Source organism: Cannabis sativa, chromosome 2 (genome assembly GCF_029168945.1).
Source record: "Cannabis sativa cultivar Pink pepper isolate KNU-18-1 chromosome 2, ASM2916894v1, whole genome shotgun sequence".
Taxonomy (NCBI): domain Eukaryota; kingdom Viridiplantae; phylum Streptophyta; class Magnoliopsida; order Rosales; family Cannabaceae; genus Cannabis; species Cannabis sativa.
Genome location: NC_083602.1, coordinates 54,404,464 through 54,476,552, shown reverse-complemented (window position 1 = coordinate 54,476,552; position 72,089 = coordinate 54,404,464). Strand labels below are relative to the sequence as shown.

The 72,089-nt window shown below is 36.5% G+C and overlaps 4 protein-coding genes across 5 annotated transcripts; 2 read left to right on the top strand and 2 right to left on the bottom strand.

Moving 5' to 3' along the window:
• Window positions 1–7,492: 7,492 nt before the first annotated feature.
• On the top strand, window positions 7,493–11,917 carry LOC115718552 (sorting nexin 2A). Of its 2 annotated transcripts, XM_030647353.2 has the most exons (5): window positions 7,493–8,938; window positions 9,051–9,260; window positions 9,478–9,738; window positions 11,244–11,330; window positions 11,581–11,917. In XM_030647353.2, exons 1-5 carry the CDS (start codon window positions 7,865–7,867, stop codon window positions 11,659–11,661), a joined length of 1,713 nt encoding a protein of 570 aa, XP_030503213.1. In that variant the 5' UTR covers window positions 7,493–7,864; the 3' UTR covers window positions 11,662–11,917. The 2 variants fall into 2 exon arrangements, with proteins under 2 accessions (XP_030503213.1, XP_060966606.1); XM_061110623.1 differs by having other exon boundaries at window positions 7,502–8,938; window positions 11,244–11,917.
• Window positions 11,918–21,458: 9,541 nt separating this feature from the next.
• Window positions 21,459–22,597, bottom strand: LOC115718431 (PRA1 family protein B3). The gene has a single exon (XM_030647210.2). The coding sequence runs from the start codon at window positions 22,208–22,210 to the stop codon at window positions 21,572–21,574; it is 639 nt and encodes a 212-aa protein (XP_030503070.1). The 5' UTR covers window positions 22,211–22,597; the 3' UTR covers window positions 21,459–21,571.
• A 21,938-nt stretch (window positions 22,598–44,535) lies between these two features.
• Window positions 44,536–47,535, top strand: LOC115721257 (exocyst complex component EXO70B1). Its single transcript, XM_030650516.2, has one exon. It carries the CDS (start codon window positions 45,102–45,104, stop codon window positions 47,016–47,018), a length of 1,917 nt encoding a protein of 638 aa, XP_030506376.1. The 5' UTR covers window positions 44,536–45,101; the 3' UTR covers window positions 47,019–47,535.
• Window positions 47,536–48,434: 899 nt separating this feature from the next.
• Window positions 48,435–49,953, bottom strand: LOC115721258 (GDSL esterase/lipase At2g30220). The gene is made up of 3 exons (XM_030650517.2): window positions 49,176–49,953; window positions 48,814–49,069; window positions 48,435–48,731 (listed from the first exon to the last, which is right to left on the bottom strand). Exons 1-3 carry the CDS (start codon window positions 49,800–49,802, stop codon window positions 48,478–48,480), a joined length of 1,137 nt encoding a protein of 378 aa, XP_030506377.1. The 5' UTR covers window positions 49,803–49,953; the 3' UTR covers window positions 48,435–48,477.
• Window positions 49,954–72,089: the final 22,136 nt, after the last annotated feature.

The following is a 72,089-nucleotide window of genomic DNA, read 5'->3' as shown; positions in this document are numbered from 1 at the left end:
GTCTTCATCTCACTTTCTTACAGCTCATTATTATAATTATATTTTAATAGTTGCCGAAAACCTCGGTCAACAACACGATAAAATAATAAAATAATACTGTATTCTGTCGCGTGTTCATGTTAATATTTTGACCATAACTTCTTCAATACAACTCAGAATTGGATGATTCAAGATGTTCCGAAAAGCTTAGAACGAGATCTACAACTTTTAAGTTGAGCTCCAAGTCCAGTTTTGCCCTTAAAGTCGTCTAAATTTGTAATTAAGTTTTACCTTATAAATCCGAGCTCGCTAGCTTCTACTATTTTCCATCAAAATGTGCTTACATCCCTCAAAATAACTCTAAATGCATGATTAGTCTTTAAAATAGCCTAACAAATTATAATCACACTAATCAATAATTTAAAGAATCAATTTAAGAATATTAATACATAAATTAGCTATATTTATAAGACAAAATATCGACTTATCACGTTTACCATGAAAAGAGTTATTCATATCACAATTCACAATAATGATCATTAGTAGATCTGCATGAACCTTGAGTATACATAAAACTCATATTTGTGTTCATTGAGTTATTGGGTTTGATTACATACCACGTAAAATAAATGTGGTTAATATTTGAAAATCACACAGCTGTGATAAGTCCGCTTTTACCTGGTCAAGGTAATCGTGTATTAAACATGTTGTAAATCGTAACGTTCTGGGATGTCTTGATAGGAACACACTATCAATGATCTTGATAGCGAACTAGAGCTTTTCCCACATCTTCTCTGAGGTTAATAATATTAGCCTTGTCGCTTTTGCGAGCTTGGCGACAAGGTGAACTTCAACAGCCAACGTCATTTGAATGTCAGCTTCTGCCTGAGAGAACTGACTCGTTGACACTATGAATCTCATTGAAAGATGTCTAAAGTTGAATAGTGAAAGTACCAGAAGCGTGCCTTCCTATAGCGAGATGGATGTCTCGCTATCCGTCACTTAGGTTCTTCTAAGCTGTTGTGCTTAGTTAGTATAGTGTGTATTATACGCTAAGTGTTTTAACAGTCATTATATCTCGCCTTCGTCTCTTCATGCGTAATGAGGTTGATTCCTCGCCTTATACATCTAACGGCATATGACTTCTCGTTAACGTATGAGACAACAGTTTGTATATCTTTATCTCGCGCAAGACGTTATAGTCAGCAAGTTATAAATATATTTAGTTATTTTCGCATTAATGAGTTATTTCATTTCAAATGTAATTACCGTTACACTCATTGATTCATATTCTTTCCAATTTGACACGTATCCTCATTTGAAATGATAGCCAAATTTTGCGTATAACATAATAGTATAACATGATTGACATGAAAAAATAGAAAAAATAATAATAAAAAAATTATATGACATAAGTATATAATTATTGATAAAAAATCATATAAAGACTTACTAATTCTACAAACTTGATTAAAATATTCACGATAAATAATTAAAGTAGTAAAGATAATTACGAAATTAATGGAAAGATTTGAAGAATAAAGAGAATTATAAAAATTAATAGAAATAATTTGAGATTTATAGATTAAAATAATCCAAATAAATAAATGAATTAGTCATACATAAAATTATAAATAATATTTTTTCTTCGGAGTATGTATTTGAAGCTTCTTTATGATTGTGGAATTTTTTCTGTTTCGACTACTATCTTTTTAAGGGAAAAAAACAGAAAAATACAAAAAAGAAAAAAAAAATTACAGAAATACTTTGGCCCGGCCCATTAAACATTTATACAGTCCACATACAAATATTTACAAAAATACCACATGCACTAAGCCTTCAGCTGTACAGAGCGAACCATGAAGATGAAAATACGCGCTCGTTTCAAAATTGCAAAACAACCAAAATGAAACTAAAACGAGAAAAATACAACTATTAATTCTGGCGAAATCAACTGGAAAAGAAGACCTGCAATGATCTAAACTGAAAATGACGAAAAAAAATCAGAAAAACTGTTAAGAAACTGAAATTACACATTTGTTTTCTGTTTTATTCGATCAAAACAACTCCCTCTAATATCGAAATCCAGATTCATGAAATGTAGATCTGTAACAAACAGATCTGGAGCTCCCACCAAATCCAAAACAATGTATGATGTGATTTTTTTTTTTTAAAAAAAACCTCATGAATAATACATCTACGTTATATACAGTTACATTTTGATTGATTACTGGTTTTCAATATAAATATATTTTTTAAAAAATAAAATAAGAAGACTAAAATCGAATTAAGGTACAACCAGTTATGTATAAGTCTGTTTATTTTTTGTTTTGGTTGCTTTATAGTTGTATTATCGTTTTATGATAGTTTATATATTATGCAAGAATTTAATTTGATGGGGACTAAGAAATAGTAGTTATACATAGTAAGTTTTGTGCAAATAGTTGCATATTAATTTTATAGTGAAATAACATATGCAAGTAGCAAAACTATAATAAAACTACAAAACAACTGTATACAAACTAAAATACAGGAAAAACTCTTTGAACATCAACATCCATGATAAATCTCATTGTTACCCATTGATGATATAAAAATGGACAGGAAACAACTAGATAAAAAACATATTAAAAAAAATACATACAGAAGGTGTAAAATTTCAAAAATGGGGGAAAACCAAAAAGAAACCGAAAACAAACCTCGGTTCGAACATCAGCACCAACATTAGTTTTTTTCCCAAAAACGTCTTCAGCCATGATCAACTTCAACCTTCCTTTTCCTATTCTCAGAAGTTGGGGAAATTTTCTAAGAAATATAAACTTTAAATTTCTTCTTCGCAGGTCCACGACCCCCATTTCAATACAGGTAGAGCAAAGTCGGAGTCATCATCTTCTACAACTGAGTATTTTCCTTTGGACTTATTTGCTACAGATTTAACACTCATTTTCAAATTTTTTTGGGCAATGGAGAAGGGGACGATGAAGAACAAGTAATAGCCATGAATATATATAAGTTCAGACCAAATAAAACAGATGACAAATAGTTATGGAAAATTGGTTAATGAAAGTTAGAAAAGAAAATGATATAAAATTGGGTAGTGAAAAAATGGGTTTTGATTGTGGTTAGGAAAGTATATCAGTTATGGAGATTTTTTTTTTTTTTTAAAAAAAAAAAGTGAAAAGATAATGAAAAAAAGAAGGAAAAAAAGATAGGAAAAGCATGGATTGATAGGTGTCAATCAGATGACGTGTGTATCACCTCACTTGCATTTAAAGAGTGACATTATGTGTATAGTGTGTGTAAGTAGTAAAATTGTAAATAAAAAAACTTAAAGTGTACAAAAGTAACAGTTACCGTGCATGAGTATATATGTAATAAAAAAGTCATTTTATATTTTTGATGTAAAAATTTCTCCTTTTAATCTCTAGTTTTTTTTTTTATAAATATATTTATGTATAGAAAATTTATATTAAAAAATATGATAGATAGTTCACATAAAAAAAATAGAATAGAAAGGAAGGAAATTTAGGAATTAGATATTTAAATAATAAAGATTAGAAAAAAAATGAGAAAAAAAAAAAAATAGTACTTTCTACCAACCTATTATGGTAATCCGGATGCTTCGCAGAGGAAGTTTTCTTGGGAACTTCTGAGGAAGATATGCCGTGAGACTCATGGATCATGGTTGTGTGTGGGGGATTTTAATGAAATTGTTAGTTTGGCGGAAAAGAGTGGAGGCCGAATGAGGGGTGTTTCGGCCATGGAAGAATTTAAAAAGGTGTTGGACCAATGTTGTTTGATGGACTTTAGTACTCTGAAAAGACTCGATTTCACGTGGTGCAATGAACATGAGTCTAATACACAGCTTATGGAAAGGTTGGATAGGGGATTGTGTAAAGAACTGTGGAATGGCTTCGATCAATTTGAGGAGCTGGATATTCCGCTTGTTAGACGCGGAATCGACCATAGGCCTTAGTGGTTGACATGCCGAGTGTGGCGGAAGACACTCAGAATGGAAAGACTAAACGAAATACGCGATTTCATTTTGAGGAAGCTTGGTGTGAGGAGAATGAATGTAAGGATATTGTGGAAGGTACTTGGCGGAATGGGGAGCAGGAAAGGAAACCGTGGCTTCGTTTCGTGGTAAGACTATCGGTTTGGGGATCTATTGCATAGATGGAATAAAAAGAAGAAGAAGGAGTTGAATGGAAGGATCACTAAAACTAAAAAGACTCTTAAGGAGCTCTCTTCTTTACAAAGAACCCGAGTATGGAAAGAGTTAAAACAAAGTGAGAAGCACCCGAATGTGCTCGTTGAAAAAAAACAATATGGAGTTTAACAAAGGAGCCGAGCAAATGTGGTTGAAATGGGGATAAAAATACCAAATACTTTCATCATAAAGGCTTCGGCAAGAAGGCGTAAGAAGAATGAAATTAGAGGGTTGATGGATTCTGTGGGAGTGTGGCAAAACGATGCAGTTATAGTTCAGCAGCTTATTGAGAATTATTTTCAAAATATTTTTATGGCTTCGGAGGTGAATATGGGTGTGATTGATGAGGTTCTACTTGCGGTGCAACCGAAAGTCTCGTATGAAATGAATGAAGCTCGCCCGTTAGAACCTTTTACGAGGAACATGTGATCCGGCCGTCAAGGATATGAATCCTACTAAAGCCCACAGGGAGGATGGATTACCAACTACATTTTATCAAAAGTTTTGGACTTCGGTTAATGAGGCAAAGGTGGTGCGGTTTGCTTGAATATTTTAAACAATGGGGCAGATTTGAGTTGTTTGAATGAGACTATTATCGCTTTGATTCCTAAGGTGGAGAAGCCTACTATGGTGAGTGAGTATCGTCCGATTAGTTTATGTAATGTCATTTATAAGGTGGTCTCAAAATGTTTGGCTAATCGGTTGAGGGAGACATTGGATGAGGTTATATCGGAGTCGCAGAGTGCATTTATTAAAGGCCGACTTATTCATGATAATGCGATTATTGGGTATGAGAGCCTTCATTGTATGAGGAAGAACCGATTCCAGAACGGGAAGAAATTGGCACTAAAATTGGACATGGCAAAGGCATATGATAGGGTGGAGTGGGGTTTTATTAGACGAATGATGCTTCGTTTAGGGTACCATGTGAAGTGGGTGGATATGATAATGCGTTGTGTGACTTCGGTGTCCTTTTCTTTTCTCATAAATGGGGAAATTAAAGGGAGGGTATATCCACAAAGGGGTTTAAGACAAGGAGATCCATTGTCTCCTTTCTTGTTTCTTTTTTGTGCGGAAGCATTCTCGTGTTTAATACAGCAGGCGGAGGGAATGGGAGGCTTACAAGGGGTTCGGTTTGGGAGAAGGGGATTGACGGTGTCGCACCTTTTCTTTGCGGATGATAGTATGGTGTTCTTTGATGCCAATATGGTGGATTGTCAACGGTTTAGTGGTTTGTTGGAGAGATATTCGGTGGCATCGGGTCAAGTGGTCAATTTCAATAAATCTGAGGTGTGTTTTGGGAAGCTTGTGCCTTTAGAGATGAAATCTGAGATGGCTGAATTTCTTGGTGTGAAAATTGTAGATAACCATGGAAAATACCTTGGCCTTCCTTCTTTTGTTGGGAGGAACAAAAGGCAACTATTTGATGTTATCAAGAATAGAGTATGGAGTAAGTTGCGTGGATGGAAAACCAATATGTTTTCAAATGGGGAAAGGAGGTATTGATTAAGGCAATTGTTCAGGCTATTCCCACTTACACGATGAGTTGTTATCGTCTTCCTAAGAGCACTATCAATAGTATACATAAAATGGCAGCTCGATTTTGGTGGGGTTCAACCGAAAAACAACGAAAGACTCATCAAAAGTGCAAATGGAAACAATCCGTGTAAGCCGAAAAGAGGAAGGTGGTTTCGGGGCTTGTCAGAGATTTGGAGTTGTTTAATCAGGCACTTTTGGCTAAGCAAATTTGGCGTTGTCTACGACAGCCTTTGTCTTTGTGTAGTAGGGTGCTCAAGGAGAGTTATTTCCCTAGGAAGGGGGTTTTGGAGGCTAAGTGTGGTTCACATGCTTCGTTTGTGTGGTGAAGTTTGGTTTGGGGGAAGGAGATCATGGAGAAAGGAACCCGATGGCGGATTGGGAATGGGCACAGGCGAAAGGCGTATAAGCTGGAAGACCCTTGGCCGCCTAGCCCCGAAGTTTTAAAATTTATGATAAAACCTGAGCTTCCGCGCAATTGTTTGTCAGGAAGTGGATTTGACTCTTCCTAATGGTGAGTGGGATGTGGACTTTATCCGGCTACTTTCAAATGCCGAGGATGCTAATTTAATTGTTAGTTTGCCTCATGTTAAAGATGATGTTGAGGATAAAATTATGTGGCATTATACTAACAATGGGGAGTACCTTACGAAGAGTGGGTATCGTATGGCTCTTGAGGTGCGGAAGGATGTTGCCAGCACTTCTGATGAGAAGCTTATGAATGATTGTGGACTAAGTTATGGGAGCTAGATGAAGCTTCCCTCGAAAATTAAGCATTTCGTATGGAAGCTAGCAAATAGAGTGGCCGCCTACGACCCGCTTTAGCCTATAGTGAAGGTTGCAATTGATCCGGCTTGTCGGGCGTTGTTCGAAAGTGGGTCCGAGATCGTGTTTCATGCTATTCGGGGGTGTCGGGCTAATAAAGGGGTTTGGAAGATTAAGTGGTTTAAAGATGCTGTCCAACGGGTTGGGAAGGAGGATATAATCTCGTTTCTGATGCGAATGGCAAAAGGATTAAACCCGAATCTCGTTTTGAGTTTTTTACGGTTTTTGTGTTGGCAATCCGTGGGCACATTAAATAGCACAAAACATGGCGGGAGTGGTGCCACCGGCTGGCGAGTTGGTAGTGTGCGGGGTTATCCGCAAGAGGTGAGTGAGCCGAGACAGCGAGGAGAATGGCCGGGGAGCTGTGCGGCGGGTGCACGATGGCAGCCTCCTCCGCCGGATGAACTGAAAATTAATGTCGACGCAAGTGTGAAGAAGGGGGAGGGATATTCAAGCTTCAGTTGTGCCATTCGAGACGCAGTAGGTGGGCTGGTGTATTACCTTTGCTTCGTACCGCATGGCACGTGCCCAGGAGTACACGCCTTTATATGCGTTCAGCCTTGGCGATAAGAAACGGCTTGCAAGTTGGGATACAACTGGGGATTACATCGATTTCGTGTTGAAACGGATTGTCGAAGTTTCGCCGTCCATTTGATCCACGCTTCAGGAGCGAGTGACTACTGTCAGGATTGATTGATGGCATTGTAAGTTGTATTCGTGAGTTAATGTTGCATGTTTCTAGTTGTTGGTATCTCTTTTGTATTTCGTGAGGCCAATGCTGGTTGCACATGGAAGTTAAGCCAATTACGTTTTTGATTAACAAGTGAGGCTATGTGGATTGACGGCATTCAGAAACTTTCGTGCGAGACTTGCGGTTTTGCAAGACTTGCCTAATCCTTTGTATTGATTTGTGGGAATGAAGACTTTATGTTCAAAAAAAAAAAAAAAAGAAGTATATCATCATTTACTAAATTGAAGCAACCCCATACTCGATTTTATCGTTTTATCAAAGTGATCCTAAGTCAATTCAGAACTTGAAAAACACGTGCCCATCTACTTTGGCCGTCTTCACCCACCTGGCCGCCCATCCCCGCCGCACAATTTCTTTCACCAAATACTCCTACGGCGCACGATAGCCTTCTCTCTCTCTCTCTTTCTCACATGTACCACTCCTCTTCTTCACTACACTACTCAGAGACGAAAAACCCTAATGTCTCTCTCTCAGCCCTAATCTGAATTCCTTACTGAATTTCATTCAACCTTCACCTTATTTACGATTTTCACTGAATTTGTTCCAATTCGAGGTGTGGGAAGATGATGGGTTCCGAGAATCAGAGCTTCCAAGAAGCTCATCTCTATGCCTCCAAAGAAGATATGGAAAATCTCGTCCTTGACGACTCCTTGAATGGCAATAAATCGTACTCAAATTATCGTAGTGCCTTGTCGTCAATTTCCGATTCCCACCATCCTCTTTCCGCTCCGGTGGTTGTGACGTCAGTCGATTCCGATCCCCTGCTTGCTCCTCCATCGTATCGCGATTTCCAGAATCCTGGTCCTGCCATCGCTTCCGCCGCCCCGGACAACTCCTACCTCGACCCTCCGTCTTATGCCGATGTTATTTTTAGCCCCTTTGATGGAAATAATTTCAACGACGCTAACGGTGTCGATAGCCCCAGCAAGAGATCAGACAATTCGGGGTCTTTTTCGAGATCGTCATCTTCTAACTCCGAATACATTAAAATAACGGTTTCCAATCCTCAGAAAGAGCAGGAGACTTCGAATTCGCTCGTTCCCGGAGGCAATACATACGTCACTTACCTGATTAGTACGAGAACGAACCTTCCGGACTTCGGCGGATCTGAATTCAGCGTCCGAAGAAGGTTTCGGGATGTTGTGACATTGTCAGACCGGCTTGCTGAATCGTACCGAGGGTTCTTTGTGCCGCCAAGGCCAGACAAGAGTGTGGTAGAGAGCCAGGTGATGCAGAAGCAAGAGTTTGTGGAGCAGAGAAGGGTGGCATTGGAGAAATACTTGAGGAGGTTGGCTGAACACCCTGTGATTAAGAAGAGCGATGAATTGAAGGTGTTCTTGCAGGTTCAAGGGAAGCTTCCTCTGCCGACGACCACCGATGTTGCATCGAGAATGCTTGATGGGGCTGTGAAGCTTCCAAAGCAGTTGTTCACTGAGAGTGCGGTAGCACCCCATGAGGTAGTGCAGCCTGCAAAAGGTGGAAGAGATTTGTTGAGGTTGTTCAAAGAGCTAAAGCAGTCAATGGCCAATGATTGGGGAGCATCAAAGCCACCCCTGGTTGAGGAAGATAAGGAGTTTATGGAGAAGAAAGAGAAGATGCACGACCTCGAGCAACAACTAAGTTTAGCTTCCCAGCAGGTAACTGATATTTTTTGCTCATTGCATTTGCAGTTGCTTGAACTTTTTAATGTCGTTAATAAAATCATGAATGCTCATTTGAATTTTTCTTCCACTTATGCTGTGGTTATAGGCTGAATCACTCGTCAAAGCCCAACAAGACATGGGAGAAACATTAGGAGAATTGGGGTTGGCCTTTATCAAGCTGACTAAATTTGAGACTGAGGAGGCTGTTTCTAATGCTCAGAAAGTCCGGGCTGCTGACATGAAAGGTCTCGCAACTGCTGCTGTTAAAGCAAGCAGATTCTATCGTGAGTTGAATGCTCAGACTGTCAAACATCTGGTAATTGTGACTACTTTTGCCATAGATTATTTGTTTCATTTGTCTTGTTATTAAGTATTTTATTTGATAATCGGAAAGCTTGCTTATTGTATCAGTAGTTGAATTTCATTTGAACTTATCTGCTTGCAGTCATCGGCTTTATAGTAACTGAACATTTGTAGCTTTTGTTTCATTTTCTGGCTTTATTCTCATCAAGAGTCCTTTATATGTATTGCAGGATACACTTCATGAATATCTTGGGTTAATGTTAGCTGTCAACAGTGCATTTTCAGACCGATCGAGTGCTTTACTTACTGTGCAGACTCTTTTATCAGAACTAGAATCATTGCAGTCAAGGACTGAAAAACTTGAAGTAGCATCATCTAAAATATTTGGTGGTGACAGATCAAGGATTCGTAAGCTTGAGGAGTTAAAAGAAACCATTAGGGTCACAGAGGACGCCAAACATGTTGCAATCAGAGAATATGAGCGAATCAAGGTACCATGTACTTTGAGTTTATTCATTTTATCTTAATTCAGCCTTTTTATTGTAATTTAAGCTTTCATCTTAACTCAGCAAAGTCCATAAGTTATGTATTTGTGTTCTCTATTGATGACAGTTCTGTTTTACCTTAGCTGAACTTTTTGTGGGGTATTACACTATACTTATTTATCTTAATGGAAACATGTTCTGGTTATTTCTCATTGCTTCTTTAATTGAAAATGCCTTACCTTCCATTTTTCGAGAGAACATTGAAAGAATTAATTTTTCCCAGCTTATTACTGATTAAGCTGCATGCTTGCTCACAATTTGAAGTATCTTGGCTTCAAGATACTCTGCAAGCAAAACTATACAAAAGCCTTCCCTGAATCTTTTTTTTCTATGTGACTTGTGATAGAGTAGATTATTTGAGGGTTTATATATGATTGAATCGAGAATTTCTAAAGGTTTGACTCTTAACCAGATGAGTTTATTGATACCTGGGTTATAGAATAAACGTATTTTCATTCTTAGGTTTTAGCTTCACTGTTGAGAATTTGTAAGAAGAATTACTGTATAAAGCTGACTTAGCTTTAAATTTAATAAACAGCTGGCTACCCGTACTTGAGAATTTGTAATGATGTTCAGGGATTTAATAAGTATTATAAGAAAGTGGGTGTAAACTGATTAAACAGACCCAAGAGGGGTAGCTCACATGGTGAGCATGTAGTTTGCTCTCACTAGCATAACAATTGCTATAGTTTCCTAGCTCTTAATATTGTAGAGTTAGGTGGGGATCCTAATTTAAAATAATACTAATAAAAAACTAAGTGATTTAACAGGATTTCACAATCATACATTCTTGGTACCATTTGCAATTGTTTTCTCCCTCTTTGATACATATCTTACATGTAAAGAAATGAGTTTCTGTTCATCTTTGTCGGGATAGTGAGATGATTAAAGATTAGACTCGGAAGGGTAAAATTTGGCTGACTACTTGGTTGAGTGCGTATCTTGTATGTCTCTTTAGTGTATGTAATAGTACTTTCATTAGATGGGTCCTAGGTAGCTAAGTAAGCGAACTATGTGGCGTTGTTTAAGAGTGTGTATATCAGTTGGTTTAAATTTGAAGCAATTCCTTTAGTGTATAGGCTAGTTTTGTGCTCTGTGTGTTTGGCTGTTCTGTATTTCCCTTAATTGAAGGGATTCTCCGTATCTCCTGTTATTTTCAATGTGGTTTTTGAGAAGGATGCTGAATGGCTTGAGGTTGTTAATGTTTTTTTTTCCCTAATAAATATGAAATTTCATTAATTCACAAGTTATATCTTCCTATAATTGCTAGAGCTAGAAAAATCATTCTGGTATGAATTGCTTAGTGATGTGAGGGAGCCAAGCCTGTCATACTCCACCTGCCATAAGCTATAAATAATATAAATAAACGTTGAGATAGCATGAATATCTTCATCCTGTTATTATATCTCCGTTTGAATCAATTGCCTTTCTTTTATCATTCTTCAATGCAGGAAAACAATAAGTGTGAACTTGAAAGGTTTGACAAAGAGAGAGATTCTGACTTCTTGAACATGTTGAAGGGGTTTGTCCTCAATCAGGTCATTATTCTTTTATTTTTTCCTTCTATTCCACACGATCTTATTCATTCCTTCATTCATTTGATTTCTTTGTCAATTTCTTAGCTTTATTTTGTCTTTAGACAGACACAACTTCACTGTACTTATGTTTTTTCTTTGATATGTAATATGATAAAAACATGGGTTTTTGCTATGCAAGTGATCATATAATTATGTTCTCTTATGCAATTCTTTTTATTATTCGTCTTTGTTGCTTGTCAATTTCTCACAGGTGGGATATGCGGAGAAAATCGCAAATGTGTGGGCAAAGGTGGCTGAGGACACCAGTGGTTATGCAAGAGAAAGCTGTTGAACCCAAAATTATGTAAATTCAGAAGTTTTATTTTTATTTATTTATTTTTCTTTTACTTCCAAGTTCAAATTTTTATTGATATCCCACCCAATTGAAATAGCATTACATGGAATGGAAACAATAAACGACAAAATGGGTGCACTTGGTTGTTCTTTGCCTTTCTCAGTTTGTAACAGAAAGATTTATCGACACGTATTTGATCTTTGTAAATTACAGTGCTACCTTACTTTACTTGTTTTGACATTTAATCTTTTAACTTTGAGTAAGTTACATTTATTTTGCTATAAGGTATTGTGGGATCATAGACTCATAGCATACTTAAATCACTCACACAATGATTTCTTTAGTCATAAGCACAATTTAATTGGGACTTGGTATTTTAAAAAATAGTGTATATTATTATTATTATTATTATCAAAATGCAAATTCATTACTTAAGTTTGAATCTGAATACAAGAGTTCCTGTAGAGCAACATGAATATTAGACTCATTCGACGATCGAGAGCTACTGAGAGTGCCTACAGTCTTGAATGATGAGACCAAAACTAGAATATATTTGCAAATTACTAGGAAAACTGTGAGCATACTATCTACTTCAATCTCTTTACTTGCTGCCATTGCATGTCTTTGACCCAACTTAAACTTCTTTTACCACCATAGCTTCAATCACCTCCACAGCCAGCTGCCCGTGGTGACAAAGAGTCAGTTCAAAAATTGCACCTGAAGCATCTCTAGCAACTATCCCATAATCATACATACCATCTCCTTCAAATGTGACAGGATCAACATTGACTAAGTGTTAACTGCGGGTTTAGTCCAAGACTCAACGATATGGAATATTGCCACTGCCCTGAGTTTTCCATTGTTCTAAAGTCATCCTTGCTGACTTCACCACATCAGCCACAAAGGAGGTTTTTTGGTTCCAAATAAGCTTATTAGGAGCATTCCAAATAGCCCAACATAGCATGGCTGCCATACAAATTTTATTCTCATCAATAATGTCAAAAGTCTGAGCAAATCATGTACCAAAAGAAGTTGTTTGACCCGAAATAGTAGGCATACCATACCAGCATGATTCCAACAGGCAGCAGCAAAAGAACAACAACAGAGCACATGAGGAAATATCCACATGTTTAGTTCTAAATTGGAATCTAGTAAGAAGACATTACTGCCCTCCATTCAAGATTCTTCACCTTTGGGGATATCTTGAGTTGCCATAATTTGTCCTAAAAATCAGAATTATTGACACCCATTCTTTCAACTTTTTGATCTTGCAACATACGGATTTTAAAAATCATAGTTTGTGCGTATATTATTAAGATAAATGAATATTCATATTTAGTGATATAAGTGTTTGTTTAGTATTGCACTAGTTGTATACTGTGTAATGTGCCCCTCAAAAATTATTTTGAAATTAGGGCTCTTGAGCATCAATCAAATTAAAATTATTTCTTAATTTTATTAGAGCAGTACTAGGTGCCTAACATCATAATGATATGATGCGTTTTAAGTAGTTAATAATTTTCTATATTATTTATTAATCAAATTGTGTGAGTCGATATTGATTTGCACCAATAATAATATGTCACTTCTTGTAGTGCTTGAAACATTAAGGTATCTCTTAGCATTTTTTATTGAGTTAATTGCGGCGAAATCCTTAATACTTTCATTTTGCTTGTACTTAACTTTCAAAACTCAAATTTTAACAGCCAAACTCTCAATACTCTTGTTCTGATAGCAATTTAATATTTCCATCTATTTTAGGTGTTAAGTGCCATGTTGGACTGTCTATATGTACATCTACGTGGACATAGTGTACACATTATACAATTTTATTAGTCCATGTAAAAAATTATTTAAAAAATTAAAAAAATTGTAAATAATTTTTTTTCTTTTCAGATTTTTTTTCATTTAAAAAAATTAAAATAAAAAATCATTAAAAAATAATTTTTTTTTCTTTTCTTTTCTTTCTTTCTTTTTCTTCTTTTCTCGTTCTTTTTTTCACGATCTCTCTCTCTCTCTCTCTCTCTCTCTCTCTCTCTCTCTATATATATATGTCTACATTTCTCTTCTTTATTTACAGACCTAACCACCACCACCACCACTACCCACCGCAACTCACCTACCACCACCGCAACCCAGCACCACCACTGCACGAATCCGACGAAGACCCAAAAACCCCAACGAGTTGTTTCTAATATTTCTCTTTCTCCCTTGCTGGTCTCGGCTCAACACCGATGAGCCACCTCTAATGACACTCGACCAAAATAAAGACCAATGCGGACCTCCTTGACTATTTAAACCTTAAGACCCTTAGGTCCCCTTCGTCCATCACCGTTTAAAAACTCGTTAGAGCTTCTCGACTTCAGTCTAGCCACACTAAGTCTTAGGGGACCAAGTGAGTTTCAAAAGTGGGTTCCTTTTGTGAAGATCTTCCACATTTGAAACTTGCAGTGGGTCGTGGTCCTGGTTTAGAGAAGATGAACTAGTTGTGGTGATGGGATGAAATTGGGCTCACGCGGGTTGGAAAAAGAGAGATAGCATAAATGATGGTTGGTTTCTGGGCAGCGAAGAGATGAAGGTGGATGAGTTTTTAGGTTAAGATGAAAAGGGAAGAATAAGAAGAGGGTTCCGCTGAGAAGGATAGTAGCAACTATGGAGGTTTTAGGGGGAGAAGAGAGAGGTACGAGGGGGAAGGAATTAGTTAAAAGAATGGGTGATTTTTTTTTTTTATTTTAGAAAAAAATAAAATAAAATGGGATTTAAAATGTGTGGGGGAATTAAAAGGGTGTATTGATGGTGGTGGGGAAAGTGTGAGTTAGAGAGAGAGAGAGATGTAGTTTTTGGAGAGAAAAATAGTGGTTATGTGTAACGCCCTAATTCCCATGGACCCTACGTGTGTGCTTTTCTTAAAATTACTCTTTCATTAAACTATATGATTATATAAAAAGTGTAGGTAATTTAAATTTTGTAATTAAAACAAACACATAAATTTTATAAAAGGTAAATATTAATATTTATGGGGACCCCTTATTATCAAAATATTTACATTCAGGATTAAAAGTAGGGCTGAACATCGGGCGGGTTTACCGGGTTTCGGGTTGGCGGGTTTCGGGTTCACGGGTTTCGGGTTCAAAAAATTGAAACCGAACCCGGACCCGAATAGGGCATGGGTTGGCGGGTCACGGGTTGGCGGGTTTCAGTTGGTCGGGTTTAGCGGGTTGGCGGGTTGACCCGGTCAACTCAGTCAGCTTGGTCATTTCTTTAAAAAAAATTAATTTTTTATTCAAATAATTATTTTTTTTTGTTTTTTTATTTATTAAATTAAGCATATATAATATAACAATTTGTTCATAGTATCTATTATTGAAGAAAAAAATACATAATCAATCCAACCAACAAACAAACAACCTATTTATCAAAGATTCAAATCAAACTTCATATTCATGTTCATGAATCATGATAAAAGTGAAAACTAACATATTTCAAAATACATCCATATCCAATATTCATAGTCCATAAAAATCTAAAGTCCATATTACATATATATATAAAAAGAGTAATAAAAGAAATATATATAATATATTTATAAACCGGGTTGGCGGGCGGGTTCGCGGGTTCAACCCGAAACCCGGTACCCCTAAAATCTCAACCCGCCAACCCACCCGAAGGGTACCGGGTTGAACCCAACCCGCCCGAAACTTTTTTTAAAAATTTTTTTTGCGGGTTCACTAGTTCGGGTTCGGGCGGGTTGCTCGGGTTCGGGTCAAACCCGTTCAAAATGTTCAGCCCTAATTAAAAGTGCTTTTACAAAATAAGTTTATATTTCAAAATACAGTCAAAATGGAACATCCTGTCCACCGGGTCGTGGCACTGCGGCTAATATGTACATTGCTGCTGTGACCTCAGACTCATGGCTGCTCAACTTTGGCCTTCCCCTTACTTGCACCATTTAGCACCCATAAGTCACAGAGACTCAGCAAGAAAAGTGATTCAACCATAAACAGTATAAAACCATATTAATCATATCATAACAATATGCACGCAAGTGTAACACATTGCGCACTAACATGCTTATACAATTTCATACTGATAATCACACAATCTCGTTACTTCATAAATTACCCTTACCACTCGTTAACCACGAGCTACGTATGTCACTATCGTTGCCCGATACAGCGAACGATAAGTAAGAAACCTAAACGCGGTTTTAGGAATAATTACTCGTAACGGTAATGACCGTTTCCAACCCTCGGTCATAAATGGGGCATAACAAATACATAACCAGAATCTCGATCATAATCCAGACTATAACAAACACAATCAATAATCACTTAATCTTAAGTGATGCGTAACACTTTTCTTACCTCAGTCCAGATATCAGGTGTGTGGGCCAACCTGAGTGGAATTATGCTCGACGATCTCGGGTCCTATGTCACAACAACAAAATACGATAAACAACTTATGCAAACTCAGGAATCAAACCCTAATCTCTATAACAAGACATCTAACTCCCACTGTATCAGAACAATTCAAATATCACTAAATTACCCTAATCTAAGTTCTAAAAAATACCCTGAGCAAAAACTCGTTTCGAGGCTAAAACCAAAATTTTCCCCTACTGGCAAAATCGGTTGACTGGTTTTACAGTAAAACAATTATCCGGTTTCTCAGCTGGTAGAAACGGTAAACCTGATTTTCACCCCAAAAACCACACAAATCTCCTCCAAACCTGTTCAAACTTCCCATAACAGTACAATACTATAAATACAATATTACTGTAATGTCTGATTTAGTAATTTGGATTAGTAAAGACAATTAGCACTAATTTCTGTTATTTTATGATTATTTATGAATTTATTTAATTGTGGACCCCAATATTTAGAAATAAATATTAGAGTTATAATTTCTCAATTCTGGAGATTTTATTGAACTCTAGGGGTATTATTTAGTTTATATATGAAATATGTTATTTTTGTAATTTTTGCTCGGTGACAACGGAAAATGCGATGGATGGCTAGTTTGATCACATGGGTAAGTTTAGAACCTTATTTATTAGTGGGAAATATTTTTGAGAAAATAAAATATCGGGATTGAGCGGGGTTATGAGATTTGACCATTTACCCCTAGCTTTAGAAATACCCTAGTTTTATGTTCAAGGGGTATTTTAGTAATTTTAAATGGTGGGATAGGTGGCTGATTTTGAGGATGACAACTAGCAATTATTTGGGCAGAAAAGGATTAATTAAAATCCTTTTTCCAATTAAAGAAATCAAAAAAAAAGAAAAAAAAAAGACAATTAGAAGGAAATAGCATTTCCCTTGAAGTTCTCTCTCTCTCTCTCTCTCTCTCTCTCTCTCTCTCTCTCTCTCTCTCTCTCTCTCTCTCTCTCTCTCTCTCTCTCTCTCTCGGCTGAGGCAAAACCAGAGGAAAGCCAACTTCTCCTCCTCAATTTTCTGGAATTAAGCTAAGGATTAAGTGTTCTTGAAGTGGAGGTAAACCCTAGAACTCTTGGTTATCTGTTTTGAAGCTTTTTCTTTAGTTGAGCATGTGATTTTTGAGAATGGGGGCTGTTAAGGTTTAAAGCTTGTGTAATCTGATTTCTAGGTTAATTTTGAGTTATTTTTAAGCTCTGGATATTAGTTTTGAAAGGTGGAGATGGAATTGCGCAAGCTTGAGCTTTGAAACTCAAGTTTAGGTCTTTAATGGCAAGTTGATATTCATTGGTTTTTTCTGTGATTTTTTGGTTGGATTGTATTGTGTATACCCCTATTAGGTACTCTGGAAGGTTTCATTGCATTTGGTGGGGAATTGAGCAAAGAATGAGAGGCTTTGGGAACTCTGGTGCAAACTGGCTAGCCGGTTTGCAGAGCCTCAAAAACCGGCTAGCCGATTTTGGCAGGGTTCCCCGGGCCTTTTATTTTCTCAATTTTCGTCTTTGCAATGCCTTGGTTGGGTGTTTCCCCATTTCCAGAGTTAGAATAACCTATAGAAAGCATAGCAGAACCTAGGGTTAAGGTTTTGGGTTTCCCGGGATTAGGGTTTTAATCATGTAACTTACCCGATTTTAAAATGTGATTAGGGCATCCATCTAGCACAAGATTTCCGTTCAGGTCGACCAGCACACTTGAATTCAGAAATAAGATAAGAACTGTATATAATGTGTGATATGGATATGCGAATGTATGTATATGTTTAGTGTATATGCATGCTTATATGTTGTGATTCATACACTACCAACACTTGTACGGCTGCGGTATAGAGTGCATTGGTAAAGTGTATGATGTCTGAAAGTATATCGTGGTGTTACCAGCACTTGTACGGAAAGGTACAATGTGTCTGTGGTACAACACTTAACAGTACTCAAGGTGCGGTCCATACCCTACCTACACTAGTACGAAGGTATACTGAGTGCATCCGGTACATGGTACATGGTCGTATCCTTAGTAGAACGTTCTTCCTCATCTGTTGAGCCTTGTAAATAGGTGAATGGGCGCCTAGATACAAGTCGGTATTATATGATATGTTATATGCATTTCTTACTGAGTCTGTCGACTCACAGTTCTGCTTCCATGTGTAGGTAAAGGAAAGGCGAAAGCTGAACATGAGTGAACCTGAGCTCGGATGGGATTGTACATGTCAAGCAGCGCGACCTGGAGTGTTCGGTCTCGGGACATCTGGGGATTGTATTTTGGTAGTCGCTATGCGACCTGTAATATATGTATTTTGAAATATTAACTTTTAAAAGTTTGAAAACGGGATCCCGACACTTGTAAATATTTTAATATATTATAAAGTTTAATAATTAAAGTAAAAGTTTTAATTTGACATGTTTTTTTCAAGAAAATACTTTGATTAGCAAAGATTGCACTGTAATTGAAAAAGCACTGTAGCGTGCCTTAGCATTAGGGCGTTACAATAACCCAAGCACCAATTTACAGTAATTCATCCATTTAACCAAAATTGCATACTCAAGTGAAGATTAAACCTCATCTAGCTCAAATCAAGCTAAACAGCCCCTATCTCTAACCAATTCAAACTTAAACTAGCCCAAAAACAAAGCTAAAAACTTACTCTAACCTCAATTTAACTTCACAACCCTTAATTCCTAAAACCCTAATCAAAATCTAACCTAAATCTTGAAAAATCCAAAGAAAAGGGATGTAAAACTTACCCCTAAGCTTGAGCAACACTTAAATCTTGCTAACCAATTAAATATTGGCTTGAATATGGTATTATCTCGCTTGTTTTCTGCTGAGTTCCAAGAACTTCGAAGGAGAGAGAGAGAGATAGAGAGTGTAGAAAAAACCTAATTTTGTGTTATTTTTTTCTTAAGTTAATAAAATCCCTATTAATCTAATACTAAAATAAACTTATTAACTCAATTCTTTTCAGCCCACATTCTAATATAAGACAAACAAATTATTTCTACACCAAATGACCCTTTTGCCCCTCTAAATCTTTAAGAATAAAGTCAACTCCTAAGGGTAGTTTAGTCCTTTCTCACCAATTCCGCCAAACCGTTAACTTAAAATTCTAATCTAGTCCGGTATACCTCTAACTTAATTTATCTTATGTTTTCATGATATTTCCAATCACTCCATCGAGTTTCCATTGTCGCTGACCCCGAAAATATTTTATTTCAAAAAAGGTATCTACGATACCCACATAATCTAATATAATCTCCGTAATTAATAAATTGCGCTTTATTTAACCATTTATTAAATTCACACTAATTAACCTAAGTAAGATCATAATCTTACTTCATTACCAGAATAATTACATATTTAATAAAATATGCCCAATTAAATAACATATTATTTTTTTTTTTCAGAATATTACAATTATTCCCTCATAGAAATTTCTTCCTCGAAATTTTCTTGAATAGCTCGGGATACTTCTCTTGCATTTGCGACTCTAATTCCCAAGTCGCCTCTTCAACCTTGTTATTCTGCCACAACACTTTAACTAGCAGAATAGTCTTATTCTGCAATACTTTTTCCTTCCTGTCCAGGATCTGCACTGGTTGTTCTTCATATGACAGGTCCAATTGAAGCTCGATATCTTCATAACTTAAAACATGAGTTATATCAGATACATACTTTTGAAGCATCGAAATATGAAATACGTTGTGAACTCCAGATAAAGCAGGGGGTAGGGCTAGCCGATAGGCTACCTGACCTACCCTTTCAAGAATTTCAAACGGGCCAATAAATCTGGGACTCAACTTTCCCTTCTTTCCAAATCTTTGAATTCCTTTCATTAGGGACACCCGAAGGAAAACAAAATACCCAATCTGGAATTCAATATCTCTACGCTTTGGATCAGCGTAGCTCTTCTGTCTACTCTATGAGGCAAACATATGAGCTCGAATCTTTTCAATGACCTCACTCGTTCTTTGGACAGCCTCGGGTCCAAGATACCTACGTTCACCAGCTTCATCCCAATGAATGGGCGAACGACACTTTCTTCCATAAAGCATCTCATATGGAGCCATGCCAATAGTACTCTGATAACTATTGTTATAAGAAAACTCGATCAGAGGAAGATACTTGTTCCAAGAACCTTCAAAATCCATTACACACACTCTTAGCATATCCTCAAGTATCTGAGCAGTCCTCTCAGACTGACCGTCAGTTTGAGGATGGAAGGCTGTACTAAACTTTAACTTGGTACCCATTACTCGTTGTAGACTTTTCTAAAATTTGGATGTAAACTTTGGATCTCGATTCGAAACTATCGACTTTGGGGAACCATGAAGCCGAACTACTTCCTTGATGTATAGATCAACATACTGATCCACTACATACGTTGTCTGTACTGGTTAAAGTGTGATGACTTCGTATATCGATCCACAATCACCTAAATAGAGTCATAGTACCCTATCGTTCTTGGCAATCCCACCACAAAATCAATGGCGATGTCTTCCCACTTCCACTCAGGAATCTTTAGAGGTTGAAGCAAACTCGCCAGTCTCTGATGCTCTGCCTTAATTTGTTGACAAGTTAGACATCTTGACATGTACTCAACAATGTCACTCTTCATACCTGGCCACCAGTACAGGGCCTTCATATCACGATACATTTTAGTTGTCCCTGGGTGTAAGGAGTACAGTGTGGTATGAGACTCATCAAGAATCTCCTGTCTGATATTTCTGTCGGTCGGTACACAAATTCTGCTTTTGTATCGTAATAACCCATCAGGTGAAAGTGAAAAATCTTTTGCCAATCTTGTTTCTAACTTCTCTTTGTACCTTTGTAGCTCAAAATCACTTTGTTGGGTCGTTTTAATTCTTTCTAACAAATCAGACTGCAAGGTAATTTAGTGTAGTCTATAGTGTCCTACTATTTTTAGAATGACACTATAGACTCCCACATATTAGAGTTCTATTAGAGTAATTTTGTATCTAAGCTTCACTTTTTTAAAATTTTAGTGTCTCATTAAAAAAACTTTGATAAATTGTTCTGTCAAAATGTTTTTGGTAATATCTTCTTCTAATTCTCTTTTTTTCTTTTTTTGAAAAAACAAGGGGGTTGAATCTTTACTCTCATTTAAGTTATGTTGCTGTTTTTGTTTTTTTAAAAAAAAAGTTCCGTATCTGTCGAATTTAGTAATTTAGAAGTCTTTTGAAGCATTTTTTTTTTTATCGCAAGTAGCACTTTTTTATAAAAAAAAAATTAGCACTTTTTTTAATGTAAAAGTAGACAAATTAATTTTAATTAACTTCTATTTTAAACATAACTTGGCTACGTAAATAGTAATTAAATGACATTTTGTAAGAAAAAGAGAGACCGAAATACATGCTAAAAACAAATACTTCATTCCATTTGGTAACAAAATCTCCATTATTATATTTTATTCCATTCATTCGTCAGAAAAATATTCTTACAAAATAAAATTTAAAAAAATCTCAAACCACAGACATGGGACCCACAGCCGCCGCAGATCCACAAGAGGTGGCTCCGCCATTGATGACGGAGAAGAAGCCCACCAGTTCCTGATCATCCACGAAGAGGTCCTCGGGATCCCGAAATGCACCGTGAGCGCACACGATCGTCACCCCAACGATCACCGCCGATACGAGTAGCGACACCACGCTCGTGATCAAGATCGCCACCAGCGTGGTCAAAACCAGACCGGTTAGGGTTTGGGCGTCGGAGTAAGTTCTACCGTAGATCTCCAGGGGTTGATCCGACGGCCGGAGAACGTAGAGGAAGAGCCATGCTCCGATGAGGAAGATAAGGGCGAGGAGTGAAAAGGGGTGGGAGATGAGGAAGTAGGCGAGTACAGCTGCGATTAGGGTTACGTAATTGACCCGAAAGTAAGTTATGTTTTTCCGTACTCGCGAGGCGGCGTCGGAGAAGGTTGCCGGTCTGGAGAAGGCAGTCCGGTCGACGAACTCGGTCCAGAGACGACGGTTGGAGAGCGCGTGGCGAGCGTGGTGGCGGAGGCGAGTGAGGATTGTTCGGGCGAATAGAGTGTTGGTATGGACGGTTCTGATTGGCTGGTCTGAGTTTGAAGAGATCGTGATCTTTGGATATGATGACATCGATGGGTCCCGTTGGAAGACCGTAAAAGATTTGGATTTGTCAAATTCAAATCAAATGCGTGTAGGAAATGGTTATCTGGATTTTTGACTAGCAATACAAATATTAAGATTATGGGAAGAATATTTAACTAATTCATAAAGGAAATTAGAAGAAGAAATTGAATAGAAAAGGAAAAAATAAAATAAAATCTGTTGTATTGAATTGGAACACTGTAGTACTAAATAATTTATAATGGCAAAGGAAAACGAGTAGTGTAAGTGTTAGGCAAACTCGATACTTTACAAAATTTGAGTGATTTGTAAATGTTATTTTTAAATTTGTAATTACTTAATTTAATCTACTTCAATAGACAGAATCCAATACTAAATCACTTTATTTTTCTTTTTCAGTGATATAATATTAAAAAATGTGGAGCTGGTTTGTAATTTTTTCTGTTTTTTTTTTTTGAAAGAGTAAATAACATTTTAACTACAAAGTTCTCATGTACATAATTGTTGAATTTGCAAGAACGAGAGCTTTAGGGTGTGATTAGTTTAGGATTTGAAAATTATTTTATGTTTTTGAAAATTAAAATAGTGGGGTCCACCTAAGAATTTTTGATTAGTTGAGTGTTTTTAAAAATAAAATTTGAATACTATTTTGAGTTTTAGGCTAAAAAATAAAAACACCAATTTTATGTTTTTTTTGTGTTTTCAAATCATTGAATCCAAAAACTCTCCAATTATGTTACTTTTTTATTTTGAGATTCTCAACCAATCACATATTTAATTTTTTAAAACTCAAAAACATTAAATCACACTATAACCAATCACATATTTAAAAACAAATTTTTACTTATTAAATTTTTGTTTTCAAAACACATTTTTAAAAAACATAATTTTTGAATCACAAACCAATCAAACCCTTACTTTCTTCACGGGTTAACCTAATACATACCAGTATGAAAGCAAAGCAAAGGGGAAATTGGAAGGTGGCGTGATATGAAGAGTATCACAATTTGTGGCATTGATTGTTCTCTTCAATATTCACTCTTTCACCACCAAATTCAACCACTTATTAATTTACTTGCCACATTTATTGTTAATGCTTAGGCAGCTGTATTATTAGTAGTTGTCATCTTTGCACTACATGCAGGTGAGGTGACACTAGAAAATATTCAAGATTGTATATTGCTTAGTCCAATGGCTCATTATATAGATTGGGGATCTAGTGTTGGATCTTCCAATTGTAGCTCGATTTTAATAATTTCTTGACTATTGTTCTTTTCTTACCTATATTTTCACATACTTCATGGCATAACCGGGTTGAACCAATTCAATTTCAGAAAATGATTCAATTCATTAGTTTCCCAATAAATTATGGCATCACACTGTGGTATTTCCTTTTGTTCGATGGCTTGAAGTTCCATTGGATCCCTACAACCTCTGACTCATCTTCTTTGTAAATGTGCTTTCTGTTGGGAATTATTTTACCAGGATCTTAGATCTACTCACAAGTATGTTTATTAACATCCTAAATATGAACTTTCTAAAACGATAAAATAAACACATATAAAGTTAAGAAAACCTTACATTGATGCAGCGGAATAAATGTCTCCTTCCACTCAGATCTCTAACCCTTGATTCCTTTACGTAGCGAGTATAATCAAGATCTGAGCCCGAATCTCCTTCTTCTTCAAGCTTTGATCCTTCACAGTCTTCCAATCTATGATTGAGTTACTGCTTGCTGTGTGTGGGCACTTACTCTTTCACTAGGGTCACGAAAAAGATGAAGGAAAAGAGGGAGAGAGGTTTCGGCCAAGGTAGAGAGTGAGGAAGGCCCAGTTTTCTGAAGAGAGAAAAAAATTTCTGTCAGAAAGGCTTATTAAAAACTTATGTTTTGACTGAGCCATCACTTTCTATTTATAGGCAACTTACTAGGTTTAAGTTTAGAATTATTTGGCATTAAAATAATGAAAATAATAATTTGAAAAAGCCTTATAAGTGGCCGGCCATAGGTGTTGTAATGGGCCCCACTTAATTTTGCAATTTTATCAAATTTTATCTCTATTTTCTCAAAAATGCCAATTTTCCAATTCTAACCTTTTAAATGCCAAAACTAATTATTTAATAATTAAAATACATTATTAAATAATATTGTCATTTAATTTAATTATTAATTAGACATATAAAGTCTATTAATAAATAAATAAACCTAGAAAACTCTTTTCCTTACAATTTCACCCCTGCTTAGTGAAAATTCATAAAATCAGACATAGTCTAACTTTAGAATTATAATTGATCAATCACGAATCAATTAATGAGTCTTACAAGCAGAATGTTCTCAACTAGAATGGGGACCATGGATCTATATGCTGAGCTTCCAATAAGTGAACCAAATTTACCAAGTAAATTCCTACTTATTAATTCTTCGTTGAATCCACTCTTAGAACTTAGAATTGCACTCTCAGACTTATATAGAGCATATTGTATGTTTCACGATACCAATATACTATCTCATTTAACCATTGTTATAATCTTATTGTGATTTAAAGATCCTCTATATAGATGATTTACATCGAGATGGGATTTCTTTACCGTTCTCACCCCTCAATGTATTTTGCCCCTTAAAACACTTAGCTACCTGTAAATGGTGTTTAGTGATCTAATAATTAGTCAGTTAAACAAGAGCTCATCCATTTACTTCTATTTGCTAAGCTCGAAGGGAATCATCACTTAACTTCTATACACCAGTAGAAGTTATAGATTCCATATTTATGTTCAGCACTCCCACTCAATCATACTATCATGTTCCCAAAATATACGTATCACACCGACCCAAAAGTAGGCTTAACTAATAAATCAAAGAACATGAATAGCACTCTGAGTTGAGCCTAAGCATATCGGGATTTAGATTCTTTTCAATCTTAAGATCAACTACCGATATTGACTTGGAAAGATATGTATAACGGTAAGTTTGTAATATCTTAACTTAGTTGCAATATCGGTCCGGTCCAATGTATACTCCATACATTCGAAACTAGTATACTTTACTAATGTCTGGAAAGAACATAACACTTACTCCAAGTGTAAGTACACATCATCGGCGATTATCACATTAGTGTAAATCCAATAACACTAATGAAACGGGGACCAAAACTTTTGATTCATATGATCACAATCACATTCCACCGTGTTGACGATACCGTAATTGTGAATAAACATATGATCCGGATTTAGCGATTTTGTGTGTATGAATGTAATAAACATATTAAACATATTAAACCATTAGCATGTAAAATTCATGCAAACATCAATCACTTCAAATTTCTTATATTGATAACTAATCGGATTGTAAAGAGTTTTATTTAGGGCATAAAACCTAACAAACTCCCACTTGCACTAATATAAAACAAAGCTGCGCAAATAGGTCAATTCGATGTCTTGATCTTCGGATCAAGTGTAGTATATTTGAATCCACCCAAACTTCGGAAACTAGTTCATAAATACTTTTATGAAACATCCTTTACTATATGCTTTACTCATCGAGGATACCGAAATCTTTCTTGTTTTAAAAGTACATACGAATTAACGAGAGGACATATCTCTCATATTTTAAAATATGTAATTGAGATAATACGGTGTAGACTTTTCTTCGGTGATATAACTTTACGGTATATTCGAATTGACCAAGTTATAGTTCTTCTGGGTAGAGCTTGAATTATTATACAATAATTCCTCCACCCCCAAAGTAAGCACCATCTTAAGAATTTCGAAATTAGATGGTGTGATACAAAGACAATCGATACACGGTTCCTTAATATACCGACATATAGATCACTTTCATAAATCCTTCTTGAATATCTTCTAATGTTCCCTATTTGATTACATCTCGAGATAGCTCCCACTCAATAGCGGATGTACGGTTAAATAATACTTCTAACCTACGATTGTTTAGAGAGTTACCTAGTTGTGACTTTTGTATTAGTACGAAACTTTAAGTCAAGACTAAGTCATCAACTTAGCGAGACTAGTATTTGAAGTGAAAAATACATGCCGAGAGATTAAAGTAATCAAAATTAAGATACCATAAAATTTTATGAGGATTAAGAATTCTTGGTTCAAGTCATTCGAATGGACTGAACTAGAGTTCTTTATCTTATTCTCATAATTCTGATAAGCTATATCTATCCATGTGAATGGATAGATTTGCTTTTCAGTAGTGTTCTTAAGTACCTATCACAATTATCAACCTAATGAAGATGGGTATAGAACTTTAAAATTCTCCCACTCAATTAAGGTAGTGTGAAACTTTAACAAAGAACTTTCAAAGGTATCATACTTTTACTTACAACAGTAAAAACGAAATGGAACATACAATCAAGATCAAGAATTTATATTGACAATAGCTGACTCATTATATTACTTCTATGTTTAAACAAGATATGTGTTTCATAGGGAATTGTGGAATAGACTCCACCCCTAAGAATATACATATAAGGTACTATGGAAAATCTCCACCCCTAAGTATATAGAGATTATGATCCACCCCTAAAGGTTGTAAAGATCATGATTCTCTGTGTGATAGAGTTTATGTGGAGTTGAATACTATCCAGAGTTCATTAGATATAAAAGATCGTTGAACTGCATAGTTTTCTTAACTTTTCTCCACCCCTATCAGATCATAAGATCCTTTTATTAAACAAATTCTTAATAATTGTATGAGAATTAACAATTATTGATAAACATAGAAATAATTTCTAGTGTTTATATAATATAACTCTATGAAGAGTTGTAAATATTATAGAATTTGTATCAATAATAAAAACACTTACACATACAAACATATAAATATAATGTGGTAATAATTGATGAAGATAAAATTAAATGAAGCTCAATCTCATAAATTGCAATAGTGAATTTCGAAAAAAAACTTTATTAATAAAAAAATGTATTGCAACAATATGAGAAAACAGGGATAAATATCCCTAACTAAAATTTGAAATCCAAATTGTCTTTAAACTAAAACAATTAATTCAAAAATTGAAGAGCTTCATCTTCATCTGGACGATTTCACCCTTGGTCCAGCTTGCTGATCCAACTCAATTGAGTTCAAGTAGCTTGGCCTATAAGAAGAAGAAAACAAATAAACAAAGTTTAGTCCAGAATCATAAATCCAATTGGATAATAATTCACTAAACTCTTAAAGTTTATTAATGGAAATACCTTGTTTCATTGCAAGAAGTTTAGGACACTGGGGTTTCCAATGACCTTTTTCATTGCAGTGGAAACACTTTCCTTTAAGTGTAGCATCACCAGAAGGAGCAGCCTTTTTCATGGCTTTTGTTCGCTTCTTGGTGTTCTTCCACTTCTTCTTCGATTTGGGCTTTGAAGCAGAGGCAACATTTGCTTCAGGTTTTATCGTCCCATTACCATTACCAGGATTATGAGGTTTACTCCCTTTCTTCTTGGGTCCTCCAATCAAATTTTCATAAGTTTGAAGGTCATTGACTAATTCATGAAAGTCAATTTCCTTCTTATTCATGACATAATTTGATGTGTATGGTAGAAATGCGGAGTCGAGTACATTTCAAGATAAGACTTACTTGAGTAGCCTTTGTCCATTTCAGCACCATGATCCTGGGCTTCTTGGAAATAACTGGACATGAGGAGAACATGATCACGCACGTTTTGATGAGGTTCCATCCGTGCGTTAATGTACTTCTTAGTCGCGTCAAAGCGTGACTGAAGTGATGCCTTACCGAATAGCTCATTTAACTTCGTCATAACTTCAGCAGCCTTCTCAGTTTTAGAAAACCGAGTTTTGAGGGTGTCAACCATGCTAGAAAGCATAAAGTATAGAGCTTTGTCATTTGCCTTTTGCCAACGCTCATACTTTTCTTTCACAGCTTTGGATGCATTATCCCCAGGCACTTCAGGTGACGGCTCAGTTAAAACAAACAAGGCACTTTCTCCTATGAGAGCAATATTAATGTTCTCATTCCATTTATTAAAGTTAGATCCATTCAGCTTATTTTCAGTCAACAGTGATAACATGGGATTCATTTTGACAAACAGGATACTACAAAATAATAGAAATCAACAAATAGAAATTAATAATGGTTTAACACACAAAATCAATTCAGAAATTATAAGCACATAGCAAGTAGGAATGATATGAGAAAATACTTAAAAAAATCAATCCTAAATAATTTCCAAGGTTTTCAACAAACTGATATCAGTGTCCCGTTTAGGCGAGAGTCAAAGCTATCATCCATTGAATAGAGTTGTCAGCTCATCTAAAATGTTAAACATTCTAGCAACCTTTTATTCGATCAAGATCAGAATCCAGCGTTGTCCCGTTTAGGCGAGAGTCAAGGCTATTCTATCTTATGAGCTTCTACCATTGTTTCGCAATTTGCAAGTCAAATATGGTCGCCACCATTAGGGTGATCTATACCATATAAAACACTTACAAACCACTTATCATGCGAGATTAAACGGTGCGAAATTGCTAATGAACGTTCCTCCATTAGGGAGGATTACTCACTAAAACAAACGCGGTGTAAAACCCACAATGGAGATCGAATATCTTAATAATAATAAAGCTCATTGTTTAAATTGTATTTTCTTATTATTCTAATAAATAAATCTCATTAAATTCTATTTAAGAATTAAAATTCAAAAATAAGAATTTAATATAATATTTATAAAATTATACTAGATGGTGATTGAAATAAAATTAATTATTTCCATCTTAGTAATAATCTTAAATATAAATATTAAGGAAATTAATTTAAGATGAATTAAATAAATAATTAGCAACTTAAAAATTTCCTTTGAGAATATATTTATTGGGTTCGAAAATTAAGTATAAAAAATATACAATTTTCGAAAAATAATAAAAATAGAAAAGAAATACTTCAAGCAAAAATATCACCTATCTAGATATTCTTTTGACTAGTTAATTCAATTTCTAATAATATATATATTTTAAATTCACTTATTTTAAATTAATCTATTAAATGAAAAAATCATTGACTTGAGTTGGTCCAAGAATTAATTAAAATAATTAATTAATTTACAACTCAATCTATTTTTCAAAAAAAATTTCGAAAATATTGCATAATGCAATTTTCGAAATTGATTAATAAAATAAAGAAAAATATATATTTTAAAAATTATTTAAATTTAAGTTGAAAAATTAAATTTCAACCTAAAAAATAATTTTCTATTTAATTAAGTGTCATGAAAAATCAATAAATATTTAAGTATCATGATGAAAATCAACTTAGATATTTAGATTTTTCAACTTAATTAATTGTATTAAATTCAAGAAATAAATAATTAAGTGTAGAGAAGCCTTAATTATTAATTTCTATTTAATACTAGGAAAAATATACTTAATAAAATTGTACCAAAATTAATTATTTAAATAATTAATTTCACAAAAGTATAATATTTTCCTATATAAGTATTAGAAATAATAAGTAGTCTAGAAATTACTATCTAGAAAATATCTTATTTGACTAAGTATCTTTTCAAAATTTGAAAAATATCTAATTTAAGTTATATAGAAAAAATCTAAAACTTAAATAATTTCAAATCTAGATTTAATTAAATATCACAAATTAAGTTGTAACCACTTAATTTGAAAATATCTTTTAAAGTTAATATTTGAAAAGATATTAACCAAAAAAATATCTTAGATATTCCATTTCAAGTTAATATTTGAAAAGATATTAACTTAAAAAATATCTTAAGAATCTTTAATAACTAATGCCTAAGATTCCTCAACTTGATTTAAAATTTAAATCAAATATTCAAATTTAAGTTAGTTAAGAAAAATCAGTTGATACAACTAATTTATAACTTAAATAGGAATATTTAATTAAATAAGCTCCAGAAAGAATCTTAGTTAGTTAAAATTCTATATTTAATTAAATACAAGAAAAATACAAATAGTTTATCTAGAAATAATATCTAAAACTAAAAGTGTTTTTCTTAAAATTAACTTTAAAATATTAAAATGAAAATAAATTTTCATATATTTTAAAAGTTAATTATGTTGCTAATTCAATTTTTATTAGGTCAAACTAATATAATTAACCTAGTACAGTTATTCAAATCAGGCAAATGGGCCTTCACAATTGGGGTAGTTCATGTGAGGGGGTGCTGGGTTCAGTATGTCGTACCCACTTCTATGGCACCCAACTCTCACACAAGGCCCAAAAGAGAGGAATTTAACCTTAAAATGAATAACTGTTATTAATTGAATAGGTCCAAAAACTAAATGGACCTAAATAAAATCTATCATGGTGTGACATTTTATTTAGCAACAACCTATATGCATCTATATAATAAAATAAACATATAGGCTCACACAGGCACACTTTGGATGGATCCTATCGTGTTGCTAGGTCATACACAGATGAAAGAAGATTGTAAAATTTACCTGTTACAAATTATTTACTTGACCAAGGGAGCCATCAGATCATTAGATCTGGCAAAAAGTAACCATGGCTATTTGCAATCAAGTAATAATAGGTTTTTAAAACTTACATACAAGCTAAAAACACATACTCCTGCAACAAGGTTAGCTGGATAGTTGGAAGTATGATTTATTTAATTTTAAATAAATAATTTCGAAAAAATAAATAATTAAAAAAAATATTTTAATTAATTTCGAAAAATAAAAAAAATTTTAATTAATTTCGAAAATAAAATAAATTTAAAATTTCGAAATTATTTTTAAAAATAAATATTTAAAATTAAACCTACTATTTGAAAAATTAGGTTTCAACCAACCTAAATATCATTTCAAAATTTGCTAATTACTTTTAAAAATTAAATGTTATTTTAAAAATAAAAATTAAATAAAAATTAGAAAAGATAAATAAAATATCTTTTCAGATTTTAAATTTAATTTAAATAAATAAAATAACAAAATTTAAAAATTAGCAAAATATCTTATATCTATTTAAAATTACATGATTATGAATATCTTATTTTAAATTTAAATAAGGTCAAAATATCTAAAAAGATTTAAAAAATCTTAATAGATAAGATATTTTTAAAATATCTTAAAAGATAGGATATTTTTAAATATCTTAAAAGATATTATAAATATCTTTAAAAGATAAGATATTTTTAAATATCTTAAAAGATATTATAAATATCTTAAAAGATATTTTAAATATCTAAAAAAAAAATCTGACCTTAAATTTTAAAAAATATAATCAAATTTAAAAATAAGATAGTTTTTTTTAAGCAAAAAGATAAATACTAGTTCTATTCAAATTCAAATTACACTAATATCTTGAATTAAATTAAAAAAAAATTAAATTAATTCAAAATGATAATTAGAATTGAATTAGGAATAGTAATAGTATATATATAAAACCATAAAAAAAATTGGAAGTTAATTCCATGAAAAAGTATGAAAAATTGAAGAAAATTGAAAAAATTCGAAACTGTACGGACAGTTCTGCGATCGCAGGAAACTATCAAGATGGCCAGATTTTGTCAAATCTTCAAAAAATCATAACTAATTCAAATAAAATCCAAATTGAGTTCTGTAAAAGGCTAACTTGCTTAATTTTTTCCATAATATCCAATAAAAATAATTCCAGAACCGAAATAACAATTATTTTTCACGAAAATTTCATAATCATCAATCAATCATCAAATAACACTCAATACAACATGATACCATCCAAAAAACATACAAACAATCGTTTTAAAGTCCAAATTACATGCAAGTAAATCAATTACCATGGCTCTGAGGCCAGTTGTTGGGAATTATTTTACCAGGATCTTAGATCTACTCACAAGTATGTTTATTAACATCCTAAATATGAACTTTCTAAAACGATAAAATAAACACATATAAAGTTAAGAAAACCTTACATTGATGCAGCGGAATAAATGTCTCCTTCCACTCAGATCTCTAACCCTTGATTCCTTTACGTAACGAGTATAATCAAGATACGAGCCCGAATCTCCTTCTTCTTCAAGCTTTGATCCTTCACAGTCTTCCAATCTATGATTGAGTTACTGCTTGCTGTGTGTGGGCACTTACTCTTTCACTAGGGTCACGAAAAAGATGAAGGAAAAGAGGGAGAGAGGTTTCGGCCAAGGTAGAGAGTGAGGAAGGCTCAGTTTTCAGAAGAGAGAAAAAAATTTCTGTCAGAAAGGCTTATTAAAAACTTATGTTTTGACTGAGCCATCACTTTCTATTTATAGGCAACTTACTAGGTTTAAGTTTAGAATTATTTGGCATTAAAATAATGAAAATAATAATTTGAAAAAGCCTTATAAGTGGCCGGCCATAGGTGTTGTAATGGGACCCACTTAATTTTGCAATTTTATCAAATTTTATCTCTATTTTCTCAAAAATGCCAATTTTCCAATTCTAACCTTTTAAATGCCAAAACTAATTATTTAATAATTAAAATACATTATTAAATAATATTGTCATTTAATTTAATTATTATTTAGACATATAAAGTCTATTAATAAATAAATAAACCTAGAAAACTCTTTTCCTTACAATTTCACCCCTGCTTAGTGAAAATTCATAAAATCAGACATAGTCTAACTTTAGAATTATAATTGATCAATCACGAATCAATTAATGAGTCTTACAAGCAGAATGTTCTCAACTAGAATGGGGACCATGGATCTATATGCTGAGCTTCCAATAAGTGAACCAAATTTACCAAGTAAATTCCTACTTATTAATTCTTCGTTGAATCCACTCTTAGAACTTAGAATTGCACTCTCAGACTTATATAGAGCATATTGTATGTTTCACGATACCAATATACTATCTCATTTAACCATTGTTATAATCTTATTGTGATTTAAAGATCCTCTATATAGATGATTTACATTGAGATGGGATTTCTTTACCGTTCTCACCCCTCAATGTATTTTGCCCCTTAAAACACTTAGCTACCTGTAAATGGTGTTTAGTGATCTAATAATTAGTCAGTTAAACAAGAGCTCATCCATTTACTTCTATTTGCTAAGCTCGAAGGGAATCATCACTTAACTTCTATACACCAGTAGAAGCTATAGATTCCATATTTATGTTCAGCACTCCCACTCAATCATACTATCATGTTCCAAAAATATATGTAAAGCCCGCTTAGTTAAATTGGAAATTAGCAGTTGTTTATGTTTAATTATGAAATTATTTATAGCTATTTAAATAATTTATTACTGTTATTTACGGAATTCAGAAATGCATGATTATGTCATCAGTAGCTTTTATATTTCGCATTTCCGGTGTCCGGTATTTTGGAACCCGGCGTTTGGCTCAGTAGAAATTACAACTTAGTATGTTAGTATTTTGGGGACGGGTTTTAGACATTGGGAATGTCGGGAATGGCCGGGAATTTAGAATGTCCCAAAAATACCCCTTTAGTATGATTTTCATGATTTTATGGTGGAGGGGCAAAATGGTCTTTTTGCCCCATTAGTGTTTTGTCTTATGTGAGTGTATTATTTGAAAAATAAATAATTGTTTAATGTTTACTTGGCTGAAATGAAGTGTGATAAGTGGTATTTATGTTTAATTCTCTCATTTTTACAAAAAATTAGACTAAGTGTGAAAATAGAATTTTTTCCCAAAGAAAACCTCTCTCTTTTTCCTCTCTCTTTTCGGCTGGGTGCTTGGGGTTCTAGGGCTGGGATTTTCTTTGATTTTCAAGCTAGATTCAACCTAATTTGGGAGCTCTTGATTGTGGTAAGTGATTTCTAACTTCTCTTTGTGTTTTCTTGTGTTTTAAGAAAGTATGATGATGATGCATGCATGATTTTTAGTTGTTATTGCTGCTGTGTTTTATGGTTATTTTCTGAGGTTCAAAGCATGATTATTTAGTGTTAATTGAGTTGTTTGAAGCATGATTAGCTAGGTTGTTCAAGCTTTGAGTTCTCTATGTAAAAATGTGGGTTTTGGAAGGAAAATGTTGTGAATATGTTCTGTGATGTTGCTGTTGTTTCTATTAGTTTGCAGAGGTGATATTATGCTAGTTTAAGTAGAATTAAGCTAGTGGAATGCATGTTTAGGTGGTTTTGCTCAAGCTTGAGTTTGGAACTCAAAGCTTGAGCTCCAATGGCAAATTTTGTATTTGTGGTTTCTGGGTAGGTTTGATGCCTTGGATATGTTATTTGGGATGTATGGAGTAGGTCTGGAAAGTTTGGGACCAATTGCGGTTGAATTGGTCGAGTTATGAATTTTTATAGTTGCTGCCTGCGAGGAACCGGAATTCCGGTTGTGCATCCGGAATTCCGGATGGGGGTCCTGAATTTCCCGAACCGAATTCGGTTGGGCAACCGTCTACCGGTTGGGGGATTTTTCAGAACCCTAGTTTTCCTCGTTTTTAGGTTTTTAGGGGTATTGCCATGCTTTTTATCGATAGGGAAACTTTTAGTTCCTAGTTTTAGTCCCCGGGAAGTGATTTAGCGTGTCACTTATAGCGTTGTGATTTTTATGGTTTAGGAGCCGATGTCCGCCGCTCGGCTTCGGTTCCGGTCGGGTTGACGGCACACACGAAATCGGAATCCGAGGTAAGATTAGTATAACGGTATGCATATGTAGATTACATGTTTAGCGTGCATGTAGGAAGCTGCTAGATTACATTAGTTATGTATTTAGGCTTCGAACCATCCAACCTGTCACGTCGGTACGAGTGGAGTATGACCGACGGCGGAGTATGGCCAGGTTCGGCCGATCAGTCGACACTTGGTTGGTGGTTCGGTCTTATTGACCTATCCCGTCGGTACGAGTGGAGTATGACGGAGTATGACCGGTTCGACCGATCAGGAGGATACTTGTCAATAGTACCGTCCCCTGAACGTTCAAAACTCAGTACCATGTTGGACATGGCAGTAGTGGCTCAGTACCATGTTGGACATGGCAGTAGCGGGACTCAGTATCGTGTTGGACACGGCAGTTAGTTATGTATGATATTAGTATGCTTTTCTTGCGAGTACGTCGACTCACGGTTTATGTTCATGTGTAGGTAAAGGCAAGGCATGGGCGATGGACCGTGAGCGAGCTTATGAGATTGTACATGTCGGGGCGGTTAGGCCTGGAGCGTACGATCCTCGAGACAGCAAGGCTGAGATTTTTGTAACTGTCGTTAGACGACTTTCATTTTGATGTAAAAGTTGAACAGTTAAAACGTTTGTAAATGATTTTATAAATCGGGATCCCGAGACTTTTGTAAAATGGTTTATAAGTTTAATGAAAAAACAAAATTTTAATTAATCACGTTTTTCCATAAACCTCGTTGATTAGCAACGAGCTGCACAGTGCGTTTAAAAATCACGTAATACGCCTAAGATAGTTAGGGTGTTACAATTTGGTATCGAGCGCGGGTTGTCTTAGAAGATCGTCACGACATGTACAATCATCATCAGCAGTTAGCTCGGTTCACGGTTCAGTAAGCCTTTATTGCTTTAGTAGTTTATTTTATTCAGTTATGAAAAAGAAAAGCCTGTTAGGAAGCATGTTAGTAGCCTGATAGTAGAATAGGCGCATGTTTCATTTCTAATTTCCAAATTAAGCGGCATTAGTAAGCTCGCCTTGAATACGACCTGATATGCCAACTCTTGGTTTCGCAGGCGGTTCTAGCTAGATGGACGCCAGGCAGACTACCAGGAGTCAGGGCAACTCCGTAGGGTCGAATCAGGGACAGGGAGCTCAGTTTCCCCCACATGCTAGGGGCCGAGGTAGAGGTCCCCGAGGCAGGGCTCGTGGCCGGGGTGATGAGAACCCGCCACAGGCTGCCCAGGCTCCCAGGCCGATCGGGGAGCCCGGGTGGGAGTTGCGGTTTGCGGAGATGCAAGCCGGATCGAAGTGCAAGACCTCGAGATTTAGAGGTTGAGACGGCGGGGTGCTCTGCCGGTTCTGTGCCGTAGTTCCGGTGGCACACCTTCCGCCCGAGGCCGAGATAGTGGTGGCGGCCCACAGATTGGAACCATTGTATGAGCGGTTCCGGAAGCAAGCACCTCCGGTATTCCTGGGAGGTCCAGATGTAATGAAAGCCGAGCAGTGGCTGACGGTGATCACCAGGATTCTGAATTTCATGGGTGTCACCGGTAACGACAGAGTGGTGTGCGCCACGTTTCAGTTCCAGGAGGACGCCATGGTATGGTGGGCCATGGTGTCCCAGATTCACGATGTCACCACCATGACTTGGGAAAGGTTCCAAGAACTCTTCAACGCAAAGTATTACAATGAGGCGGTCAGAAGCGCCAAAAGGAAAGAGTTCGTTCACCTGACCCAGCGGGAGAACATGAACGTCACTGAGTATACTACTCAGTTTGACCGGTTGGCGAGGTTAGCCTCGGGAATTGTGCCGACCGACTTCAGCAGGAAGGAGAAATATCTGGACGTGTTGAATCCCAAGATCAGGCATGACCTGATGATCACCACAGACGACAGCACCACCTATGCTCAGATGGTGGAGAAGGCACTGCGAGCTGAGGGCGCAGTGGGGTGCATGTCAGAATCATTGAGTACTCCGGTTAGTGGCGGAGCTCCTACCCCTCCTGCATCAGGCTATAGCAGGGGGAGTAGTGGTTCGGCCATTGATCAGAGGAAGAGGGCACCCACTGCTTCCGGCGGCTCGAGTCAGAACAAGAGGTTCCGGGGGAACCAGAACAGAGGGAGTCGTCCTGGTGGTAATGAGACCCGATTCTCCTATCCCGAGTGCCCTAGCTGCAAGAGGCATCATCGGGGTGAGTGCAAAGGTCAGGGATGCTTTCATTGTGGCATGCCCGGACACTTCAAGAGGGAATGTCCCCAGCTCCGGCCAGAGGCACCGAGAGCTCCAGCGATACCCACTCCAGCCAGGGTATTCGCTATCACGCAGGCTGATGCAGATGCCAGCCCATCAGTTGTTACAGGTCAGCTTTTTATTAACAACTCGCTTTGTTCAGTGCTGTTTGATTCTGGGGCTACACATTCGTATGTGGCGGCCAGAGTCTTTAGTAAATTGGGTAGACCCTTTGATAGATATGAATCAGGGTTTGGAACCCTGTTACCTGGCGGAGAATTGGTTATCTCCAATAGGTGGATTAGGTCTATGCCGATCAGGATAGATGGTAGAGAGTTAAGCGCTGATCTGATAGAGATGAGCTTAGTTGAATTCGATATTATTTTAGGAATGGATTTCCTATCTAAATATTCGGCGAGCATTGACTGTAAGAGGAAGATGGTGGTCTTCCAACCGGAAAGTGAAGAACCGTTCGTATTTGTGGGTTCGGTTCAGGGATCTCGGATCCCGGTGATCTCGGCTATGTCAGCGAGAGAATTACTGCACGGCGGGTGCTTAGGGTTTCTGGCCGTGGTGGTGGACACCACTCGGCCAGACACCATTCGGCCAGAGGACATCAGAGTGGTTCGGGAATTTTTGGACGTTTTTCCCGAAGAACTTCCAGGGTTACCACCTCAGCGGGAGATCGATTTCGTGATTGACTTGGCACCAGGGGTGGATCCGGTTTCCAAAGCCCCGTATAGGATGGCTCCAGCTGAACTTAAGGAATTAAAGATTCAGCTCCAAGGGTTGCTTGACATAGGGTTCATTCGGCCCAGTGTGTCACCACAGGGAGCCCGGTTTTGTTCGTCAAGAAGAATGATGGATCTATGAGGATGTGCATCGACTACAGAGAGTTGAACAAGCTGACGGTGAAGAATAAATATCCATTACCTAGGATCGATGACTTGTTCGATCAGCTTCAGGGGAAGACGGTCTTTTCTAAGATTGATCTCCGTTCGGGTTATCATCACTTGAGAATCCGAGAGGAGGACATTCCAAAGACGGCTTTCCGCACTAGGTATGGACACTACGAGTTCCTGGTTATGTCATTCGGACTAACCAATGCTCCTGCAGCATTCATGGACCTGATGAATAGAGTATTCAAGGATTTCCTCGATATCTGTGTGATTGTGTTTATCGACGACATCCTCGTGTACTCTCAATCAGAAGAGGAGCATGAGCTACATCTTCAGATGGTACTGCAACGACTTCGAGAACATAAGCTCTACGCCAAGTTCAAGAAATGTGAGTTCTGGTTGTCTCAGGTGTCCTTCCTAGGGCACATTGTGAGTAAAGATGGGATCAAGGTGGATCCCGGGAAGATTGAATCCGTCAGGGATTGGCCGAGACCGAAGACAGTGACAGAGATCAGAAGCTTCTTAGGATTAGCAGGGTACTACCGTAGGTTCGTGGAGGGGTTCTCCAAAATTTCAATGCCCCTAACCGAGCTTACAAAGAAGAATCAGCGATTTATCTGGTCAGATAAATGCGAAGCTAGTTTTCAGAAGCTGAAACAGAGGTTGATTACTGCTCCGGTACTAGCTTTGCCTTCGGACAAGGAGAAGTTCGTAGTCTACTGCGACGCATCCAAACAGGGTTTGGGGTGCGTATTGATGCAAGCCGATCGGGTTATCGCTTATGCCTCCCGTCAGTTAAAGGATTATTAACAGCGATACCCGACTCATGATTTAGAATTGGCCGCTGTGGTTTTTGCACTGAAGATTTGGCGGCATTACCTGTATGGAGAGAAGTGTGAGATCTATACCGACCATAAGAGTCTCAAGTACTTCTTTACTCAGAAAGATTTGAACATGAGACAAAGGCGTTGGTTGGAATTAGTGAAGGACTACGATTGCGAGATCCTCTATCATCCGGAAAAGCCAATGTAGTGGCCGATGCCACGAGTAGAAAGGGTCTGGGCAAGTAGCTAGCATGGTTCGGATCTCACCTCGGCTAGCGAGAGGATATGGTTAGAGCCGCATTGAGTTTGTGGTAGGTCGGCTTCACAACTTAACGCCGCAATGCGATACGTTGGAAAGAATAAAGGTTGCTCGGATGACGGATCCGGAGTTAGTGAAGATCCGAGATGAGGTATTGGTGGTCAAGCCAAAGACTTTTCGGTGTCGGATAGTGGGATGCTTTTGTATAAAGCCGGGGTTTGTGTTCGAGCGAGTGTGGAATTGAGAAACGAGATCTTTGAGGAGGCTCATTCTACTCCATATTCTCTGCATCCCGGCACCACCAAGATGTACCACGATTTGAAACCGTACTTCTGGTGGAGCGGAATGAAGAAGAATTTGGTAGAATTTGTATCGAGATGCCTCACTTGTCAGCAGATCAAGGTGAACATCAGAGACCAGCAGGGTTGTTGCAGCCTCTAACCCTACCAGAATGGAAATGGGAGGATATTGCGATGGATTTTGTGGTCGGGTTACCTAGGACCACGGGTATGTATGACTCCATCTGGGTAGTGGTGGATCGATTTACAAAATCTGCTCATTTTCTGCCAGTTAGAACAACGTTTACAGTGGATCAGTTGGCGAGAGCTGTACGTCGGGGAGATAGTGAGACTTCACGGGGTGCGAAGTCTATAGTTTCGGACAGGGATCCGAAATTCACCTCCAAATTTTGGCAAAGTTTGCAACGGGCAATGGGTACGAAGCTAAAATTCAGTACAGCATTCCATCCTCAGACAGATGGTCAGTCCGAAAGGACAATTCAGATATTGGAGGATATGTTGAGAGCCTGTGTTATGGACTTTGAGGGTTCATGGAGCAAATATCTACCGTTAATAGAATTTTCTTACAACAACAGTTATCAGAGTACGATAGGGATGGCACCCTATGAACTGTTGTACGGTAGAAAGTGTAGATCCCACATCCTTTGGGATGAGACGGGGAGAGGAAATACCTAGGTCCGAGTCAGTTCAGCGGACCAATGAGGCAATAGAAAAGATAAAATCTAGAATGCTTGCCTCACGGAAGCGGACGGAAGAGTTACGCAGATCCGAAACGTAGGGATGTTGAGTTCCGAGTAGGGGACCATGTGTTTTTGCGAGTATCTCCGATGAAGGGGATTAAACGTTTCGGGAAAAGAGGCAAGTTATGCCCTAGATTTACAGGACCTTTCGAGATTCTCGAGAAGATAGGTCAAGTGGCATATCGGTTAGCATTGCCTCCAGCCTTATCAGCAGTGCACAACGTATTCCATGTCTCAATGTTGAGAAAATACGTTTCAGACCCCTCTCATATACTCAGTTATGAGAGTCTTCAGCTTCAGCCAGACATGTCATACGAGGAACAACCAGTGCAGATCCTGGATAGAAAGGATAAAGTCCTTCGGAATAAGACCATAGCATTGGTCAAGGTTCTCTGGAGAGACAGTAAGGTGGAAGAAGCCACCTGGGAGCTAGAGTCAGATATGCGAGCTCAATATCCAGAGTTATTCAGGTTAGATTTCGGGGACGAAATCCTTTTAAGGGGGGAATAATTGTAAAGCCCGCTTAGTTAATTTGGAAATTAGCAGTTGTTTATGTTTAATTATGAAATTATTTATAGCTATTTAAATAATTTATTACTGTTATTTACGGAATTCAGAAATGCATGATTATGTCATCAGTAGCTTTTATATTTCGCATTTCCGGTGTCCGGTATTTTGGAACCCGGCGTTTGGCTCAGTAGAAATCACAACTTAGTATGTTAGTATTTTGGGGACGGGTTTTAGACATTGGGAATGTCGGGAATGGCCGGGAATTTAGAATGTCTCAAAAATACCCCTTTAGTATGATTTTCATGATTTTATGGTGGAGGGGCAAAATGGTCTTTTTGCCCCATTAGTGTTTTGTCTTATGTGAGTGTATTATTTGAAAAATAAATAATTGTTTAATGTTTACTTGGCTGAAATGAAGTGTGATAAGTGGTATTTATGTTTAATTCTCTCATTTTTACAAAAAATTAGACTAAGTGTGAAAATAGAATTTTTTCCCAAAGAAAACCTCTCTCTTTTTCCTCTCTTTTTTCGGCTGGGTGCTTGGGGTTCTAGGGCTGGGATTTTCTTTGATTTTCAAGCTAGATTCAACCTAATTTGGGAGCTCTTGATTGTGGTAAGTGATTTCTAACTTCTCTTTGTGTTTTCTTGTGTTTTAAGAAAGTATGATGATGATGCATGCATGATTTTTAGTTGTTATTGCTGCTGTGTTTTATGGTTATTTTCTGAGGTTCAAAGCATGATTATTTAGTGTTAATTGAGTTGTTTGAAGCATGATTAGCTAGGTTGTTCAAGCTTTGAGTTCTCTATGTAAAAATGTGGGTTTTGGAAGGAAAATGTTGTGAATATGTTCTGTGATGTTGCTGTTGTTTCTATTAGTTTGCAGAGGTGATATTATGCTAGTTTAAGTAGAATTAAGCTAGTGGAATGCATGTTTAGGTGGTTTTGCTCAAGCTTGAGTTTGGAACTCAAAGCTTGAGCTCCAATGGCAAATTTTGTATTTGTGGTTTCTGGGTAGGTTTGATGCCTTGGATATGTTATTTGGGATGTATGGAGTAGGTCTGGAAAGTTTGGGACCAATTGGGGTTGAATTGGTCGAGTTATGAATTTTTATAGTTGCTGCCTGCGAGGAACCGGAATTCCGGTTGTGCATCCGGAATTCCGGATGGGGGTCCTGAATTTCCCAGAACCGGAATTCCGGTTGGGCAACCGGTCTACCGGTTGGGGGATTTTTCAGAACCCTAGTTTTCCTCGTTTTTAGGTTTTTAGGGGTATTGCCATGCTTTTTATCGATAGGGAAACTTTTAGTTCCTAGTTTTAGTCCCCGGGAAGTGATTTAGCGTGTCACTTATAGCGTTGTGATTTTTATGGTTTAGGAGCCGATGTCCGTAAGCTCGGCTTCGGTTCCGGTCGGGTTGGCGGCACACACGAAATCGGAATCCAGGTAAGATTAGTATAACAGTATGCATATGTAGATTACATGTTTCGCGTGCATGTAGGACGCCTGCTAGATTACATTAGTTATGTATTTAGGCTTCGAACCATCCAACCTGTCACGTCGGTACGGTGGAGTATGACCGGCGGCGGAGTATGGCCAGGTTCGGCCGATCAGTGACACTTGGTTGGTGGTTCGATCTTATTGACCTATCCGTCGGTACGGCTGGAGTATGACCGACGGCGGAGTATGACCGGTTCGACCGATCAGGAGGATACTTGTCAATAGTACCGTCCCCTGAATGTTCAAAACTCAGTACCATGTTGGACATGGCAGTAGTGGCTCAGTACCATGTTGGACATGGCAGTAGCGGGACTCAGTATCGTGTTGGACACGGCAGTTAGTTATGTATGATATTAGTATGCTTTTCTTACTGAGTCTGTCGACTCACAGTTTATGTTCATGTGTAGGTAAAGGCAAGGTACATGGGCGATGGACCGTGAGCGAGCTTATGAGATTGTACATGTCGGGGCGGTTAGGCCTGGAGCGTACGATCCTCGAGACAGCAAGGCTGAGATTTTTGTAACTGTCGTTAGACGACTTTCATTTTGATGTAAAAGTTGAACAGTTAAAACGTTTGTAAATGATTTTATAAATCGGGATCCCGAGACTTTTGTAAAATGGTTTATAAGTTTAATGAAAAAGCAAAATTTTAATTAATCACGTTTTTCCATAAACCTCGTTGATTAGCAACGAGCTGCACAGTGCGTTTAAAAATCACGTAATACGCCTAAGATAGTTAGGGTGTTACAATATACGTATCACCCTGACCCAAAAGTAGGCTTAACTAATAAATCAAAGAACATGAATAACACTCCTGAGTTGAGCCTAAGCATATCAGGATTTAGATTCTTTTCAATCTTAAGATCAACTACTGATATTGACTTGGAAAGATATGTATAACGGTAAGTTTGTAATATCTTAACTTAGTTGCAATATCGGTCCAGTCCAATGTATACTCCATACATTCGAAACTAGTATACTTTACTAATGTCCTGGAAAGAACATAACACTTACTCCAAGTGTAAGTACACATCATCGCTGATTATCACATTAGTGTAAATCCAATAACACTGATGAAACAAGGACCAAAACTTTTGATTCATATGATCACAATCACATTCCACTGTGTTGACGATACTGTAATTGTGAATAAACATATGATCTGGATTTAACTGATTTTGTGTGTATGAATGTAATAAACATATTAAACATATTAAACCATTAGCATGTAAAATTCATGCAAACATCAATCACTTCAAATTTCTTATATTGATAACTAATCAGATTGTAAAGAGTTTTATTTAGGGCATAAAACCTAACACTTTCAAGATCTCCTTTTTTCTTTGTCATATTCATGACTGCTTCCTACTTATTTTCAGACCCCAAAAACAAAACCACAAAATAATCAAGAAACTTTCTATACTAATATTTGGAATAAATTACTGAACTTGCCATTCATTACCATGAAAATTATGATTAATTATGGATAATATTGATTTATATCGATAGATATTCCCATTTGTAAAGGGAAATTTGATTTTCTATACTTAGAAAATCAAAATTTTTTTTCCCTAAACCAAAAATTTAAAACCTAAAAAAACTATTCCTTTTTTTTTCAAAACCCCAAAAATACCCCCCTCACAATATTCTCTCTCTGCATCATCTCTCTCTCCCTCTATCTCACCCCAACCGCCCACCCTCACCCGAACCACCCTCACCCACCCACGTCAACCCCAACGCCGATCACCACCCTCACCCCCGTCGACCACGACCCCAACCCCTCCGACCCCAACCCGAAAGAGCAACCCCAGTCTCTGAAACTTTTTTTTTTTTTTCCTGCGATTTGAGAGAGGGAAGAAGACAGAGGTCCGATGGTCGGACCTTGGGGGTCCGACCGGTTGTTTTTAATTTTTTTTTTTTTTTTTTTTTTTTTTTTCTGCGATTTTGGAGAGAGAGGAAGAAGGAGGTCCGATGGTCGGACCTTCGGGTCCGATGGGTCCGACCATCGGACCCATCGGACCCGAAGGTCCGACCGGCTTTTAATTTTTTTTTTTTTTTCCCCGCGATTTGAGAGAGAGGGGAAGAGAGAGGTCCGATGGTCGGACCTTGGGGTCCGATGGGTCCGATTGGTCGGACCCCATCGGACCCATGGTCCGACCATCGGACTGGGGTGTGGGATTATTGGGGCCAATTTAGATAGAGAGAGAAAGAGAGATAGTTTTAGTTTGGGGGTATTTTTGGGGTTTTGAAAAAAAAGGTATAGTTTTTTTAGGGTTTAAATTATTGGTTTAGAAATCAAATTTTTTGATTTTCTAAGTATAGAAAATCAAATTTCCCTTTGTAAAAAGTACTTTTTACCATTCAAATTTGAATGACATTCCAACTATGAAATTTACTGTGTTTCATTTTCACTAAAAAACATTCGAAGTTACTTTTATTTTTATTTAAGAACAGCCAAAAAAACCCAACTCATGCTCCAAAATCAAGAACGAATAAGTCCAAAAGGATCACAGAAACCATTTCAGTCACGTTCTGTTCTCTTCCTTCATTTGTTTCTTTTCATCCGATCTTTTCCCACTTTTATTTTAACCAATTAAGAATTATTACTATTATTTACACCCAAGAAAAGAAAAAAATTCAAAGTCAAAAGAGAAAGAAACCGATTTGATAATTGATATAATTTTATTTCAGTGTGTTTATTTTCAAACTTTCTCTCTTTCTCTTCTCTCACAAGTTTCTATCACAGTCATGAGTCTTCTGGCTGTACCGACTCGTCTTTATCTGGTCTAAAGCTTTGCATCAGTTTCTCTTCTTTCGCGCCATTATTATATTTTTTTATAATTAAATTCTTCTCACAACTTTATTTATTATTACCACTTTAACTTATTTTTCTAAATCCCCACAAACCGCGTTTTCCAATGACTTTCCTCACTCCTCACTCTTTATTTCCTTTTTCTTTTATTTTTCTTTACCAAAACTAAAATCGATCAAAATCAGATGTCTCTCACTTTTTCATTTCTTCCAATCTTTATATAAATTTTATTTTAATTTCTCTCTATTCAAAGATCAAAAAACTTAAATTAAGTAAAATAAAATGGCTGAAAATGGCGAAGAAAAATGGTTAGCTGTGGCGCGGCACATAGCCAAGACGCTGGGCCGGAACGACACCATGGCCGACGATATTTTGCAGATATTTTCCAACTTCGACGGAAGGTTTTCTCGCGAGAAATTGTCTGAGAAGATCGGCGATGACGATTCCAGTGCCTGCGCCGCACTCGAACACGTTATCAAGTCTCTTGAGCGCCAGATCTCTCAGTACGTCGCTGCCGACCATCCCATCTGGCTCGACTCAGCCGACTCCTCTGCGTTTCTCGAAGCTGTGGACGAGCTCATCGCTACCGTTAAGGATTGGAGTCCCATGGGTGGGGACAAGACCATTGCCGCGTGTCTTTTACGCGCTGATGATCTGGTCCAGCAGGCTATGTTTAGGATTGTGGACGAGTTTAGGTCGCTCATGGAACGCGGCGGTGAGTCGCTCGAGTTGAGCCGTGGGTACGGGAACGGTGAGTCAGCCGGGAACTTGTCGTGTGATTCGGAGGACGAAGAGGAAGATGATACGGACGTGGGTGTTAATGGGGTTGAAGACCAGATTCCTACTGCCAGGCCGATTGGAGACTATGATATCGTTATTGACGCGCTGCCTTCCGGTATAATTAACGATCTCCAGGAGATGGCGAAGCGGATGGTGGCGGCTGGGTTTGGGAAAGAATGTTCGCATGTGTACAGCAGTTGTCGGAGAGAGTTCCTCGAAGAGAGTCTATCTAGGTTAGGGTTAAAGAAGTTGAGCATTGAAGATGTTCACAAGATGCCGTGGCAGGACCTCGAGGACGAAATTGAACGGTGGATAAAGGCTGCAAACGTTTCGCTTCGGATTCTTTATCCAAGCGAGCGACGTTTGTGTGATCGAGTCTTCGCCGGATTTTCGTCTGCCGCTGACCTCTCATTCATGGAGGTTTGCCGGGGATCCACGATTCAACTACTGAACTTCGCGGACGCAGTAGCAATTGGATCTCGATCACCTGAGCGACTCTTCAAAATTCTAGACGTGTTCGAGACGTTGAGAGACTTACTGCCTGAGTTCGAGTCTGTGTTCTCTGATCAGTACTGTTTGTTTCTCAGAAACGAGGCGGTCACAATCTGGAAGAGGTTAGGGGAAGCAATTAGAGGAATTTTCATGGAATTGGAGAATTTGATAAGTCGTGACCCAGCAAAAGTTCCCGTTCCCGGCGGCGGCCTTCACCCTATTACTCGCTACGTGATGAATTATCTCCGTGCCGCGTGTCGATCGCGCCAGTCTCTCGAGCAAGTGTTCGAGGAGAACGCAGCGGCGATGCCACCGTTGTCGAAGCTGGAAGACCGAGCTTCATCATCGTCACTTTCAGTCCAAATGGCCTGGATTATGGAGCTTCTGGAGAGCAATCTAGAAGCCAAGTCGAAGATTTACAAGGACCCTGCTTTATGCTCCGTGTTTATGATGAACAACGGAAGATACATTGTTCAGAAGGTGAGAGATAGTGAATTGGGTTCACTTTTAGGCGACGATTGGATTCGAAAACACACTGCTAAAGTTCGGCAATTCCATACGAATTACCAGCGAAGCTCATGGAATAAGGTTTTGGGGTTGCTTAAGATGGATCCTTCAGTAGCGCCTAATGTGGCTGCAAGGTCCATGAAAGAAAAGCTTAAGTTATTTAACCAGAACTTTGAGGAGATTTGTAAGAACCAATATACATGGATCATTTTCGACGAGCAATTAAAAGAGGAGTTGAAAATTTCAATCAATAAACTTCTGTTACCACCTTACCAAAGCTTCATTGGAAGGTTTCAGAATGTTCCTGAACTTGGTAGAAACGCAGAGAAACATATTAAGTATGATGTCGAAGATATAGAAGGACGAATTAATGAATTATTCAGAGGAAATGGAGGATCAAACGGTGGTGGCCGGAAGTAAGAGGTAATAATTTTACTTCTGGTAGTTTGTATGTGTAATTAAAGGTCAATGTTTACAAACTTCTTCCCCCTTTTGTATCTTGTTAGATGAGATATAGCAAAGTATTTTTCTTTTTTCTTTTTGGGAGTGAAAATCATAGATTTGGATGATAGTTCAGTTGAAACCATAGGAATCATTTTTGAAGCTAGTATGTTTTGAGGGAGAATGTTTATTAAAAAGAAATTTTCTGTACAATTAATGGGTACTGCTCTATGTAGCAAAAAAAATTGGATTGGAATTAGTTACGAGTTCTACTGTTTGGTATTCCAAATGCATGTGTAGCTTTTCTGGTTGTAGTAGTAAATGATTATGTTAGAAGATCAAGTGAGCTACACTTTAAATTCTGGTTTTACAATGAATGAAAAATGTCTATAGAGTAAGAAATCTCGATGGCGAGACTATGATTTAGAAGAGAAGCTTCTTGTACAAAGTTTACTGCTGAATTAATAAGATTTCAAATCCTGGGGTTTATTCACAAGGTTTATTTTTGATAACAGAGAAGAAGAAAGAGAGCTTTTATTTTTTTATAATTCCCATGTCATTTCTGTTTTGGAGAGTAAAATTAAGATAGCTCGAGTAAAAAAGGTGTTGGACTCTTGTCTCAATTGAGTTAATAACATGTGAACCTACTCTTTTCTTAACAATTGAATTTCTTATTGATAATGCTTCCACTGTGCATATCCTATGCCACTTCCACCAGAATTTTTTCATTATTGAATATTTTGCTATAGCACACCATATGGTGCCTAACACTACTTGCACCGTAATATTGAAATTAACTGAGAGAAGGCTGTTGTAGTGAATCAACACCAGAATGAACACAAATGTAGCAGCTGTTATGTTACCTAACAAATGGTTTGCACTTAAAAAAATAATACAGAAACGATTAGGAAGTAAACGTTGTGCAAACTAATACGAAATAATTTCCTCAAGTTAAGTAAATCATTTTTACATGTGGTATATGCTATGTAGATGGTGCCCCTCGAAGATTACTATTCATCTTCTTAAGAAAAAGATTAAAAGAAAAAAAGGAGAAAGGATAAAGTGATGACTATTCCTCTGTTGTCTTTTTAGGTTTAAAGCTTTGATCTTGAGAGGGTTGGGTCCCAATGAAAGGTTGAGAGAATCGATGTGTTGCATCAGTTTGACTCGACTGATGATGATGATAGGAACCATTATTGTCTTATTAATCAGACATTTTGACAACAAGGCACTGAGGTCATATACTTTCAAAACCATCATAATAGGAAAAGTTTCATAATCTCACCAAATATTTGCTGCATTCATTAATACCTTATCAACTATATAAAAGACTAAACAATGTCCATCAATGGATTTTGGGAAAGAAGAAATTATAATAAACAAGTAAAGAATGTGATCTGATACAACTTTCTTATCAAGCTATTTTTATTAGTTTCTATTAATTTTTTTTCCCTATTTCAACAAAGTAATCATGGACATGGGCAATGTTTTGGGAATGATTGGTAGTAAGCTTGGGAAGAACTTCTTCTTTTAGGTATTGAGCAAGGTACTTGTAAGTAGCTTCACTTGGGTGTATGCTGTCCCAGAACATATACTTTGAAGCCTCATGACAAGTTGGTGTTAACACATTACAGATTGGTCCTGCTTCTATGAGTCCAGTTCCACAGCACCCTCTTTTTGTTTCCTCATAACCTATGAATGAAATGATTCCGTACAAAACAATTAGATAACCCTTCTTTGTCTTCTTCTTCTTAATCTTAATATAATTACTTACCATACTTATCTGGATGATTGATCATATCAAACAATGGCTGGTATATATCAACATACACAACTTTGGTCCCGGGAAGCTTTGCTTGTGTTTTGGCTAGTACCCTTTCAAGCTTATGGTTGTACGTTTTTGCCCCCATATTCTGATCCTCTACACAGCTTCGATCTTTCCAAAGCTGTGTACTCCTTTGAATTGGAAGGCACCCAATTGGTGGTAGCCCAGATACAGCTATTCTACGGCATCCATTGTCATAGAGCTCCTAATTATAATGCACCAAACAATTATAATCAAACTATCTACACACAAACATATTTGGCTTGAAAGTGTTATTTTGATACATGTAACTTTGTAGAAGAAAAACATACCTCGATATAACTTATCAATCTCTTGAGAACAAAATCTTGATAGCCACTAATGTTAAACTCTAATTTTCTTGTGGGGATATCAAAGAAATTAAAAACGAAGTCATTAGTGCCTGCAGCAACTATAACAAGAGCTCTACCAACTATCTTTTTGGCTTGCTTTTCTCCGACAATCCTCTCAAGTCTTGCCAAGTACTCCTTGAAGTAGTGAATTTGATTTGAAAACGAGATAACCCCAGATGCAGCAGTGGTCAATTCGTCGAATCCCGATCCAGCAGAAGCGAAACTGACGCCGGTTAAGATGTCTTTGTCAGATAGTTTTGGATGAAAAAAAGGAGGGACAGTGTCTTTAATCTTTAACATTGAGGCAATGAGGTCAGGAACTAGTTTTCCATTTGAGAACCTTCCTGTTGGAACATGACCCTCGAAATCTTTCCCATAAGGGTAATGATTGCCCTTGAACAAAGTTTGGATGTAGTTATTGTTGCCTGTATCAACAGTTGAATCACCAAAGATTAGAATGGCTGGGAATTCTGGTGAAGATTTAGGCCTAGAGCCACTGCATGAGTTGGTAATAGTAGCCAAAAAGTTCACCAATAATATTATGAAGAAGAAAGTGGCAGGTGCCATTGTTTAATATTACTTTCACTTCTATTATACTTAATGTGTGTTTTATTGGGGTAGTTATATATATTGTATTTTTGTGCATATGTGACTTGGAAGAGAACCAATTCAAAACGTGACATAGGTGTTTAAGTTATTATATATTTCGAATTCCTTTCCTCCAATAAAAAAAAAACTTGAGAAAGAACAAATATGCATTTTTTTTTTCTCATATCAAATTGCTTAATTAATTCTCTCTAATTTGGTTTACTCATTTATTATTTGGCTGGTAACGAGTTAATGTAGTTTATGATTTAGGTGTGTTAATATTTTCGTGCCAACTTGATAATTTGCCACAATATATTAATGAACTTCCAAGGGACTATATATGTTTTATTACCGTGTAATTCATGCTTTGCCCTTCTTGGTATTAACTGAAAAGATTTACATAAAAAAAGTTGTTTAGATTTTAAAACAAGACTTATATAGAGTAAAGATAAATAAACTCAATCATAGCCTGCTCTCATTTTGTGATTTTCCTATATTTTATAAGCAAGATCCTAGCATTAAGAGCTTGCTTAATCATCCTGTCAACTAATAAAACACATTTTCTTTTCAAATATACCAAGATTTCTATTTAACCAAATGTAATAGACAGCAATATCTCCCAGCAAACTTCTCTGTCTCTTTGAGTCAATCCAACTCAGCCAAGCATTATGGTCAATAGGCCTGATAGCTCCCCCAACCAAGTCTAAATCTGGTGAATGCCTTTCTATTTGAATAAGAACAATGAAAGAACAAGTGTTCATGGCAATAAATGCCATCATCACAAACTGCAGAATCGAAAGAAGCAACATTAACCTTTATTGAGCACTCACATCAAATCAGCTATTATAGCTCATTCTCTAAAATGTAAAGAAAAAATAGCAAAACTGACATTCCATCAAATGAACGAAACTTGATTGCTTATACTTTTTTTTACTCAATGAATAGGGCAACTCAACATGTAGAAAATCATTATTATTGAGCTATAAATATTACATTAATATTTTAAAATTTTCTTTAATATTTGTGTGTATTTCAATTTATTCTTTTAAAAAATAATAAAATATATTAATAAAAATATAATTTTTAAATGATATAGAGAATATATATAAAAACTGAAGTATGGTGTAATATAAATGTGTGAGGTAAAATGGAGAAAGTTAAATTTTGGTGAGATATTTTAAAGAATAGAGTAGAACAATTGATGGGATGAGAGTGCTCAACATTAAAAGATCTCTAGTCAAGAGATGATTATTTACGAGAACGTATTGAAAGTTAAGTAAGAGAGACACAATAAATTTATAGTAGTTCACTCCCCGTGACGCGACAGTAATAGAGCTACGTCTACTTTGAGTTTTTATTTCTCACGAGAATTATAAAGAGTTGACTAAGTGTTGAGGCTCAAAATTCTAGAGAGAGGAAGTAGAGAGAGATGCTTTGACCTTATGAGACTTTCAGATTGTGAAAAATGAACTAGAAGAGCTCTCTTTTTATAGGGAATGAGGTCCTATAAAATAGTAATTGAAAAAGACAAAAAATATGAAAAAATTAGTTTGGGCTGATCTTGACCATTGATGACGACTCATGATTATCTAATGGTTAAAGTTGACTCTTTGTGAAAATCGTTAATTTTTGGACTTTTATTCTCTTCTGTTAGATTATTTTTCAGGTTATTTGCGGGAAAAATTGCAACTTTGTTGAGGACGAATTTTGGACCCAAATATTTAGAATTGCGATACAAGGACCTCCTTCACCTAAAAAAAGAGAGCTCCTCTATCTCAATTTTTCAGATTCAGAAAACTACCCACAATATCAGAACATCTCTCTCTAGTTTTTTTTTTTCTAGAAATTAGAGTTGAAACACTTAGCCATTTTTCTGTAATACTATCTCGTGAAAAATAAAATCTCAAATTAAGTGTAGCTCTTTTATTGGCGCGATGTAGAGAATGAACTACTATAAATTGTTGTTTCTCTTCATTTATACTTAATAATATTTTATTCTTTCCACTTTAATGAGTGGGCGTGGCTTGAAAATCTCTGTCCAAATTTCTAAGTCAACAGGAAGAGTGCTCTTAATTTTTTTGTAAGAGAGAGAAAGATTGTCAAAAATAAATAAGATATAAAAATGTATACTTATTTATATAAAAAAAAATAGTTTGAGAAAAAAAAATAGAGTGAGAGAGAGAGAAAGAGAGAGAGTAAAAAAAATTAGTAAATGACTTAAAAAAAGAATTTTAGCTCACGAAAAAAATATACAGAAGAGAAATTTTTTTTGAAGCTTTAATAAGTAAAAATTAGTAGAAAAAAATTTAAGAAGAAAATATAAATATAAAATTTTGTTTGTCAAAGTATAGATGTAAAATTTAAAATAAATTAATATTTGGGTGTAAATTTTACTTTTAAAAATGCACCGGCTTCTTCAATAGTCTTTTTTTTTTGGTTTGGGCCCATCTCCTAAAGAGCCCAAGTGTTGTAAGCCCACTGTGTCTTGGGCCAGCAAACTAAGTTACAAATAAGTTTGGGATAAGTTGATAAATACCTCTTTTTTTTTTGTATCCATTAATCAAAAATACCCTCATATTTTTTTTTATTAAAATATACCCACTTTTTTGAGTAGATTGCCTAATATACCCTCACTATCTACTTAAGTCTAGCATATAATTTACATAACTTAAGGGGTCTAATGGGGACATCATCTATAAAAGTTGGTATATTTAAAAAATATGAAAATAGAAGTAAAAATTAAAATAAGTAAAGTAAATTGGGTATAGAATGTCAATAAGTTTATATATGATTTTTAGAGAATACAAATGGGTTTTGATCAATGATCTAAATAGTGACCACACCACACCACATCTTTTTCTTCTTTTACAAATTTATTGAAAATATAAGGGATTTTTTACACTCTATACTGAAATTTCTAATATTTTTACTTTTTTTTTTTATTGTGGGATAGAATTTTTTTTTTTTTTACAAAAATACTGTATTTTTTATAAAAAAATTACTATGTAAGTTTTATACTGTGTATTGTGTTAAGTTTTTACTGTTGTTCCACTGTTATTTTAATTGTGATGTTTTGTTGTTTTACATTTGTTTTATAAAAAAAATAGTATTTTTGTAAAAAAATTCCGTATGACATAAAATTATAAACTTTTGACTAAAATCTAGTATTTTTATAATAACCCCAAAATATAATAACATGCTAGCTATAAAACACTACTCATATCTCATGTTCACCAAACAAACACTATACATGCTATTATCATCAAAATAATACTATACATCTCACAAAATATAGATAATCATTTAGTCAAATAAATTGTTCATCTATCAAAAAGGTATGCGTAACTAATTTATAAGTAATATAAATTAAGAACTCTTAAAAATTTGAATGACAAACTTGCATTTTCATAATATTGACCACACCCCATTTCTTAATAACAATTAAAAGTGAGAAAATTGGCACTATAATTATAAAACTACTATTGGTTTTAAAAATCAAAAGCCTTTTGTTTTTTTTTTAAGTAGAAGTATTTGACATAATTTTAGTAAAAGAATTATTAAAAACAAAGTTACAAAAATAAAAAATTGATAGCAACAAAAAAAAATAATATTTTTTTAGATTTTTTATTACTTTTTTTGTCATATATTTTTTTTTCTCATTATTATTACTTGTACTAAAATAATTATTTTCTATAAAAATATTTATTGTAATTATTTTTCTTTTAAAAAACTAAAGATTATATTATAGTAAACATCAACCATAAATTTTTTTTAATTTTTTAAAAAATTACAAATATTATTTTGTGTTCTTATTTTTGAAAGCGAAAAACAAAAATCAATGTCAATCTACCTCTTACTATGTTGATCTATATAATAATAAGGCTAATTAGAATTTTTGTCCCTCGAATTTTGACATGTATTAAATCATACTCTTGAATTTTTAAGGTTATTGAAATTCTTCTTGAACTATTGAGATTGTTAGATTTAAGGAGTTCTGTCCAATTTTAGCAAGGAAAATCTAACATAGATAAAAGTTAAGAGAGCATAATTTAGTACATGTTAAAGTTTAATAGGCATAATTTGATTGATATTAAAGTCCGGGGAGGATGATTTATGTAACGTCCCCGCTTCAAGCCTCCATTGGGTCCTTACACCCACGGAATGAATGACTCTTATACACGAGTACGTCACTTTGGCTGCTTGATAGACTGATGACTGACCCTACAAACCAACACAAGTGTTTCCAGCGTGCTTTGTCCTCACTCACACGCTTCCTGGGAAAACTTCTCAGGAGGTCACCCATCCTAAAATTGCCCTAGGCCAAGCACGCTTAACTGTGGAGTTCTTTCGAGATAGGCTACCGAAAAACAAGATGCACCTTGATATAGGTAGTATCAATCAATCCATTTAAGCTCTCTTCAACTGTGTAGTCCCATACCTACACAGTCTCAAAATCATCTACTTGACTTTTCCCAGGCGGTGTGGGATTGTACAGCTTACCCGGTATTTCCCCTTACAGATCACGAGACTACTGACTGTCACAATTTAGCACATAAACAATTACTGAACTAGTAAAATTAAATGGAATTGGACAAAAGTCCTTAAATCCAACAATCTCAGTAGTTCAGGGAGAATTTTTTACGGTAAGAATAGTCCAGAAAACATAATTTAGTACATATCAAAGTTTAAGGGGTAAAATTTTAATTAGCCTAATGATAATAATTAATGCATAAATTATTAAAAATTAGGAAAAATAGGCTCAACAAACACACGCACATGTGGGAAGTCATGTTAAATCCTAAACTTAAATTTAAATTTTAATTTGGTATAGCATTGATTTTTGCATGCTATAGAATCTTTAAGGATATCTCTCATATTGAAATTGAGGCCAACCTCCATATATTAATCTAGAACAAAGGGTTTTTCTACAAGGTAACAATGTTACAACAAATCAAATTTCATGTTTGTAGCTTAGTTAGTATTTTGGCATCTTTTGAGTAAAGTTTTCCCACCAGGCATGGTTTTGGACTTTCTAGGTTTTTTACCTGCTTTCTCTCTTTCATCCTCTTCCTCGCATTTATTGCTTGTTATTTCCATTTGATCTCTCTTGTCCCTCTGCAATGATGTTGATTATACCCCTGATTCTAAAAATCCAATCTCTCCTCGCCTTAATTACTCTCTCAACCTTGCATTTAATTTTGATTACGCATGTTTTGTCACAACTAATCTAGGTTCAAGAACCTATGGTGAATACTCCATCAACTAATATCACTCGGAGTTCTCAACTGCAATTTTTAATTCTTTGAGGTTTCAGATGGAAATCATTGCTACTCCAGTGATGATCAGCCTGGTTTAGGGGAGATCTGAGCAGACGGACCTACGATCCTCCCACTCCTTAAGGAGGCCTTTCATCTCCAGGTAACTTCTCTTATCTCTAATTTTTTTTTGCTATTTAAAGATCTGACTTCCTACTTTTGGCATTAAACCACCCCTCATCCCTTTACTTAAGCTATCAACCTGTTATTATGGCTTCCTCTTCCTCAAACCCCAAACACTCTCAATTTTAAAGACGAAGAAAATCTCATTCATATTTTTGACCATGTCTCTCTTAACTTTAGAAATACTGCAAAGTCTCACTGCCTTGTCTTTAAAATTCTTACCTCCAAATCTCCAAAGCCTAATTGGATTGAGAAAGCGATGCGAGAAGCCTGAACTCTCCATTTTCCTGTTGACATTTCGGAGTACCATTTGGGCCTGTCCTTAGCTACCTAGCTTTCAGTGTGAAGGTGACTGTCGACGGCATCTGAAGGATCAGCCATGGCATTTTGATAAGTGCCTAGTGATCTTTGCCAACCCTGAGGGTCTTGACACTCTCACACCAGACCAATTTTGTTAACATGGACCTGGTTCTCCTACCAAGATATTGGAATGGGGAGCACCACCAAAAGTACTATCAGTGACCATCTTATTGGAATGCTATTTTTCAGTAGTAATTCTATTAACTCATTAGTAGAGTTAGTTTAAAAGAGCTAGTACCCATGGCCTTTTTACATGGTCTCCATCATTCTTCAACGATGGCCTCCACCTAGCATGTCGGGCAGTGGTAGCCACTTAATTCCTAGAAGTAGATTTTTTAGTTTGTAAGTTTGTAGAATTGATTTATGTAAGTTGCACAGCAATAAAGACCACTTAATGAATAAAAATGATGTTTCAGTTCAAATATGTTGAGTCTGAACCACTTGCTAACAAGATTAACTTCCTAAAGTTACTTTTTTTCAGTTCCACATGCATACACCAGGTAGTACTCCAAGAAATTCCCAAGCAAGGTCTATAAAACTTGGTGAATTACAAGTGGCTAAGAGATCGTAAGTCTGCGTGCTCACTTGGGGGGCATCCACACCATATAATGCATCAAACTAGCATGGAGAACTTATGTAGAAAATTTTTAACGTTAATACAAGCTACTAAAGCTGCCTCTAAGTTAGGTGCATGCATACTTCAGCTTGGCACAAAGAAAAGTAAATTTGAATACTTATATGTCAAGTTAATAAGAAGATAGCTAGGATGAAAGACCGCCTGGTCGACCACATATCCATTACAAAAAGCTTTGGGGCTAAAGAATAGTAATGTTCAAAAATCGAGTGCATATAGGCCAAAAGCAAGAACATAAAAGCCATGAGGCTGAAAATAAGTAGTGTTCAAAAGTAAAAGGCCAGTAGCCCGTACATAACATGAAACAAATATGTCTATGAAAATAAAATCATAAGTCCAAAATACTAATAAAGTGGGTCTAATCTTGTGGAGGAGAAAGTGGAGTCAAACTGAAAATTGCAGCATCTAAGTCACCAAAAAGTGGGCTGGGTATAGTCTCTGCAGGTTGGCCAGCCACTTGGTCAATAGCCTGGCTAGCCACCTCCTTAGTAGGTGTGCTGGCCATAGCCTCATCAAAGTGGCTCAATGATGACTCGTTAGGTTGGACGATGGTCCGGTCTGTTTGCATCCTGCCCTCATACAATTCTCTTCCCTGGGCCAGTGTTTTTCAAGGAAAGAAACTCCCATGTAGGAGAGTTCAACATTGGGGTTGCACAGCTTAACCTTGTATAAGATCTCTCAAGTCAAGCCAACATACTCGTCCCTAATGGGTTGTTGGCCATCAAGGGCAAGTTTTAGTGCTTCGTCCATCTTCCCGAGTTCAACCTCCAACCTAGAGGCCTTAGCAACAAGTGTATGATTCTCTTGGTTTCTAATACCAAGCATGTGCTCCAAACCAGTAATCATGCCATGCCTCTGTTTAGCAAGAGCCTCTGCATTGGTGAGGGCTTCCCCCTTCGCCAGAAGCTCGGTCTCCTAGACCTTAAGCTTCTTCAAGAGAGCGCCCAAGGACCCCTTAGTCTTGCCATGAGAGAGGCTAAATTTCAAAAAGGCATGAAATCAAAACAAAACAGAGTTAGTGCTAAATAAAAGACCTAGCTAGCCAGCTCCCATATGGTACTCCCATGGCTGGCCAGCTTCTCAAAACTGCAACATTGGCCGGCCAGCTCTGCAAAGCTCCATACCTGGCCAGCCAGCCTTTACTAGTACAATAATTTGATAAAAATTAGATGTGTAACTTAGTGAGGTGAAGTCTTGAAGACTACTTGTTTTGAGCCTCTCTGGCTCGACATTGTCAAGTTCTCGAAACTCACCACCAACGATGGCTAAGATCATGTCAATACGTCTATGACCTACCTCTGTAACTCTTTGTTCGATGGTCGTATTTGCCCCATGGTGGGCTCCATTTCTCAAAGGCTATCATGGAGGTAAGTTCATCCTTGATGGAGGATTAACAATCATTGACTGGTCAGCTGGTGCAGGCCTTGGAGGAGGGGGAGGTAGTGAAGACCCAACAACATCATTAGATTGGGTGGTTCGGTCCACCTTGGCCCTAGGATGACCTGAAGCCCCACCCGAGCGTTCTCAAACAAGATCTTGCAGCCTGAAAGCTATACCTACAAAAAAAGGTAACAAAGTCAAAACATAATTTACAAATATTCAATGTAAGAAAAAAATAGAAAAGTTAGTGCAATAACCCTATCTACTACCATCATCCTCGAAAGAGGAGTCATTTGAAATGTTACCAGCTGCCTTGCCCTTGCCTCTAGATGTAGGAAAGGGGCAAGTGGGCCTGTCAGAACCTTGGCCTCTAGGCCTAATCAGCAAAGTGTCATCCCCAACCATGCCTCCGCAAGCCGAGAATTGGTAGAAGGCTCTTTCTCTTCTCTTTAAGTTCCTTGCAATTTTTGAAAGAGGGATATTGTCATCTATATCAGGAGTACTTCCACCTCTTGGGCAAGCCTCCTCAGCCTCCAGGGCTCCATATAGACCTTCTGATGGGTCTTCATCCCTTGCAATGCCAAACTCTAGGGGATGCATGTCGCATCTCCAAAAGTTGGCTGTACAGGCCAACCTCAGTATATTCCTTCTATCATCTGAGAGTGGCAGAATATGATTGGCTCTACCCCGCATCTGGAGGGTGGGGATAGAGTGTTTATAGGTTGGCACTCTCTAAAAGCGGTAATGACAAACTTACTGGATGTCCCTATAAATAAAATAGTTCTTGGCATATCCTCCCACCTTCGACAAGGGCATGCTGTTGGTATCACTCAACCACTGGTAGCCAATCTGGCTAAAGTAGAAGTATCCTGTCCGATTCTATTTTGGGACAGACTTCAAGTCAAAAAAGTACCCTATTTCATAAAGGGAAGGCTGAGACCATCCTAACTCAGCATAGAGGATGAACATCACCAAAAGGTACTTTATACCTTTCGGGTTATTTAGGTTGGGCACACTCTGAATTATGTAGTAAGGTTTCTAAAGTAGAGGTGTAAGGGCAATACTGCCCCTGATCAATGTGGCGCTCTAACCATGACATCTAGTTGAGGGCCAACCAAAGCGCTCATTGGTCCCTCGACGACTGCTCACACTTGACACCTCCGGTCCTACCAGTCCACTCTCTCTGATCTTGTCGAATGTCTCGATGATGATAATGGATGGGGGGGAGACCCATCGATCTCGCTGCTCCCCCTAATCAAGAACTTGAGCCTCGCCCAAAATGTGGTTTACACCAACCAATGAAGGCTGACAAAGCCTATTCAAGGGCCACTCAACCTCATTGTATGAGCGTAGAGGGCTGTTGAGGATAACAGAACATGACATGTACTGTCTCCTCTTGACAGGTACAACCTCCTCTACCTTAGACTCACTATCCGAGCTCTCCACATATTGGTTAGCATTAAGCACCTCTGTTTGGCCAACGTCTCACTCTCTGCCATCCAGAGGATATGTAGCCTCCTCCACTACACTAATTTTACCCCTAGTTGCTAGCCTGGAAATGTGAGGGTCAAAAGGTGGTGCCTGTGGCAAGTTTATTTGATCCTTGACATAATGAATCACCTTAAGCCTCAAGATTACTCGAGAAGCTGCTAGAGGAATGGACTGGATACTAGTCGACAAAGGGAAGACCAACTGAATCTCTGTCAACGTGGTTGTCATCTCCCCTAATTGTTACTCGAGATCACCTACACAGAAGAAACAATGGGAGGTGAGATACCAGACAAAGCAACAAGGTACAAACAAAATTCTGGCGAATCATACCTAAGGGTACTTGCCAGATATCTCATCATACAAGGCTAAGCATCCGTGAAGTGTTGTACCAAGTATAACAACTTGGACAAATGTTGAGTCTTAAGTTTAGCATACAACTATAATAGACTCACCAATAAGTTTTGTATAGAGTTTGTTAGGGAACCAAATATGAGACTAAGGCTGTACGTGCCTATAAGGCCTTAACAAGATGCTTGCCGAGGTCACATAAAGACATAAAACTAACCACTTGCTTGGAACCTAGGCCTAGGCCGACCAAGGTTCCCAAGCTATGAGAGGGCCAGCCTGTTGGGTTTTGTGCCCTAAATAAAACCCATTTCAATATAATTAGATTTACTTATTAATAAAGATCAAAAATAACATTTTATGTTGCATGGTTCACATGATTTATTTCATGATTATATATATAATGTATGAATTCTATTTAAGTCCAGAACATATGAATTTGTTAATGATTATAGTGTTGTCAACACAGTGGAATATAATCTTAATTATATGTTCGAAAGTTTATTCCCTGATTTGTCAGAACACTGGATTTAGACTGACATGGTATAATCAGCGATAGGTATTCTTACACCTTGGAAAAGTGTTATGTCCTTTCCAGGACATTGGCAAAGTTTACCAGTATCAGATGTATGGAGTATACATCAGAAGGGACCGATATTGAACTTTGATTAGATATATTAAAATTTACCGTAATATCTATTCAATTCAATATCACCCGTTGATCCTAGATCAAATGACCTTAATCGTGATATGTTTAGGTTCGATCTCAAGAGTACTATACATGTTCTTTGATTTGTTAGTTAAGCCTACTTTTGGGTCAGGGTGATACGTACATTTTGGGAACATGATAGTATGATTGAGTGGGAGCGCTAACATAAATATGGAGTCTATAACTTCTATAGGAATTTAGAAGTGAAATGATAATATCCTCCGAGCTTGGCTAAACAGAGATAAATGGTGGAGATCTCATTTCACTTCGCTGAAATATCATTTATACGGAGCTAAGTGTTTTAAGGATAAAATACATTGAAGGTGTAACGGTAACTTAGTGCCTATTCAATGTAGATCATCTATTAGAGGGTCATTGATCAAATTAGGATTATAACAATGGATAACTAATGACGTATCTATATCATGGAACATATAGAGCGTTCTATATGACTGAGAGTGCAATTCTAAGTTCTAAGTGTGGATTCAATAAGGAATTAATAAGTTAGGGAATTTACTTGGTAAATTCGGTTCGACTTATTGGAAGCTCAGAAATATAGGCCCATGCTCCCCATACTAGTTGAGACCATACTGCTTGTAAGAGTCAGTTAATTGATTTAAATTAATCAATTATAATTCTAAAGTTAGACTATGTCTAGTTTATGAATTTTCACTAAGCAAGGGCAAAATTGTAAAGAAAAGAGATTCTAGGTTTATTTATTAATTAAGATACTTTATATGTCTAAATTAATAAATATATTAAATGACAATATTATTTAATAATTATTTTTAAGTTATTAAATAATTAGAATTGGCATTTAAATGGTTAAAATTGGAAAATTGGCATTTTTGAGAAAATGGGAAAGAAAAATAACAAAATGGGAAAGTTGCAAAGTGAGGCCCAATTTCCTTATATGGCCGCCCACTATGCAAAGCCTTTACCATTTATTTTTCCATGATTTTAATGCCAAACAATTCTAACCTAAACCTAGAGGGCATTCTATAAATAGAAAGTATTGGCTTCAGGAAACTGATGACTTTGCATATTGTTTCCTTCAGAGAAAAAGCCATGCGCCACCCTCTCTCTCATTTCCTCTCTTTTGAAATCCTTGAGTGAATGAGTAGTGCTCACACACATCAAGTGCTATCTCAATCATAGTGTGTAAGATTGTAGGAGAATCCAAACAACAAAAATGAGAATCAGCATCAAAGGAAGGAGAGAAAGAGATCCAGATTCAGATCTTCATAATGCTCTGCTACAGAAAGGAATCAAGGGCTAGAGATCTGAATGGAAGGAGTCATTATATTCCGCTGCACCCAATGTAAGGTTTTCTTAAACTCTTATGTGTTTATTTCATTGTTTTAGAATTCATATTAGGATGTTAATGAAACATACTTGGTAGTAAATCTAGATCCTGGTAAAATATTTCCAACACGGCCAGGGTCCCATGACCCAGCAAAAAACCAACTAAGTGTCCCAGGCAAAGGCATGGGCTGGCCAGCCCTCTAGGGTGAACCCCTATGGCTTGCCAGCTCCCATGAAAAGATCCTATGGCCGGCCAGGTCTTAAACAAGACCCTTATGGCCAGCCAGGGTTTGTGATGAATCAAAATGTGTGTTCTTAAAAAACTCAAACATGTCCTTTGTATTTTTTCGAGACTCAAAGAGTTAAGAATCACAACGAAGCTCAAAATCAAATCTTTTTTGTAAGAAAATCACACATTATGCATTCTAAAACTATCATGCGGATCAAAATACCAAAAAGACTACAATCTGACGTAAGAATCAAAGAATGTGCAAAGTGAAGAAAAGATTTAAAGCAACCATGGAAAATCCAAATAAACAAGTGAAGAATGGGATTTGGAAGCTTACCCACTAGTAGAAACCGTTGAGGAAGATGGTGAAAAGCTTGGATCATCAAAATAATGCAAAATCCCAGGAATTGGAAGACAAGGGGGCATCAGCCTCAAGGTAAGTGAAGAGCTTTCCTAACTTGTTTTCTTGAAGAGAGAGAATGAAATGTAGAAAATGAGAAGTGAGTTACTCCCATAAGCTTATATAGCTTATGTGAGACCCTTTCTTACTTGCCATGCAGAATACGCCAAAAAAATATTGAAATGTAATGTTATCAATTTTCTATCAAGGAATGTGATCAGACAAGCAAAAACAAATATTTAAAAGGCTAAATATACTGTAAGATTTGCCCAGTTAAGGTTACATCAATCCCAACTAAGCTAGAAAGACCCTATCCAAATAGACGTCTGCATAGGGACTTGGTGGGCAAATATTATCTCGATTTTTACCCACTTGATGTGGCATGTCCACGTGGACACAATCACTGCCACGTGAGAGTACAACTCGTCAACAAGAAGGCCAAGTCATCTACTTAACACATCAACTAACGAGGAGTTTGAGTACTTAGGAAGGATAACAAAATGACAAACTAGTTACCCTAAGGGGGTTGGGCGGCCACCCTTATGGCTAGCGTAGGCCAGCTAGCTTCTAGGAATTGTGTGGTCGGCCAGCCTACATCTAGCAAGTGCATGGCTGGCCAACCTTTACCTTGCAGGCCTTTGGTGCGCAGGCTTCATCTGTGGACAACAAGCTAAGCAGCAAATTATGCCTTGACAACCCATAAAAATTAGGAGAAAATATCAATAACTTTTTTATTTTTAAGGGATAATTAATCATTTAAAGTTTATTATTTAATTATGTAAATATAACTTTATTTACCTATTCTTAAGGGATATTAGTTGTTAATCTACATGTAAGCTCTACTATATAAAGGGCATTAATTAAACCCTAATTCCCTAAGTCTAAAGTCTTAAGTTCTAAGTCTCGAAGCTCTTACGCGCTATGTCTGAAACTCAACTCTCTCTTTTCTTCTCTTTCATATGACATAGGCATACTCTCACTCTCACTTGAGATTTGCCAACTTGATTCTCACATTGTAATTTTAAGAGAGCCACTTTAGATTCCACAACACTTGTGATTTTGAGTGGTATTATCTCTGGTATTAATACGACTAAAAAGGGAATAGGTTATAACCCGCTAATTAAGAGGGCCGAACCTCTGTAAAATCTTGTATCTCATTCACATTTTTGTTCTTATTGTGTAACGCGTGACAAGAATCGGTATTAAATACGACTTTGCTATCAATTAACTAAATTTGAGGTCAACAGTCATACATAGCATCTTCTCTTGTAGAAAGGCATGGTTGAAGATTTCCATTACTGACCAAGGGAAGAGCATTTGGTTATTTTTAATTTGTATATTAGTTAATGAAATATGTTTATGTATCAATGTCAATTGTCAAAGAACCTAAACAAATAAAGAGACAATTTCATTGTTTAAGAATTATTTTGGAATCAATTAAATTTCTTAAACTTTCAATTTTAAATTTTTAGTTGTTGATTAGTCTCTTAAATCTTTATAAGTTTAGTTTATAGTTTTTTTCATAAAGGATGATGCTATTAACATGTTTTGCCAACGACAAAGAGAAATTCGTACAGAAAATGGAGATGCTTATGATGGTGTGTGTTTACACTGTTTGTGTTTACATTGCGTGTGTTTACACTGTGTGTGTGTTTCATTGTATGTGTATTTAAACTGATTGTGTGTTGCAAATACTCATAGGTTAATGATACACCACCTAAAGACCCTAGATACTATGCTAGAAACACTGATCCTACACCTCATCAATTAGTAACTTCAGCAACTGCCACACATTTTTTGCAACCACGCAACTCAGCAACAATGGTACAATGTCAAAGTCCTCTCAAATAATCATTCATTCTACACTTTCTCAACTGTTTTTGCATTAATAATCTCATTTTATCATTTATTACAGCAAAAGACATCCTAACACATTGCACCAACTCAATGAGAGATTATAGATTATGGAGATAGCATCAAAGACTATGGAGAAGTAATTTGAGTGGTATGGAGATAATACTGTAGGAATTTTTTCTTGGTGAAATTCCAAGATTACCCTACACCAACTCAAGCTTATAGTCAAAAAACGACAAGGACACGAATGTCCAATAAACTTCAAATTAAAACCAAATTGAACGACACTGGAAACCTTGGTCGTTTCTGTTGAACGACAAAGGAACTTGTCGTTCCTTACCTGCACGACAGATCGTTTGATCAAAACGATCTGTCGTTCTCCTTTGAATAAAACCAAGAGAGTTCAGAGCTAACCCTGGCTCATTTCTCTCTTCGAACCTTCGAGAGTTTCAAAACTCTCTCTCTTTCTCTCTGCCTTCTCTCTGGTTCTCAAACCCTAGAACCAGAGATCCTTCTCGATCTCTTGATCGATCTTACCCAGAAAACTTCCCAGAAACACCACACAACACACACACAAGGTTAAAGCCAAAAGTAGTAGAGTTTAAGAGAAAAACAAACACCAGAAATATAGAGGTTCGCCCTAGAAATTAGGGGTACGTCCTCTGATGAGCTCGCCTTGAAGATCGACCTCAGATCTTGCACTATATTGAAGAAAAGTTACATCAGGTGAGAAATCCAAGTCACAAACTTTGACTGGTATTTCTGATTATCACTCTTTTGGTTTTTTTCTGTGTTTATCTCTCTATATTTTTCTGTTCTCACTCATTAACTCTCTGTTGTTTCTTTGCATGAACTTGGAACTTCGATTTGGAGTTGAATACTTCCAGATCTGGAAACTAGGGCTCGAGTTTTCTGGTATCTCTCAACTGAGTGATAGGTAAGTCTCTGGATCTGCTTTTATAGAAGTAGTTTAGGGTTGATCAAAGATCTGGAAGTTAGTTACAATTTCGGTTGTAACTAACAACCAGATCTTGATCCACTAGAGGCGAAGCCATATAGGATCTGTTCTGGTATTCTGTTGTATTTATTTGTATTTTCTTTTCTTCTTGTAAAACTGTAATAATAAATATTACAGAGAGGTCTAATTTAACAATTTCCACCTTAGATCTCTCCTGTAATGTTTATTATTATAGTGCTTCGTTCTTCAAGGGTCTTAGCTCATAGTGGTAATGGTCATCTACCATTACCAACCCCTAACAAGTCCAAGCAGTGCTTGAACTTTGTTAAGGGTAGCACCTTAGTACCGATATCAGAAGGATTCTCTTCAGTGGGAACTTTCTCTATCTGTACAACCTTCTGTGTCACTTTATCTCGTATAAAGTGATACTTAATTTCCACATGTTTGGTTCTGTCGTGAAAGACAGGATTCTTACACAAGTGGATACAACTTTGGCTGTCTGAGTAGATTATAGGTTCTTCATCTAGTAGTTTAATTTCTTCTAGTAATCCCTTAAGCCAAATAGCCTCTTTAATAGCCTCTGTAACAGCTACATACTCAGATTCTTTTGTAGATAGTGCTACAACAGGCTGCAGTTGTACTTTCCAGCTGATACAATTTCCCCATAGTGTAAAGAAATAGGCAGAGGTAGATTTTCTACTATCTCTGTCACCTGCATAGTCTGCATCACTGTACCCAGTGATCATTCTACTATTATCTCTTCTCTTGTAGTTTAATCCCACTTCTGTAGATCCTAATAGGTATCTTAGCAGCCACTTCATAGCCTCCCAGTGTTGTTTACCTGGGTTAGCCATGTACTTACTTAGTACACTAATGGCATAGGCTAAATCTGGTCTAGTACTGACCATTAGGTACATCACAGATCCCACTGCACTTGAATAAGGCACTTCACTCATAGATTCTTTCTCAGCTGTAGTTTTAGGACATTGATCTTTGCTTAGATAGTACTGATTAGTCATAGGTTGCTTAGTATGCTTTGCATTAGCCATAGAAAAATTCTCTATGACTTTCTTTATGTAGTTTTTCTGATGTAGTCTTAGTGTCCCATGTTCCCTGTCCCTGGAGATGTTAATACCTAGGATCTTAGCAGCCTTGCCTAAGTCCGTCATCTGAAATTCTTCCCTTAGCCAACCTTTCATTAGGTCAATTCTGATCCTTTCCTTGCTCACAATGAGCATGTCATCTACAAACAGAAGTACGTAGATGACTTCATCAATTTTAGTGCCTTTGTAGTATAGGCAGGTATCATAGTAGCTTCTAGAGAACCCCTTCTTGATCATAAACTCATCAAACCTTTTGTTCCATTGCCTTGGTGACTGTTTAAGTCCATACAGGGACTTAATCAGTTTGCAAACCAAGTCTTCCTTGCCTTTTTCCTCATATCCTTTAGGTTGTTGCATGTAGATCTCTTCCTCAAGTTCCCCATGTAGAAATGCAGTAGTTACATCCATTTGGTCAAATTGAGTAGCTATGGTAAGTATAATTCTGATGGTTTTATACTTAGCCACAGGTGAGAATATCTCATTAAAATCAATTCCCTCTTTCTGTGTAAACCCTTTAGCCACTAGTCTTGCCTTAAACTTCTTAGGATCTGTCTCAGTAAGTCCTTCCTTGTGTTTGAAAAGCCATTTGCATGAAACTATGCTCTTTCCCTTAGGTTTCTTCACTAGTATCCAGGTTCTGTTCTTTCTCAGAGATTCCATCTCTGTGTCCATTGCCTTGGACCATTTCTTGGCATCTTTATCAGTCATAGCTTCCTCATAGGTCTTAGGTTCTGTCATTTCCACTCCCATAGCACAAAAGAATGCATAGGCTAGCACTTCTTCCCAAGCAGTAAAACTGAATCTCTGTGTAGGTCTAGGAATCCTTCTAGTTCTGTCTCTGGTCAGTTGGTAATCTTGTATTGCCTCATTTTCTTGTCCTTCTTTAGTAATAGGTTCCACCTGAATGTTGTCATCCTGAACTTGGTCATTTCCTTTCAAGTTTTCATCTCCCTGAGTATTTTCCACCTGTTCTGGTTCCACCTGAACAGTATTAGGTTGAGTGTTCCTTGTTTGCATGTCCACAGATGTGCCTGCAGGGTTAGTGTCTAAAGTAGGACTGGATATAGCATTGTTATTAGTGATACAAGGAAATAAGTCTTCCTTAAAAACAACATCCCTACTGTTTATAGCTTTAAACCCTTGTTTCTCTCTTACCCATAATCTGTAGCCTTTAGTGCCTTCAGGATAGCCTAGGAACACACATTTGAGAGCTCTAGGCTCTAACTTACCAACACTCTGATGTGCATAGGCTGCACATCCAAATACTCTTAAATTTGAGAGATCAGGAGGCTTACCTGACCAGATCTCCTCTGGTGTCTTGAATTCAATGGCACTGGATGGACTTCTGCTCACCAGGTAGGCTGCTGTTAACACAGCTTCTCCCCAAAATCCTTTAGTAAGTCCAGATTTCAATAATAGGCATCTGACCTTGTTCATCAAGGTCCTATTCATCCTCTCAGCTACCCCATTCTGTTGAGGAGTGATTCTCACAGTTCTGTGCCTTTGAATTCCAACAGAGCCACAATATCTGTTAAATTCATCAATGCAAAACTCTAAACCATTGTCAGTTCTTAGGGTTTTAACCCTTTGATTAGTTAAATTTTCCATTAGGGTTTTCCATTGTATGAATTTAGATAAAGCCTCATTTTTATGTTTAAGTAAAAATACCCAAACTTTTCTAGAATGATCATCTACAATAGACATAAAATACACATTACCCCCATGTGTTGGAGTTTTCTCTGGTCCCCAAAGATCAGAGTGAACATACTCCAAAATGTGTTTAGTTTTATGAACACATGTTTTAAACTTTAGTCTATGATGTTTACCTAAAACACAAGATTCACAGAAATCAACTTTGCTTACTCTGTCCTTACCCAGTATCCTTTGATCACTCATGATCTGTAGGCCTTTCTCACTGATATGCCCCAGCCTTCTGTGCCATAGAATAGCTTTTAGGTCTTCTGGATTGCTAGTGACTGCAGTGTTACATTGAGTCACTGGTTCTCCATCTAAGTAGTAAAGTCCTTCATGTTTGTGCCCTTTAATAATTGTCATAGCTCCCTTACTTAGCTTCATTGAACCTGCTTCAATTTTGCTAACAATACCCATGTCATCTAGAACAGTTATAGAAATCAAATTTCTAGCAAGATTAGGAACATACCTCACACCAGTTAGAGTTCTGACAATTCCATCAAACATTTTAAAACTGACATTACCTGAACCTTCTATATTGCATGTATTGTTATTTCCCAGAATTACTTTGCCACCTTTAGAATCCCTGTAGTCATTTAAGATTTCCCTAGAGTTTGTCATGTGAAAAGTGCACCCAGAATCCAAAATCCAGTCATCTTTGAAAGATGTAGATGCAACATAGACTTCACCACTGTCATAGCCATCTGAATAGTTTGCTTCTTGCTGCTTGTCACTTTGCTGTTTGTTTTGATCTGATCTATCTGAAAACCTTCCCCCTTTCTTGTTCTTGTATTTATTATTGTAGAAGTAGCAATCTTTCTTATAGTGTCCAATCTTTCCACAATAAAAACAACCTGTAGAATCACTAGAATCTCTTGATGGTGATCTACTCTTCCCTCTGTTTGAGTTTCTATGATGATGTGTACTATTACTTCTACCTCTGTTCTGGTAGGGTTTCTTGTGAGATGGCCTTCCTCTACTTAGGTTCATTTCACCATGTCCAGAATTGGATTTTTCACTCTTCATCTCTAAGTCTTTAGATTTTAGGGCTGAAATGACTTCATCAAGTGTGATTGAAGTCCTTCCATACTTGATTGCTGTCTTTACCTCTCTGTATGAATCAGGCAAAGAATTCAAAATGATTATTGCATGATTTTCATCACTTAGAGCTTCATTCTCCCTTGAATTTGCCAATTCAATATGCATTCTGAGAAACTCATCAAGGTTCTGATCTAGGGTTTTAGTATGGCTCATCTTGAACCCAAAGATTCTCTCCTTTAGGTAGATCTTGTTAGTTAGGGACTTCTGTTGAAACTGTTCTTCAAGTTTCTTCCAAATCTTAGCAGGAGTTTCTTCCTTATCAACCAATCTGATAATGGCATCAGAAAGGTTAAAAATTATGATTCCAGTAGCTGTTTCTAACAGCTCTTCTTGTTGTATCTTTGATGTGTTGTCTGGCCATTCAATAGGGTCTTCAAGAACCCTAAGTAGTTTCTGTTGAGCCAACAGAGATCTGATCTTCCTTCTTCAGATCCTGTGATCACCAGATCCATCAAAACGGTCAATATCAACTTTGATATTACTCATGTTAGAAAAAATCAAAAAATTAAATTGAGTTGAGTTTAGAAAAGTTGATTGAATATCTGTTTGTGGAATTTCCACAGGTTTTCCACTGTCCACAACTTCTTGTTGTGTTTCTCCTTCTTCTCCCAGTCTTTGTCACTTTCTTGATCCTTTCTTGAGTTGATTTAAGCTTGACCCAAAGCTCTGATACCACTGTAGGAATTTTTTCTTGGTGAAATTCCAAGATTACCCTACACCAACTCAAGCTTATAGTCAAAAAACGACAAGGACACGAATGTCCAATAAACTTCAAATTAAAACCAAATTGAACGACACTGGAAACCTTGGTCGTTTCTGTTGAACGACAAAGGAACTTGTCGTTCCTTACCTGCACGACAGATCGTTTGATCAAAACGATCAGTCATTCTCCTTTGAATAAAACCAAGAGAGTTCAGAGCTAACCCTAGCTCATTTCTCTCTTCGAACCTTCGAGAGTTTCAAAACTCTCTCTCTTTCTCTCTGCCTTCTCTCTGGTTCTCAAACCCTAGAACCAGAGATCCTTCTCAATCTCTTGATCGATCTTACCCAGAAAACTTCCCAGAAACACCACACAACACACACACAAGGTTAAAGCCAAAAATAGTAGAGTTTAAGAGAAAAACAAACACCAGAAATATAGAGGTTCGCCTTAGAAATTAGGGGTACGTCCTCTGATGAGCTCGCCTTGAAGATCGACCTCAGATCTTGCACTATATTGAAGAAAAGTTACATCAGGTGAGAAATCCAAGTCACAAACTTTGACTGGTAATTCTGATTATCTCTTTTTTGGTTTTTTTCTGTGTTTATCTCTCTATATTTTTCTGTTCTCACTCACTAACTCTCTGTTGTTTCTTTGCATGAACTTGGAACTTCGATTTGGAGCTGAATACTTCCAGATCTGGAAACTAGGGCTCGAGTTTTCTGGTATCTCTCAACTGAGAGATAGGTAAGTCTCTGGATCTGCTTTTATAGAAGTAGTTTAGGGTTGATCAAAGATCTGGAAGTTAGTTACAATTTCGGTTGTAACTAACAACCAGATCTTGATCCACTAGAGGCGAAGCCACATAGGATCTGTTCTGGTATTCTGTTGTATTTATTTGTATTTTCTCTTCTTCTTGTAAAACTGTAATAATAAATATTACAGAGAGGTCTAATTTAACAAATACCAAAGCATCAACCTATAGTATTTTGAAATGTTCTATGTGTTTATATGCCAGAATTGTAATTAGCTACAATATTGGCTGATTTTATTTTTTTTTAAAGTAATTATTGATTGATTAAGTACTTATATATATGTAATCAGGTTTTATGATATCAGATATGTTGATAACATAGACATTAGTTTATCAATTTATCAAATATGTAATTAGGTGTTTATATGGTAGATGTTCTAATATTTTTATGATATTTTATGATGTTGATAATATAGGCATATATGTATTTATATGCCAGTGTGTATTGTGATTCTTGATTATTAGGTTAGAGTTGGGGTGCCTTAAATATAGAATTTTCTCATTGAGAATTTCAAACCATTTAGCTGTGCCTGCTGCTGTTGTTCTTTTTGTGTTTTGCTCTTTATTTTCTTTGTTCTGTTGTGTATGTTTTGTGCTTGGTGATTGGTCTTAAATCTCAATATCCTCACATTGCTTAGCTCTCCTCTAATTTGTTATGCTCTTTAGAGCTGATTGTGACATTGATTGTATAAGTAGTCACACTTATAACATTATAATACACAACATTTCATTCTCTTTGTAAATCTTTCCATCTCTTTCTCCGTATTTTCCTTTCATTTACATGTCAAAGAACTTCAATACATTTATACTAATTAAATTAATGGAATTTCTTTTGGATTTCTCAAAGTGCAGCAGTACTTTAATACATTTCTTAATTTTCTTTTACATTATATGTCTCTTCATCTATACATTAATTGTTGCTCCACTACAGTACAAACTCACTTACTACTTTAATGAAAATAATTTGAAACAACAAACTTTGCCAAGTTTTGAATCTCATGTTATAGCATACATGTTATACAATCCAAATGACATCAGAAAATATTTAGAATTTAGTAGATTTATTGTAAAGTTCACTACTCATCTTTAATAGGTACATACATATATAGGTTAGTCTTCCACAAATTTTAAAGATTAAAAATCTCAACAAAAATCAGTATTAATTTATTACTAAAATCAAATTTATGTGTTTATAAAAAAAATCACTGAAAAAAAAACATATATAAAAAAGGAAAGCAAGCACAACGTATCAAACAAAAGAAATTAAATCTTCATTCTAAAACCATTCAAAAACAAAAAAAAAAAATCTTCATTCTAAAATATTAAAAACAAAAGGAAAATTATAACAAATCTAACAAAAAATAGAACGCAACAAAAGTGCAACAACTTAACATAGATGCCAAAATTAAAATATTTCTTCAATCTTAATCTAAAAGAGAGAGAGGTTAGCGAATTAAGAAAGAGGAGAAAAAATTGAATGAAATTATGTCTTGTCTTATGACATGTTTTTGAAAGTTTATTTGTACAATTGTTATTCTGTCTATTATTTCTTCTGATTGTGTTGATCGATCAAATGGCGTCAAGCAGTAAGCAGGGTGATGATTTGGTGGACAGATATGAACAGATTCAATTAGAGGAGGAAGAAGAGGGTGTCCTCATAACAGGAGAGAATGAAGAAGAAGAGCAAGCTTTTGATGATAGATGGTGTTTAGTGGGAAAGTTTCTCACTGGAAGAACTATTGACTTTGATGCA

Bases quoted from the DNA above. Each gene is read 5' to 3' on its own strand.
- LOC115721258 (XM_030650517.2), bottom strand. From the start codon at position 49,802: ATGGCACCTGCCACTTTCTTCTTCATAATATTATTGGTGAACTTTTTG. The intron at 49,070-49,175 runs GTATGTTTTTCT...CATTATAATTAG, and splicing joins GATTGATAAGTTATATCGAG to GAGCTCTATGACAATGGATG. The intron at 48,732-48,813 runs GTAAGTAATTAT...TTTCATTCATAG, and splicing joins CAATCATCCAGATAAGTATG to GTTATGAGGAAACAAAAAGA.
- LOC115718431 (XM_030647210.2), bottom strand. From the start codon at position 22,210: ATGTCATCATATCCAAAGATCACGATCTCTTCAAACTCAGACCAGCCA.
- LOC115721257 (XM_030650516.2), top strand. From the start codon at position 45,102: ATGGCTGAAAATGGCGAAGAAAAATGGTTAGCTGTGGCGCGGCACATA.
- LOC115718552 (XM_061110623.1), top strand. From the start codon at position 7,865: ATGATGGGTTCCGAGAATCAGAGCTTCCAAGAAGCTCATCTCTATGCC. The intron at 8,939-9,050 runs GTAACTGATATT...CTGTGGTTATAG, and splicing joins TAAGTTTAGCTTCCCAGCAG to GCTGAATCACTCGTCAAAGC. The intron at 9,739-11,243 runs GTACCATGTACT...TCTTCAATGCAG, and splicing joins GAGAATATGAGCGAATCAAG to GAAAACAATAAGTGTGAACT.